Consider the following 72,089-nt stretch of genomic DNA (forward strand, 5'->3'; position numbering starts at 1 on the left):
GAGAACACCATAATGGAATCCAGATATGCAGTGTTTTTCGAACACATTTTCCCTTTAGGGTATGGACCTCATAAAAGGGTCCGCGATGATCTCTCAGATGTTCCTTCGACTAGTCAACCCCCGTCTCTAGATGCTGAAACCGAACCTAGAAGAAGTAAGAGGGTCAGAACCGAGAAAGGTTTCGATCCAGATTTTGTGACTCTTACGGTAGAGTCTGAACCCCAAACCTATAAGGAAGCTATGACTTCTCCGGAAGCTCCCTTCTGGGAAAAAGCTTCAAATAATGAGTGGGATTCCATTCAACAAAATGAAACTTGGGAGCTTGTAGGCTTACCTCCTGGTAGTAAAACCATAGGTTGCAAGTGGGTCTTCAAAAGGAAACTTAGAACATATGGAACTATAGAAAAACACAAAGCTAGGTTGGTAGCTAAGGGGTACAGACAACAGGAAGGATTAGATTTCTTTGATACCTATTTACCGGTCACTAGAATCACTTCTATCCGGATGCTGATTGCTATTGCTTCTATTTATGATTTGCATATACATCAGATGGATGTTAAAACTGCTTTTTTATATGGTGAATTGAATGAAGAAATTTATATGGACCAACCTGAAGGTTTTATTGTGAAAGGTTTTGAAGATAAAGTATGCAAACTGAAAAAATCTTTGTATGGTTTAAAACAAGCACCTAAACAGTGGCATGAAAAATTTAATCATGTAATGATATCTAATGGCTTCAAGGTTAATGAATCTGATAAATGTGTTTACATTAAATCTGTGGATGATTCTCATGTTATTGTGTGCCTATATGTTGATGATATGCTCATATTAGGTAGTAACCTTGATAGTATTAATACCACTAAAAGCATGCTTAACGAAAACTTTGACATGAAAGACTTAGGCCCTGCTGATGTAATCTTAGGGATGAAAATCAGAAAGATGTCTGGTGGATATAGTCTTAGTCAATCTCATTATGTTGAAACTGTTCTTAAGAGATTTAATCATGAAAATGCTAAACCTGCAACTACTCCTTATGATCCCAATTGTAAATTGAAAAAGAACAAGGGTGAGGGTATTTATCAACTTGAGTATTCTCGTGTTATTGGCAGTCTTATGTATTTAATGAACTGTACAAGACCTGATATTTCCTATACTGTGAGTAGATTAAGCAGGTACACTTGCAACCCTGGGCAGGATCACTGGAATGCTCTCTACAGAGTTCTACGGTACCTGAGAGGAACTTCAAACTATTTCTTAAGTTTTGGGAAGTATCCTGCTGTGCTAGAAGGGTATTGTGATGCTAACTGGATATCAGACTCAGATGAGTGCAAATCCACTAGTGGGTACATCTTCACACTTGGTGGTGCGTCTGTGTCATGGAAGTCTACCAAACAGACATGTATAGCCCGATCCACCATGGAGTCTGAGTTTATAGCCTTGGAGAAAGCTGGAGAGGAAGCTGAATGGATACGAGGTTTCCTGGGTGGAATTCCACTCTGGCCCAAGCCTGTGTCTTCGATCGCAATCCACTGTGACAGTCAAGCTGCTATTGGATGCGCAAAGAATAGTGTATACAACGGAAAGTCGATACATCTTCGAAGAAGACACAAGACAGTGAAACAACTACTCTCTACTAGTATCATCTCTATAGACTTTGTAAGGTCTAAAGAGAATATTGCAGATCCTTTGACGAAAGGGTTATCTAGAGAGGTAGTTAGATCCACATCGAAGGGGATGGGACTCAAGATCATAGAATAAATCGCCATGAAGGACACTCAACCTTGTGAATGGAGCTCCAAGATCAAGGTTCAATGAGATAACTAATTTTTGGTGATGTCGAGAGAAAACACTATCTTTGTCCCTCCCTATGGTGTAACCGTATGATAGTGTTGCCTGCATGTTTTAGGATGATCTGTCAAGATCTTAATGAGTTCCATGGCTTTGCTTAAAGCGGAGTGTGGCAGGACACTCTTAATGGACTCACCTATGTGGATGTTGGAAGTGGGGCCGCTTCCTATGAGAATTTGAGCTTTTTCTCTAGAGACATTCATTAAGTCCGGGATTTAGCCCACGGCCAAAACGGGCACAACGGCAAGAGCTTGGCAGCTTTCTTTTTCTTTGAGACATCAAAGTGTGGTTGTTATTTCTGAATTGCACTCACTGTTGACGGTTCAAGACATTGTGTTCACCGTAACAACAAGCAGTTCTGGTAACCTCTCACTAAGTTAAGGTTCAATCTCTGGGACACCTTAGCCTAATATTGATGTATTATGTTTTCTCGTATTTCGTCGATATGTTTTATCTTTCATGTGGGGGATTGTTAGAAAAAACGCTTTAAAAAATACCAATTTTTTACATGGACTATGTTTTGATCCCTATACCTATTGCCCATTAATTGTTTTTTCATTTGAATAGATAAAACAATAGTCCCACATTGACTAAAATCTAAAGAGTTTTAGACTTAAATACCATAGAATTGGCTATAAGGGCATGGCCCTTGGGTCATTAGACTTTTGTGCTTTGAGGGAAGGCCTAGACTAGGGCAAGGTTGTCTTTCCCGTACGCGCGGTGCTTCGCACAGAAGCACGCACGCCGCCGCCGTCCGTCCGGTCGGTCGGTCGGGGTCGGGTGTGGGTGTGGGTGTGGGTTCATTAGATCCTATCTTTTTGCTGAAATTTTTGGTACGTGTTTTCCACACAAGTAGAAGAATCTCTTCTTTGTCTGCACGTGTTTTGTCCTGACTTCTTTGTCTGAACGTGCTTGTCTTGGCTTCTTTGTCTGTACGTGTTTTGTCCTGGCTCCCTTGTCTGTACGTATTTGGCTTGGCAGCAACACACTGCTCCATGCACTATCTTTAACCCAACATTACCAGTATTTCTGTAATACGCATGGGTTTTCTTTCTTGTTTGTAACTACACAAACACTATATAAGAGAGTAGTTGTAAGCTCAGAAAACACACACCACAGAGAAACATCTCTTCTACTCTTCCTCTGTTTTTCTGTAAACATCTCTTCTACTGTTTTTAAGTTCTGCCAAGCTCTAAGGGTACCCTCATTGTATGCTACATTGAGGGGTACTAACTGTAGTTGTATCCTGGAGGTGACTCGCCAACTGCTGTAGCATCTCAGAGGAGTGGCAGGCGATATTGCCTTTAGGACAGCGTAGTTTACGTGCCTCTACATTTTCTGTGCAGCAACATCAGCAACATTATTTTGAGCTAAGTATCTTCTTCTCAGTTACATTATTAGTAATTTCTCCAACAATCTAAAGGCAATATCGCCTTTACTATATTTTGTAACAACATAGGAAAGAGTATTGTAGACAAACCCCCAAAGTTTAGTGGCAAAGACTTTAAACGATGGCAATCCAAAATGCTATTCTTCTTAAAAGACCAAAGGCTAGATGAAGTTGCCTTAGAAAGACCCTCAATAAGGCTTCATGACCGTGGTTATGAAGATAGACTGGATAGGTGGACTATGAAGAATTACATGTGCAAAAACCATATTCTTAACTGTCTGGATGACTCCTTGTACGACTTTTATAATGCAAAAGAGAATTTTACTGCTTTTGATTTATGGGAAGCCTTAGAAGAAAAATATCTTGTTGAGGAAGCTGGAAGCAAGAAGTTCTTGGTGGCTAGGTTCCTGGAATATAAGATGACCGATGAAAAGCCTGTTGTAGAACAATTCGTCGAACTCCAGCTACTCATCAACGAAATTCTTGCTGAAGGCATGCATATTGATGAATCTCTACAAGTATCTGCAGTGATTGAAAAGCTACCACCCTCATGGAACGAGTACAAGAGGTGGCTGCGACACAAGAATCGTGAAATCACCATGGTGGAGCTGGGGAAAAAGATCCAGGTGGAGGAACTTCTGTGCTGCAAGGACAAGAGCCTGATGCTGAGCAAAGACATGTCAAACAAAGCTCATGTCCTGGACGATAACACTGCGTCAAACAAAAAGCACGGAGAATCCAGCAAAAATGGTAAACGTAACAAACAACTTAACTCCAAAGGTAACCATCTTAAGCCAAAGGGTGGTGTCTCCAAAAACACCATCAAAGGCGACTGCTATAACTGTGGGAAAACTGGTCATATGGCCAAGGACTGTAGGGCACCTAAAAAGACCAAAAATGATCCTAAACAGAAAAATAAGGCAAACGTAGTAGATGATTCTGGATATTTTACTGGCATGGTGTCTGAAGTCAACCTTGTCTCTAATGTGACCAATGTGAGAGACTGGTGGCTTGATTCTGGAGCCACTAGGCATGTCTGTAAGTTCAGAAATGCTTTCTCCTCCTATAACAAAGTAGGAGACGATGAGAAATTGTTTATGGGAAACTCTTCTACCTCTAAAGTGGTAGGAAAAGGCAAGGTTGAATTGAAGCTCACTTCAGGAAAAACTCTCGCATTGAATGACGTGTATCACGTCCCGGACATATGCAAGAATCTTATCTCAGAAACCATCTTACTTGGGAAAGGTTTTAAATTTGTAGCTGAGTCTAACAAAGTTGTAATCTCTAAAGGTGGTGACTTCGTAGGAAAAGGATATGTCACTGATAACATGATTAAGCTTAGTGTACTTTCTTTGAAATTGAATGATAATGCATCTTATTCTGCTTATGTTTGTGACTCCTCACATGTTTGGCATGATAGACTAGGACATGTTAATTTCAAATCTATTGAAAGACTTGCTAAATTAGGCTGCATTCCTAAAATAAACTTTGACAGAGGTCATAAATGTGAAATTTGTGTTGAATCTAAATATGCTAGAAAACCCTTTAACAAAAAGGTTGAACGTAGTACAACTCCCCTAGAACTAATCCACTCAGATTTGGGAGATTTGAAATCAACACCAACTAGAGGAGGTAAAAAATGGTACATCACTTTTATAGATGATCACTCAAGATTCTGTCAGGTTTATCTTCTTAGAAGTAAAGATGAAGCCTTAGACGCTTTCAAATTATATAAACTTGAAGTAGAAAACCAAAGAGGTGTTACTATTAAAACTCTTAGGTCGGACCGAGGCGGTGAGTATCTGATACCTATAGGAGAATTCTGCAAACTTAATGGCATCATTCATGAAACTACTGCACCTTCTTCATATGAGTCGAATGGAGTAGCTGAAAGGAAAAACCGAACACTCATAGATATGGTGAACGCTATGTTAGCTAGTTCAGGGCTACCTTCGAACCTGTGGGGGGAAGCAATTCTCTCTGCTTGCTATATCTTGAACCGAGTTCCATTTAAGAAATCCGACAAAACTCCATATGAGTTATGGAAAGGAAGACAACCGTCCTATGCATACTTTAAAGTGTGGGGGTGTTTGGCCAAGGTGGCCACTCCTCGTTCCAAGAAAACCAAACTAGGACCTAAAACTGTAGATTGTGTTTTCCTAGGATATCCTGAGCACACTAGTGCTTATAGGTTCATGGTAATTGGTGAGAACACCATAATGGAATCCAGAGATGCAGTGTTTTTCGAACACATTTTCCCTTTAGGATCTGGACCTCATAAAAGGGTCCGCGATGATCTCTCAGATGTTCCTTCGACTAGTCAACCCCCGTCTCTAGATGCTGAAACCGAACCTAGAAGAAGTAAGAGGGTCAGAACCGATAAAGGTTTTGGTCCAGATTTTGTGACTCTTACGGTAGAGTTTGAACCCCAAACCTATAAGGAAGCTATGACTTCTCCGGAAGCTCCCTTCTGGGAAGAAGCTTCAAATAATGAGTGGGATTCCATTCAACAAAATGAAACTTGGGAGCTTGTAGACTTACCTCCTGGTAGTAAAACCATAGGTTGCAAGTGGGTCTTCAAAAGGAAACTTAGAACAGATGGAACTTTAGAAAAACACAAAGCTAGGTTGGTAGCTAAGGGGTACAGACAACAGGAAGGATTAGATTTCTTTGATACCTATTCACCGGTCACTAGAATCACTTCTATCCGGATGCTGATTGCTATTGCTTCTATTTATGATTTGCATATACATCGGATGGATGTTAAAACTGCTTTTTTATATGGTGAATTGAATGAAGAAATTTATATGGACCAACCTGAAGGTTTTGTTGTGAAAGGTTTTGAAGATAAAGTATGCAAACTGAAAAAAATCTTTGTATGGTTTAAAACAAGCACCTAAACAGTGGCATGAAAAATTTAATCATGTAATGATATCTAATGGCTTCAAGGTTAATGAATCTGATAAATGTGTTTACATTAAATCTGTGGATGGTTCTCATGTTATTGTGTGCCTATATGTTGATGATATGCTCATATTAGGTAGTAACCTTGATAGTATTAATACCACTAAAAGCATGCTTAACGAAAACTTTGACATGAAAGACTTAGGCCATGCTGATGTAATCTTAGGGATGAAAATCAGAAAGATGTCTGATGGATATAGTCTTAGTCAATCTCATTATGTTGAAACTGTGCTTAAGAGATTTAATCATGAAAATGCTAAACCTGCAACTACTCCTTATGATCCCAATTGCAAATTGAAAAAGAACAAGGGTGAGGGTATTTATCAACTTGAGTATTCTCGTGTTATTGGCAGTCTTATGTATTTAATGAACTGTACAAGACCTGATATTTCCTATATTGTGAGTAGATTAAGCAGGTACACTTGCAACCCTGGGCAGGATCACTGGAATGCTCTCTACAGAGTTCTACGGTACCTGAGAGGAACTTCAAACTATTGCTTAAGTTTTGGGAAGTATCCTGCTGTGCTAGAAGGGTATTGTGATGCTAACTGGATATCAGACTCAGATGAGTGCAAATCCACTAGTGGGTACATCTTCACACTTGGTGGTGCGTCTGTGTCATGGAAGTCTACCAAACAGACATGTATAGCCCGATCCACCATGGAGTCTGAGTTTATAGCCTTGGAGAAAGCTGGAGAGGAAGCTGAATGGATACGAGGTTTCCTGGGTGGAATTCCACTCTGGCCCAAGCCTGTGTCTTCGATCGCAATCCACTGTGACAGTCAAGCTGCTATTGGATGCGCAAAGAATAGTGTATACAACGGAAAGTCTATACATCTTCGAAGAAGACACAAGACAGTGAAACAACTACTCTCTACTGGCATCATCTCTATAGACTTTGTAAGGTCTAAAGAGAATATTGCAGATCCTTTGACGAAAGGGTTATCTAGAGAGGTAGTTAGATCCACATCGAAGGGGATGGGACTCAAGCTCATAGAATAAATCGCCATGAAGGACACTCAACCTTTTGAATGGAGCTCCAAGATCAAGGTTCAATGAGATAACTAATTTTTGGTGATGTCGAGAGAAAGCACTATCTTTGTCCCTCCCTATGGTGTAACCATATGATAGTGATGCCTGCATGTTTTAGGATGATCTGTCAGGATCTTAATGAGTTCCATGGCTTTACTTAAAGCGGAGTGTGGCAGGACACTCTTAATGGACTCACCTATGTGGATGTTGGAAGTGGGGCCGCTTCCTATGAGAATTTGAGTTTTTTCTCTAGAGACATTCATTAAGTCCGGGATTTAGCCCACGGCCAAAACGGGCACAACGGCAAGAGCTTGGCAGCTTTCTTTTTCTTTGAGACATCAAAGTGTGGTTGTTATTTCTGGATTGCACTCACTGTTGACGGTTCAAGACATTGTGTTCACCGAAACAACAAGCAGTTCCGGTAACCTCTCACTATGTTAAGGTTCAATCTCTGGGACACCTTAGCCTAATATTGATGTATTATGTTTTCTCGTATTTCGTCGATATGTTTTATCATTCATGTGGGGGATTGTTAGAAAAAACGCTTTAAAATTACCAATTTTTCCATGGACTGTGTTTTGATCCCTAGACCTATTGCCCATTAGTTGTTTTTTCTTTTGAATAGATAAAACAATAGTCCCACATTGACTAAAATCTAAAGAGTTTTAGACATAAATACCATAGAGTTGGCTATAAGGGCATGGCCCTTGGGTCATTAGACTTTTGTGCTTGGGGGGGAGGCTTAGACTAGGGCAAGGTTGCCTTTCCCGTACGCGCGGTGCTTCGCACAGAAGCACGCACGCCGCCGCCGTCCGTCCGGTCGGTCGGTCGGGTCGGGTCGGGCTCGGGCTCGGGCTCGGGTTCGGGTTCGGGTGTGGGTGTGGGTTCATTAGATCCTATCTTTTTGCTGAAATTTTTGGTACGTGTTTTCCACACAAGTAGAAGAATCTTTTCTTTGTCTGAACGTGCTTGTCTTGGCTTCTTTGTCTGCACGAGTTTTCTCCTGACTTCTTTGTCTGAACGTGCTTGTCTTGGCTTCTTTGTCTGTACGTGTTTTGTCCTGGCTCTCTTGTATGTACGTATTTGGCTTGGCAGCAACACACTGCTCCATGCCTGTCAAAACAACTTTTCTTGCACTATCTTTAACCCAACATAACCAGTTTTTCCTGTCATACGCATGGGTTTTCTTTCTTGTTTGTAACTACACGAACACTATATAAGAGAGTAGTTGTAATCTCATAAGACATACCACAGAGAAATATCTCTTCTACTCTCCCTCAGTTTTTCTATAAACATCTCTTCTACTGTTTTAAGTTCTGCCAAGCTCTAAGGGTACCCTCATTGTATGCTTCATTGAGGGGTACTAACTGTAGTTGTATCCTGGAGGTGACTCGCCAACTGCTGTAGCATCTCAGAGGAGTGGCAGGCGATATTGCCTTTAGGACAGCGTAGTCTACGTGCCTCTACATTCTCTGTGCAGCAACATCAGCAACATTATTTTGTGCTAAGTATCTTCTTCTCAGTTACTTTATTAGTATTTTTCTCAACAATCTAAAGGCAATATCCTCTTTACTATATTTTGTAACAACATGGGAAAGAGTACTGTAGACAAACCCCCAAAGTTTAGTGGCAAAGACTTTAAACGATGGCAGTCCAAAATGTTATTCTTCTTAAAAGACCAAAGGCTAGATGAAGTTGCCTTAGAAAGACCCTCAAGAAGGCTTCATGACCGTGGTTATGAAGATAGACTGGATAGGTGGACTAGGAAAAATTACATGTGCAAACTTAATGGCATCATTCATGAAACTACTGCACCTTATTCACCTGAGTCGAATGGAGTAGCTGAAAGGAAAAACCGAACACTCATAGATATGGTGAACGCTATGTTAGCTAGTTCAGGGCTACCTTCGAACCTGTGGGGGGAAGCAATTCTCTCTGCTTGCTATATCTTGAACCGAGTTCCATTTAAGAAATCCGACAAAACTCCATATGAGTTATGGAAAGGAAGACAACCGTCCTATGCATACTTTAAAGTGTGGGGGTGTTTGGCCAAGGTGGCCACTCCTCGTTCCAAGAAAACCAAACTAGGACCTAAAATTGTAGATTGTGTTTTCCTAGGATATCCTGAGCACACTAGTGCTTATAGGTTCATGGTAATTGGTGAGAACACCATAATGGAATCCAGAGATGCAGTGTTTTTCGAACACATTTTCCCTTTAGGATCTGGACCTCATAAAAGGGTCCGCGATGATCTCTCAGATGTTCCTTCGACTAGTCAACCCCCGTCTCTAGATGCTGAAACCGAACCTAGAAGAAGTAAGAGGGTCAGAACCGAGAAAGGTTTTGGTCCAGATTTTGTGACTCTTACGGTAGAGTCTGAACCCCAAACCTATAAGGAAGCTATGACTTCTCCGGAAGCTCCCTTCTGGGAAGAAGCTTCAAATAATGAGTGGGATTCCATTCAACAAAATGAAACTTGGGAGCTTGTAGACTTACCTCCTGGTAGTAAAACCATAGGTTGCAAGTGGGTCTTCAAAAGGAAACTTAGAACAGATGGAACTTTAGAAAAACACAAAGCTAGGTTAGTAGCTAAGGGGTACAGACAACAGGAAGGATTAGATTTCTTTGATACCTATTCACCGGTCACTAGAATCACTTCTATCCGGATGCTGATTGCTATTGCTTCTATTTATGATTTGCATATACATCGGATGGATGTTAAAACTGCTTTTTTATATGGTGAATTGAATGAAGAAATTTATATGGACCAACCTGAAGGTTTTGTTGTGAAAGGTTTTGAAGATAAAGTATGCAAACTGAAAAAATCTTTGTATGGTTTAAAACAAGAACCTAAACAGTGGCATGAAAAATTTAATCATGTAATGATATCTAATGGCTTCAAGGTTAATGAATCTGATAAATGTGTTTACATTAAATCTGTGGATGATTCTCATGTTATTGTGTGCCTATATGTTGATGATATGCTCATATTAGGTAGTAACCTTGATAGTATTAATACCACTAAAAGCATGCTTAACGAAAACTTTGACATGAAAGACTTAGGCCCTGCTGATGTAATCTTAGGGATGAAAATCAGAAAGATGTCTGATGGATATAGTCTTAGTCAATCTCATTATGTTGAAACTGTGCTTAAGAGATTTAATCATGAAAATGCTAAACCTGCAACTACTCCTTATGATCCCAATTGCAAATTGAAAAAGAACAAGGGTGAAGGTATTTATCAACTTGAGTATTCTCGTGTTATTGGCAGTCTTATGTATTTAATGAACTGTACAAGACCTGATATTGCCTATACTGTGAGTAGATTAAGCAGGTACACTTGCAACCCTGGGAAGGATCACTGGAATGCTCTCTACAGAGTTCTACGGTACCTGAGAGGAACTTCAAACTATTGCTTAAGTTTTGGGAAGTATCCTGCTGTGCTAGAAGGGTATTGTGATGCTAACTGGATATCAGACTCAGATGAGTGCAAATCCACTAGTGGGTACATCTTCACACTTGGTGGTGCGTCTGTGTCATGGAAGTCTACCAAACAGACATGTATAGCCCGATCCACCATGGAGTCTGAGTTTATAGCCTTGGAGAAAGCTGGAGAGGAAGCTGAATGGATACGAGGTTTCCTGGGTGGAATTCCACTCTGGCCCAAGCCTGTGTCTTCGATCGCAATCCACTGTGACAGTCAAGCTGCTATTGGATGCGCAAAGAATAGTGTATACAACGGAAAGTCGATACATCTTCGAAGAAGACACAAGACAGTGAAACAACTACTCTCTACTAGTATCATCTCTATAGACTTTGTAAGGTCTAAAGAGAATATTGCAGATCCTTTGACGAAAGGGTTATCTAGAGAGGTAGTTAGATCCACATCGAAGGGGATGGGACTCAAGATCATAGAATAAATCGCCATGAAGGACACTCAACCTTGTGAATGGAGCTCCAAGATCAAGGTTCAATGAGATAACTAATTTTTGGTGATGTCGAGAGAAAACACTATCTTTGTCCCTCCCTATGGTGTAACCGTATGATAGTGTTGCCTGCATGTTTTAGGATGATCTGTCAAGATCTTAATGAGTTCCATGGCTTTGCTTAAAGCGGAGTGTGGCAGGACACTCTTAATGGACTCACCTATGTGGATGTTGGAAGTGGGGCCGCTTCCTATGAGAATTTGAGCTTTTTCTCTAGAGACATTCATTAAGTCCGGGATTTATCCCACGGCCAAAACGGGCACAACGGCAAGAGCTTGGCAGCTTTCTTTTTCTTTGAGACATCAAAGTGTGGTTGTTATTTCTGAATTGCACTCACTGTTGACAGTTCAAGACATTGTGTTCACCGTAACAACAAGCAGTTCCGGTAACCTCTCACTAAGTTAAGGTTCAATCTCTGGGACACCTTAGCCTAATATTGATGTATTATGTTTTCTCGTATTTCGTCGATATGTTTTATCTTTCATGTGGGGGATTGTTAGAAAAAACGCTTTAAAAAATACCAATTTTTTACATGGACTATGTTTTGATCCCTAGACCTATTGCCCATTAATTGTTTTTTCATTTGAATAGATAAAACAATAGTCCCACATTGACTAAAATCTAAAGAGTTTTAGACTTAAATACCATAGAATTGGCTATAAGGGCATGGTCATTAGACTTTTGTGCTTTGAGGGAAGGCCTAGACTAGGGAAAGGTTGTCTTTCCCGTACGCGCGGTGCTTCGCACAGAAGCACGCACGCCGCCGCCGTCCGTCCGGTCGGTCGGTCGGGGTCGGGTGTGGGTGTGGGTTCATTAGATCCTATCTTTTTGCTGAAATTTTTGGTACGTGTTTTCCACACAAGTAGAAGAATCTATTCTTTGTCTGCACGTGTTTTGTCCTTACTTCTTTGTCTGAACGTGCTTGTCTTGGCTTCTTTGTCTGTACGTGTTTTGTCCTGGCTCCCTTGTCTGTACGTATTTGGCTTGGCAGCAACACACTGCTCCATGCACTATCTTTAACCCAACATTAACAGTATTTCTGTCATACGCATGGGTTTTCTTTCTTGTTTGTAACTACACAAACACTATATAAGAGAGTAGTTGTAAGCTCAGAAAATACACACCACAGAGAAACATCTCTTCTACTCTTCCTCTGTTTTTCTGTAAACATCTCTTCTACTGTTTTTAAGTTCTGCCAAGCTCTAAGGGTACCCTCATTGTATGCTACATTGAGGGGTACTAACTGTAGTTGTATCCTGGAGGTGACTCGCCAACTGCTGTAGCATCTCAGAGGAGTGGCAGGCGATATTGCCTTTAGGACAGCGTAGTTTACGTGCCTCTACATTTTCTGTGCAGCAACATCAGCAACATTATTTTGAGCTAAGTATCTTCTTCTCAGTTACATTATTAGTAATTTCTCCAACAATCTAAAGGCAATATCGCCTTTACTATATTTTGTAACAACATGGGAAAGAGTACTGTAGACAAACCCCCAAAGTTTAGTGGCAAAGACTTTAAACGATGGCAGTCCAAAATGCTATTCTTCTTAAAAGACCAAAGGCTAGATGAAGTTGCCTTAGAAAGACCCTCAATAAGGCTTCATGACCGTGGTTATGAAGATAGACTGGATAGGTGGACTAGGAAGAATTACATGTGCAAAAACCATATTCTTAACTGTCTGGATGACTCCTTGTACGACTTTTATAATGCAAAAGAGAATTTTACTGCTTTTGATTTATGGGAAGCCTTAGAAGAAAAATATCTTGTTGAGGCAGCTGGAAGCAAGAAGTTCTTGGTGGCTAGGTTCCTGGAATATAAGATGACCGATGAAAAGCCTGTTGTAGAACAATTCGTCGAACTCCAGCTACTCATCAACGAAATTCTTGCTGAAGGCATGCATATTGATGAATCTCTACAAGTATCTGCAGTGATTGAAAAGCTACCACCCTCATGGAACGAGTACAAGAGGTGGCTGCGACACAAGAATCGTGAAATCACCATGGTGGAGCTGGGGAAAAAGATCCAGGTGGAGGAACTTCTGTGCTGCAAGGACAAGAGCCTGATGCTGAGCAAAGACATGTCAAACAAAGCTCATGTCCTGGACGATAACACTGCGTCAAAGAAAAAGCACGGAGAATCCAGCAAAAATGGTAAATGTAACAAACAACGTAACTCCAAAGGTAACCATCTTAAGCCAAAGGGTGGTGTCTCCAAAAACAACATCAAAGGCGACTGCTATAACTGTGGGAAAACTGGTCATATGGCCAAGGACTGTAGGGCACCTAAAAAGACCAAAAATGATCCTAAACAGAAAAATAAGGCAAACGTAGTAGATGATTCTGGATATTTTACTGGCATGGTGTCTGAAGTCAACCTTGTCTCTAATGTGACCAATGTGAGAGACTGGTGGCTTGATTCTGGAGCCACTAGGCATGTCTGTAAGTTCAGAAATGCTTTCTCCTCCTATAACAAAGTAGGAGACGATGAGAAATTGTTTATGGGAAACTCTTCTACCTCTAAAGTGGTAGGAAAAGGCAAGGTTGAATTGAAGCTCACTTCAGGAAAAACTCTCGCATTGAATGACGTGTATCACGTCCCGGACATATGCAAGAATCTTATCTCAGAAACCATCTTACTTGGGAAAGGTTTTAAATTTGTAGCTGAGTCTAACAAGGTTGTAATCTCTAAAGGTGGTGATTTCGTAGGAAAAGGATATGTCACTGATAACATGATTAAGCTTAGTGTACTTTCTTTGAACTTGAATGATAATGCATCTTCTTCTGCTTATGTTTGTGACTCCTCACATGTTTGGCATGATAGACTAGGACATGTTAATTTCAAATCTATTGAAAGACTTGCTAAATTAGGCTGCATTCCTAAATTAAACTTTGACAGAGGTCATAAATGTGAAATTTGTGTTGAATCTAAATATTCTAGAAAACCCTTTAACAAAAAGGTTGAACGTAGTACAACTCCCCTAGAACTAATCCACTCATATTTGGGAGATTTGAAATCAACACCAACTAGAGGAGGTAAAAAATGGTACATCACTTTTATAGATGATCACTCAAGATACTGTCAGGTTTATCTTCTTAGAAGTAAAGATGAAGCCTTAGACGCTTTCAAATTATATAAACTTGAAGTAGAAAACCAAAGAGGTGTCACTATTAAAACTCTTAGGTCGGACCGAGGCGGTGAGTATGTGATACCTATAGGAGAATTCTGCAAACTTAATGGCATCATTCATGAAACTACTGCACCTTCTTCACCTGAGTCGAATGGAGTAGTTGAAAGGAAAAACCGAACACTCATAGATATGGTGAACGCTATGTTAGCTAGTTCAGGGCTACCTTCGAACCTGTGGGGGGAAGCAATTCTCTCTGCTTGCTATATCTTGAACCGAGTTCCATTTAAGAAATCCGACAAAACCCCATATGAGTTATGGAAAGGAAGACAATCGTCCTATGCATACTTTAAAGTGTGGGGGTGTTTGGCCAAGGTGGCCACTCCTCGTTCCAAGAAAACCAAAATATGACCTAAAACTGTAGATTGTGTTTTCCTAGGATATCCTGAGCACACTAGTGCTTATAGGTTCATGGTAATTGGTGAGAACACCATAATGGAATCCAGAGATGCAGTGTTTTTCGAACACATTTTCCCTTTAGGGTCTGGACCTCATAAAAGGGTCCGCGATGATCTCTCAGATGTTCCTTCGACTAGTCAACCCCCGTCTCTAGATGCTGAATCCGAACCTAGAAGAAGTAAGAGGGTCAGAACCGAGAAAGGTTTCGGTCCAGATTTTGTGACTCTTACGGTAGAGTCTGAACCCCAAACCTATAAGGAAGCTATGACTTCTCCGGAAGCTCCCTTCTGGAAAGAAGCTTCAAATAATGAGTGGGATTCCATTCAACAAAATGAAACTTGGGAGCTTGTAGACTTACCTCCTGGTAGTAAAACCATAGGTTGCAAGTGAGTCTTCAAAAGGAAACTTAGAACAGATGGAACTATAGAAAAACACAAAGCTAGGTTGGTAGCTAAGGGGTATAGACAACAGGAAGGATTAGATTTCTTTGATACCTATTCACCGGTCACTAGAATCACTTCTATCCGGATGCTGATTGCTATTGCTTCTATTTATGATTTGCATATACATCAGATGGATGTTAAAACTGCTTTTTTATATGGTGAATTGAATGAAGAAATTTATATGAACCAACCTGAAGGTTTTGTTGTGAAAGGTTATGAAGATAAAGTATGCAAACTGAAAAAATCTTTGTATGGTTTAAAACAAGCACCTAAACAGTGGCATGAAAAATTTAATCATGTAATGATATCTAATGGCTTCAAGGTTAATGAATCTGATAAATGTGTTTACATTAAATCTGTGGATGATTCTCATGTTATTGTGTGCCTATATGTTGATGATATGCTCATATTAGGTAGTAACCTTGATAGTATTAATACCACTAAAAGCATGCTTAACGAAAACTTTGACATGAAAGACTTAGGCCCTGCTGATGTAATCTTAGGGATGAAAATCAGAAAGATGTCTGATGGATATAGTCTTAGTCAATCTCATTATGTTGAAACTGTGCTTAAGAGATTTAATCATGAAAATGCTAAACCTGCAACTACTCCTTATGATCCCAATTGCAAATTGAAAAAGAACAAGGGTGAGGGTATTTATCAACTTGAGTATTCTCGTGTTATTGGAAGTCTTATGTATTTAATGAACTGTACAAGACCTGATATTTCCTATACTGTGAGTAGATTAAGCAGGTACACTTGCAACCCTGGGCAGGATCACTGGAATGCTCTCTACAGAGTTCTACGGTACCTGAGAGGAACTTCAAACTATTGCTTAAGTTTTGGGAAGTATCCTGCTGTGCTAGAAGGGTATTGTGATGCTAACTGGATATCAGACTCAGATGAGTGCAAATCCACTAGTGGGTACATCTTCACACTTGGTGGTGCGTCTGTGTCATGGAAGTCTATCAAACAGACATGTATAGCCCGATCCACCATGGAGTCTGAGTTTATAGCCTTGGAGAAAGATGGAGAGGAAGCTGAATGGATACGAGGTTTCCTGGGTGGAATTCCACTCTGGCCCAAGCCTGTGTCTTCGATCGCAATCCACTGTGACAGTCAAGCTGCTATTGGATGCGCAAAGAATAGTGTATACAACGGAAAGTCGATACATCTTCGAAGAAGACACAAGACAGTGAAACAACTACTCTCTACTGGCATCATCTCTATAGACTTTGTAAGGTCTAAAGAGAATATTGCAGATCCTTTGACGAAAGGGTTATCTAGAGAGGTAGTTAGATCCACATCGAAGGGGATGGGACTCAAGCTCATAGAATAAATCGCCATGAAGGACACTCAACCTTGTGAATGGAGATCCAAGATCAAGGTTCAATGAGATAACTAATTTTTGGTGATGTCGAGAGAAAACACTATCTTTGTCCCTCCCTATGGTGTAACCGTATGATAGTGTTGTCTGCATGTTTTAGGATGATCTGTCAAGATCTTAATGAGTTCCATGGCTTTGCTTAAAGCGGAGTGTGGCAGGACACTCTTAATGGACTCACCTATGTGGATGTTGGAAGTGGGGCCGCTTCCTATGAGAATTTGAGCTTTTTCTCTAGATACATTCATTAAGTCCGGGATTTAGCCCACGGCCAAAACGGGCACAACGGCAAGAGCTTGGCAGCTTTCTTTTTCTTTGAGACATCAAAGTGTGGTTGTTATTTCTGAATTGCACTCACTGTTGACGGTTCAAGACATTGTGTTCACCGTAACAACAAGCAGTTCCGGTAACCTCTCACTAAGTTAAGGTTCAATCTCTGGGACACCTTAGCCTAATATTGATGTATTATGTTTTCTCGTATTTCGTCGATATGTTTTATCTTTCATGTGGGGGATTGTTAGAAAAAACGCTTTAAAAAATACCAATTTTTTACATGGACTATGTTTTGATCCCTAGACCTATTGCCCATTAATTGTTTTTTCATTTGAATAGATAAAACAATAGTCCCACATTGACTAAAATCTAAAGAGTTTTAGACTTAAATACCATAGAATTGGCTATAAGGGCATGGCCCTTGGGTCATTAGACTTTTGTGCTTTGAGGGAAGGCCTAGACTAGGGCAAGGTTGCCTTTCCCGTACGCGCGGTGCTTCGCACAGAAGCACGCACGCCGCCGCCGTCCGTCCGGTCGGTCGGTCGGGCTCGGGTTCGGGTCCGGGTCCGGGTGTGGGTGTGGGTTCATTAGATCCTATCTTTTTGCTGAAATTTTTGGTACGTGTTTTCCACACAAGTAGAAGAATCTCTTCTTTGTCTGCACGTGTTTTGTCCTGACTTCTTTGTCTGAACGTGCTTGTCTTGGCTTCTTTGTCTGTACGTGTTTTGTCCTGGCTCCCTTGTCTGTACGTATTTGGCTTGGCAGCAACACACTGCTCCATGCACTATCTTTAACCCAACATTACCAGTATTTCTGTCATACGCATGGGTTTTCTTTGACTGTCATACGCATGGGTTTTCTTTCTTGTTTGTAACTACACAAACACTATATAAGAGAGTAGTTGTAAGCTCAGAAAAGACATACCACAGAGAAACATCTCTTCTACTCTTCCTCTGTTTTTCTGTAAACATCTCTTCTACTGTTTTTAAGTTCTGCCAAGCTCTAAGGGTACCCTCATTGTATGCTACATTGAGGGGTACTAACTGTAGTTGTATCCTGGAGGTGACTCGCCAACTGCTGTAGCATCTCAGAGGAGTGGCAGGCGATATTGCCTTTAGGACAGCGTAGTTTACGTGCCTCTACATTTTCTGTGCAGCAACATCAGCAACATTATTTTGAGCTAAGTATCTTCTTCTCAGTTACATTATTAGTAATTTCTCCAACAATCTAAAGGCAATATCCTCTTTACTATATTTTGTAACAACATGGGAAAGAGTACTGTAGACAAACCCCCAAAGTTTAGTGGCAAAGACTTTAAACGATGGCAGTCCAAAATGTTATTCTTCTTAAAAGACCAAAGGCTAGATGAAGTTGCCTTAGAAAGACCCTCAAGAAGGCTTCATGACCGTGGTTATGAAGATAGACTGGATAGGTGGACTAGGAAAAATTACATGTGCAAAAACCATATTCTTAACTGTCTGGATGACTCCTTGTACGACTTTTATAATGCAAAAGATAATTTTACTGCTTTTGATTTATGGGAAGCCCTAGAAGAAAAATATCTTGCTGAAGCTGCTGGAAGCAAGAAGTTCTTGGTGGCTAAGAGAAAGATGTCTGATGGATATAGTCTTAGTCAATCTCATTATGTTGAAACTGTGCTTAAGAGATTTAATCATGAAAAAGCTAAACCTGCAACTACTCCTTATGATCCCAATTGCAAATTGAAAAAGAACAAGGGTGAGGGTATTTATCAACTTGAGTATTCTCGTGTTATTGGCAGTCTTATGTATTTAATGAACTGTACAAGACCTGATATTGCTTATACTGTGAGTAGATTAAGCAGGTACACTTGCAACCCTGGGCAGGATCACTGGAATGCTCTCTACAGAGTTCTACGGTACCTGAGAGGAACTTCAAACTATTGCCTAAGTTTTGGGAAGTATCCTGCTGTGCTAGAAGGGTATTGTGATGCTAACTGGATATCAGACTCAGATGAGTGCAAATCCACTAGCGGGTACATCTTCACACTTGGTGGTGCGTCTGTGTCATGGAAGTCTACCAAACAGACATGTATAGCCCGATCCACCATGGAGTCTGAGTTTATAGCCTTGGAGAAAGCTGGAGAGGAAGCTGAATGGATACGAGGTTTCCTGGGTGGAATTCCACTCTGGCCCAAGCCTGTGTCTTCGATCGCAATCCACTGTGACAGTCAAGCTTCTATTGGATGCGCAAAGAATAGTGTATACAACGGAAAGTCTATACATCTTCGAAGAAGACACAAGACAGTGAAACAACTACTCTCTACTGGCATCATCTCTATAGACTTTGTAAGGTCTAAAGAGAATATTGCAGATCCTTTGACGAAAGGGTTATCTAGAGAGGTAGTTAGATCCACATCGAAGGGGATGGGACTCAAGCTCATAGAATAAATCGCCATGAAGGACACTCAACCTTGTGAATGGAGATCCAAGATCAAGGTTCAATGAGATAACTAATTTTTGGTGATGTCGAGAGAGAGCACTATCTTTGTCCCTCCCTATGGTGTAACCGTATGATAGTGCTGCCTGCATGTTTTAGGATGATCTGTCAAGATCTTAATGAGTTCCATGGCTTTGCTTAAAGCGGAGTGTGGCAGGACACTCTTAATGGACTCACCTACGTGGATGTTGGAAGTGGGGCCGCTTCCTATGAGAATTTGAGCTTTTTCTCTAGAGACATTCATTAAGTCCGGGATTTATCCCACGGCCAAAACGGGCACAACGGCAAGAGCTTGGCAGCTTTCTTTGAGACATCAAAGTGTGGTTGTTATTTCTGAATTGCACTCACTGTTGACGGTTCAAGACATTGTGTTCACCGTAACAACAAGCAGTTCCGGTAACCTCTCACTAAGTTAAGGTTCAATCTCTGGGACACCTTAGCCTAATATTGATGTATTATGTTTTCTCGTATTTCGTCGATATGTTTTATCTTTCATGTGGGGGATTGTTAGAAAAAACGCTTTAAAAAATACCAATTTTTTACATGGACTATGTTTTGATCCCTAGACCTATTGCCCATTAATTGTTTTTTCATTTGAATAGATAAAACAATAGTCCCACATTGACTAAAATCTAAAGAGTTTTAGACTTAAATACCATAGAATTGGCTATAAGGGCATGGCCCTTGGGTCATTAGACTTTTGTGCTTTGAGGGAAGGCCTAGACTAGGGCAAGGTTGCCTTTCCCGTACGCGCGGTGCTTCGCACAGAAGCACGCACGCCGCCGCCGTCCGTCCGGTCGGTCGGTTGGTCGGTCGGGGTCGGGTGTGGGTGTGGGTGTGGGTTCATTAGATCCTATCTTTTTGCTGAAATTTTTGGTACGTGTTTTCCACACAAGTAGAAGAATCTCTTCTTTGTCTGCACGTGTTTTGTCCTGACTTCTTTGTCTGAACGTGCTTGTCTTGGCTTCTTTGTCTGTACGTGTTTTGTCCTGGCTCCCTTGTCTGTACGTATTTGGCTTGGCAGCAACACACTGCTCCATGCACTATCTTTAACCCAACATTACCAGTATTTCTGTCATACGCATGGGTTTTCTTTCTTGTTTGTAACTACACAAACACTATATAAGAGAGTAGTTGTAAGCTCAGAAAACACACACCACAGAGAAACATCTCTTCTACTCTTCCTCTGTTTTTCTGTAAACATCTCTTCTACTGTTTTTAAGTTCTGCCAAGCTCTAAGGGTACCCTCATTGTATGCTACATTGAGGGGTACTAACTGTAGTTGTATCCTGGAGGTGACTCGCCAACTGCTGTAGCATCTCAGAGGAGTGGCAGGCGATATTGCCTTTAGGACAGCGTAGTTTACGTGCCTCTACATTTTCTGTGCAGCAACATCAGCAACATTATTTTGAACTAAGTATCTTCTTCTCAGTTACATTATTAGTAATTTCTCTAACAGATACATCATTGTTGGATTATTTTCGGCTTAGTTGGTTATATTGCAGGTTGTAATTCGTTAGTCGAAGTTTTGGTCCTGGAGGAAAACCATGTATCATGCCAAGGATCCATCCAACTCCGGTGAGATTGCTAAATGAGAATTACAAGCCATGCTCATCATTTTTATGGTTCTAAAGGTATACTATCTCTTTCAATCTGTCAATTAAACTGAAAGTTAGACGGGCGATGAATGTATAGGGGGACCAAGGTTAATGAATGATTTAATATTAAGAATTTAATCAAGTCAAGAGTCGTTGTTTATTATAATTAGCACTAAGTTGATTGCTTAGGTGTCCTCTACATTATTTTGAAGAAATTTCTATTGTCAGAGTTGATCCTAATTAAAATTTTCAGCTATGTTTTTAGAAAATCTTGTTCGTTGCATTACTGGATCGTCGTCAGACGGGCTAGGAATTAACAGAACAGGTTATCACTTTCAATCACCAAAAAACTGGATTAACGGTAAGCTATGATTAAATTCTGCTTTGTTCGGTAGCTAGCGCTTATTATTATCTGTAGTTTGTTTCATTTGGTTTAACAAGTACAAAATGGACTAGAGGCTTTAGAATGAGCTAGTTTCACTATGTTATCTAAACTAGTTGTATTGCATTTTCTTTTGCCATATTGTACTAGTAAAACCTCATTTACATGTACAATCTTGTTATGATTTATAACAGTGATATCCTAAGATATTTCCTTATTTTTTCTTACTTGGATGGCATTCAAATCTCTACATCGACCAATTGGCAGACCCAAATGGTAAGTTACCTGATGCACATAAACAGTCTTTCTTTAGTTCCAAGGGCTACAATGTTGTTCTTAAATATATAGTATTGTCTTCGATTTGAAACAGGACCTATGTATTATAATGGTATCTACCATCTTTTCTACCAGTACAACCCGAATAGTGCTGAATGGGGAGATATCGTGTGGGCTCATTCGGTATCGAAAGATATGGTCAATTGGTTCCACGTCGATATTGCATTGCACCCTACAGATCCATTTGATATTAAAGGGTGCTGGTCAGGGTCTACCACCATCCTTCCTGGTAAGGGACCTGTGATCTTTTACACCGGTGGTGATTCAGAAAACCGACAAGTTCAGAACATTGCTGTACCAAAGGATTTATCAGATCCCTTACTTGTGGAATGGAAAAAGCTGGACCAGAACCCAGTTATCTCCACTCCAGATGGCATTAAACCCGATAAGTTTCGGGACCCAAGTACTGGATGGTTAGGTGAAGATGGGTACTGGAGAGTTATAATAGGGAGTGAGAAAAGCAGATTAGGGATGGCATTGTTGTTTAAAAGCAAGGATTTCTTGACATGGACACAATCTGAAAATACATTTCACTCTGCTTCAACCGCTTCAGACGAAAACGGTATGTGGGAATGCGTAGATTTTTTCCTCGTGGCATTGAAAGGGGAAGCAGCATTAGACACCTCCGCAAGAGGAGACAATATTAAGTATGTATTTAAGGTGAGCGATCAAGATACGTTCTCTGATTTTTATACAGGGGGGGATTATTTTCTGAACAATGGTGAGTATTATACACCGGATAACACTGTAGGTGATCCTTATTCGCCTGTTACTGCTCTAAGATTAGATTATGGCAAATTCTATGCATCTAAAACATTCTTCGATGAGGCAAAAAACAGAAGGATATTGTGGGCATGGGTAAATGAACCTGATTCCAATGCTGATGCCATTGAAAGAAGATGGGCTGGTATTCAGGTTTGTTTATTACACTATCACAGTTTATAGTTTTATTCTTTTGAATATAACGACTAACTCTAGCCTCGATTGAATCTAATAGTCAATACCGAGGACACTGTGGCTGGATAAAAATGAAAAACAGCTCCTGCAATGGCCCGTTGAGGAACTCGCAACCTTAAGAACAGATGAAGTTGGATGCACTAATGAACCTCTGACCACGGGAAGACCTCTTTTTGAAGTTCAGGGAATAACAGCTGCACAGGTACGTTTGAAAAATCCAAGTTAAAAAGGTATTTTGCAGTCTTGGTTTTCAGATATGTATACTTACCATATTATTTTCACAGGCCGATATCGAAGTTACATTTCGTATACCAAGTTTAGAAAATGCAGAAGTTTTTGATCCTTCATGGGTTGACGCCCAACAACTCTGTGGTGAAAAAGGTGCTGTTGTTCAAGGTGGCATTGGACCATTTGGATTGTTAACCTTAGCTTCAAAGGAGTTAGAAGAATACACAGCAGTATTCTTTAGAGTTTTCAAAGCTCAAGACAAGTATGTGGTGCTTATGGGTTCTGGTGGTGACAGGTTAGTGACTATCACAAAAAAAAAAAAAAAAAAAAAAAAAAATCATAAACAGAAATGTTTTTGAAGCTGCCAATTATAACCAAACGAACTTGATGTCTTGCAAATAACATAGGTCATCCTTAAGAGGAGAAGGACTAAATAAACCCTCATATGGGGCATTTGTGGATGTTGATTTGGTTGATGGGGAAATTTCTCTAAGATGCCTGGTAATAATTTCTTTCTTCTTTTATAGTTTTCTTCTGTAGCATTGATCATTGTGTAGGGGTTAGAACACGATTAAATGGTTATTTTTGCTGCGCATATTTGAGTGAGGTGACACGTTGTTAGCTTGAATTAGTTCAACTGTGGTTGCAGATCGATCACTCAGTGGTGGAAAGCTTCGGTGCCGGAGGAAAAGCTTGTATCACAACTAGGACTTATCCGACACTTGCAGTAGGAAAACAAGCCCATCTATTTGCATTCAACTACGGATCAGAGACTGTTGAGATTGCAAAACTAAATGCCTGGACCATGAAAACTCCTGAAATGAACCTCAGCGATGGGGTAACCTTGCTGCGTGCAGCTTAAACATTACGTCTGCGAGCATTGGCTTTAGAGTTCTTGAACTCTTGGTTTGGCTAACTTAAGCTGGTTCTGGTATGGTCGTGATTGGTGGACTTGTGGTTGTCTTTTTTATTTTCCCGAGTCTATTTGGTTTATGTTGTGTTGGCCCTGTTGGATATCTAAGTCTCTTTGTTGGCCTTTGGGGTCTTCCTTTGTTCTTTATATTAAGAATTTGTATGATACATTAACGTCAATTTGTAAACCTCGATTAGATATTGTAAAGGCTATGTTATTCCAGTGTCTTATTTGCACATTCATTGTTCTTTGCCGATAAAACATTTCCCAAAAAGAATAGGCAAAGAACATAACATTGTTTGCTAACGCATATTATGAACTCATACGAGTCGACTTAACTGAATACATAATGTCGATACCAACTTAACTACTTTAAGTGATTTTAGTTATCATTCCACAATTTTAAACCCATTTACCAAATTTTTCAAGCACAGTGCACGACTCTGCGCATGTTTCCAAAACTCTGATAAGGCGGATTTCCTATTGATAGAAGCTCCGGCAGAGGTCCGTAGGAAGTTGGATTACCATCTTCATTATTGGTTAAGCCTGCTGGGTGGAAGAACAATGGAATAGAAACTCTTGATTTCTGGGAACTATTAGCCAACACACAATGCTCCCCACTCTTGTACTTATCGTTCGAAATTATCTGTAATCAAAAAGTTTGTAGCAAAATTACACAAGAATTACTTCGACAAGAAATCATATTGACCTGCAAAAACTACTTTGACAAGAAATCATATTTAACTGGAAAAAGTCTCCGACGTTGACCGTAATAGCACCCTCGATAGGTTTGACACTGATCCACCGGTCTTCATACTTGACCTGTAGCCCACCGATTTGATCTTGCAGCAAAATTGTTATAATGCTGTGATCAGTATGTGGGACAAGCCCTACTGTCAATTCAGGCTGTGGGCAATACGGATAGTATTGGCCAAGGAGCATCTTCGATTCGCTGCATCTCATTTCTTTCAATCTCCCTGGTCTAACACCTAAGCCTTCGCACATCAGTTCCATCACTCTCTCGCCGAGTATTGTTGCATGGTGAACCCATTCCATAAGGTCGTTCCTACAGACCTCCGGCAACTTCTCTATCACCGGCGGTTCTGGTCCGACTACTACTTTCAACGTGTCCCTCCAGCTGGCTGCCTCGGATTTGTACAGATCTGAATTGCTCATGAAACAAACGTTTTGGGCACGGCCATAGTACTTGTTCTTGATCTCAATTGGTTATTCATGGAAAGATCTAACGGATGAAAGTGCATCGTCTATTACGAGGTGTGAGATTCCATGATTGATTATTTGGAAAAATCCGTAGGTAGAAAAGCTTCTCTGATTTGGTTAACGATTTCTGACCTTCGGTCGCCGGAATTGGTCAAACCACAGAAATTAATAACCGGAATTTCCCAACCGGTCGTTGAACGAGGTGACAACGATTTCTTGTTTGGAACTTGATCAGATGGGTGAACAAAAATTAGAGGAATTGAAGTGATACCCGAATCAAGAAGACCCTTGACTCCGATCCCAGACTCATCGAATTCTTTGACTTGTTTCATTCGGGCGTCAGTATTGCAGTCGCAGAGCTCCATTTTGCTGTGGCTAACAATTTGGGTTACGTGCTCATTAAATATAGTAGCACTTCATAGTAATGGTTCATTGTATTTGTATCACATTGGTGTTGTGTCACAACTGTGACGTCAAATGGATAAAAGGTTTAATGATGCGCTGTGCATGGAGATCGCAATTCCATATTGGTTCACCAGAGCTTCTCGGTCAGCAATATAATAATAACATGACCATGACCGAACAGATTTGCTTGGTAATGAAACTTTATTGTACGCTGACATCCCATGATCTCAAAAGATGATGGAAGGGGCTTTAATAGATATGGAAAAACAACATTTCGTCAGAAATCTGGTTATGACTTTAGATCATGCATGCTCAAGACTTGAGAGATGTGTAGGAGGTGAGCCCTGCTAACAATATAAAAAATCTTTAACCACAAACAACAAAAACTAAATCTTTGATGAAAAGTTCCACCCATAAAAGTGGTCTTCAATCATTGTATCATATGAAAAATTGTTGTAGACAATAACAAAAAGGGATCCATGTGCAGTGCAAAGGTACCTATAAACAGAAACTAGGACAAACATTCTTCAGAAGATTCACAAGTTTGGTAGGCAATATCAGTAAGAAGAAGGGATTCTAAGCAGCATTCCATCAGAAACGGCCACTCTTAGATAATGAGTGAGAAGAAAACAGAAATATGCCTATTCAAATGTCATTGAGATATCCAGGGTAACAACAGAGTTTAACAAACTTGAAACCATCAAAAATGAGTAACTTGAGTCGTCTCTTGCTACAGTTTCTAAACCAAGTCACTGCTCACACAAACTACATATCTAGTTCCCCAATTAATAAAGATAAGTCCCAATTCGCAGAACCAGCATTGCCACCAGTGTAGATGATGAAAAAGCAGGATCTGAACAAAGGACTGAAAACCTACAACCTCCTTCCTCTTCTTCCACCCTTTCTTCGAGTGCTGTCGGTGGGAATAGGAGTGACATCCTCTGAAAATAAGTTGACCCACAAGAAAAAAGATAAGCATCATTAAGAAGAAAATTTTGTTTTTCAATTAAAACATCGAATCTAAAAATTGCAATTGACTTACCAATACGACCGATTCTCATCCCAGAACGAGCAAGGGCTCTCAATGCAGACTGGGCGCCAGGTCCAGGGGTCTTAGTTTTGTTACCTCCAGTAGCACGAAGCTTGATATGCAATGCAGTAACACCAAGTTCCTGAACAAGATAAATATTAGTGGGGATACTCAAATTCAAGTACGAAAGCCTAATGTACACAATCCTGTAATCAGCTGACCAACATTAAGTAAACAATAAGACCAAATACCTTGCACCGTGCAGCAACATCTTGAGCTGCAAGCATAGCAGCATAAGGTGAGGACTCATCTCTATCAGCTTTGACCTTCATTCCACCTGCAATAAAGAGAGAGAGAGAGAGAGAGAGAGAGAAGTTGAGGCACCACAGATCAGGTGTCCGTCCGAAGTCTAAGCAACCAAGTAAGCTAAAAGAAGACACGACAATGCAGACAGCATTATGGTAACGTTGCAGTTTTACTTTTGTAAACCAAAGAATTAGCCTAGTTTAGACAGACTCAACATTGACTGATGAAAACTTGTAAGTGTACCAAAAAACATGGGCACTAGCAGCTGTATAGATCGTATCGAATGCTTACTACAATCAACTTAATAGTAACAATGAATCACTAAATTTGAAATGGTAATAATCATGCCAATGCTACCTAGAAGCCTAGAACTATCAAGAGTTTTAACATGTGTGAGATGAGCAAAGAACAAACAAGAAAACAAGGCTCTAACGTTCCAGAGTGTACATATTACAATAAGAACAGCAGAAACATAACTACATAACACTAAGTAGATCACGCAAAGTTGTGAAATAATAAGCTAATAACAGAATCATACCAGTAATACGAACCAAAGTTTCCCTTCCTGACAAATCAGTCACATGCTGCAAACCAAATTGAAACAATCTAGAGTTCAATACAGCTTCCACAACACAAAATATACAATATCAACAACGAAATAAAAACCCATAAATTTGACACTTACAATAAAGGTATCATTGAATGATGCAAAGATGTGAGCAACACCAAAAACAAACTCTCCATCACGTACAGCAGGTCCAAGAGTAACATTCTCTTCCTTGGGCTCTCTAACCTTCCTCCTCGACTACAAAAATCAACACAAAAAAATAAAAAAATCATATAAACAACTAAATCTTGTTCTTCATCAGCAAATAAAATCAACATCACTTAGATCCTAATCAATCTATTCATTATCAAATGTTACATAAACAATATTAAACGACAAATCGAACAAATCATTTTACCAAAACATATGATAATTTCGTGTAACCGGATCTATGCATATGAAGCCAGGAAACCTCGTTTAAAACTAAATGCAAATGTTGAGAAGAAGAAGAAAATAGGAAAAAATCAGACAGCTTACCATGGCTACTACTTCGAATAGATGAAATGGATGTTGGGTTTAGCGGCTAGGGTTAGAGAGGGCTGTGTTCTTCGCGGATCTTAAGAAGAACTGAAAAACTTATCCATCTTTCGCTTATATATGAGAGGACTTGTTAGGGTTTTAGATGAGAAAATGTTTAAAACACCACTTATTCTTCTATTATATCTTTAAAGAACCCGTATAATCTGGACATACAAGCCCAGGTTTAACATAAACGGGCCAGCCCATGATACGAAGCCTACCTTTAAGAACGATTTTTTGGGGACTACTCAAAAATGTAGGGGGACTACTTTGTGATGGGAATGTCTATCCTATACTTATAAGGGGTGTCCTAAAGTGTGGACATGACTAACCTACCCTTTAACCTAATTAAAATTAAAACTAATCTAATAAATATATATATATAAATCATTAACAAAACAAAATCAAACTATAACAAATCCATTACTTTTAGTTTTTCACAAATTCGTTAGTATTAGAGGATTCATTTTCTTCTCTTCTTTCTGCTTCATCGTCTCGATTCAAAAACAATTCCACAAACCAATTACTTGGTTGAAAAAATGAGTAGTAATCATCAAAATGAGTTGAAAATGGAAGTTGCGGAGATAAGTTCCGTCTAGGAATTATGTGAAACGGTTTGTCGAACTAGCCGAACTCAGCTTTAATGGAGTTTTTTATTTCAGAGAAAAGTTTGATTACCTCGCAAATTTTATTTCCCAGCCGAACTTTTAGTTCGGTTACGTCGCAACTTTTTTTCCTTTTTTTCCTAGCCGAACTTTTAGTTCGGTTACATTGCAATTTTTTTCTCCTAGCCGAACTTTTAGTTCGGTTACATTGCAATTTTTTTCTCCTAACCGAACTTTTCTATGAAAATCTATATATTGAGTTCGGTTACGTCGAAAAAAAATTTGCCAGCCGAACTTTTAGTTCGGTTACGTCGCAATTTTTTTCCTAGCTGAACTTTTTTCTGAAAGCAAAAACTCCATTGAAGCTGAGTTCGGCTACTTGTGTCTTCAGAACCATTAGCCGAACTACACTTGCAGATGAGTTCGACTACCTGTTCTTCAGAAGTCGTAGCCGAACTTTATTTCCATGGTCGAAATCAGTTTATAAATTTTTCATTTTTTCGAAAGTTTTTGCCAATTCAAGTAACATTAACTAAATTTGAAGTATACCTAAGTACCCAAAACCCTAATTTCGAAATCAACCATCTTTAAAAATATATATATATATATATATATATATCCTCTCAAAAAGTATTCTTTTAAAAACACCCAACTAACACTAATTAATCATTACATTAACTAATTTAATTACCAAGGGCAAGTTTGGTATTAAAAAGAAACTTAGATAAGGGGTGACTCATTATTACTTATAATATCCACCCAATAAATTGAAGAGTAGTCCCCCTCCATTTTTGAGTAGTGCTCAAAAAATCGTTCACCTTTAAACCTCCATGGAACTTTCACCTTATTGAGCAATGGATGGTTGGATACGGATTTGGTATCACCCGCGTCCAATCTATGTAACTGACGTGTTTGAAATTTTATCCATGTTCACTTGGTCACTCGTCGATTTTGACATCCGCAGGATAATAGATGGGCGGACTGAATACGAACGGACCTGCAGATTTTATTTATGCTCTCTTATCAAAGCTTGCTCTTTGCCAAAGTGGAAACACAAAATAGATGATTGTAATTAAGCTTGATGAGGTCTCTAATACCTAATAATGATGGTTAGTTTTAGAATCATGAAGGTCAATCTGAGAATGGTTTTTTTGCTTGATGTTAACTCGTAGAACTAATATTTATTTATAAATTTTGAGCGTCCTTTCATAATCATTTTCCTTTGAATCATGCGAGAAAGCACTGTATACCTTTGAAACTTAGCATGTTTACTCACCTAGGTATGTTTGTCTAGATACATACATATGGACCTGTCCAATAAGATTGTCATTCAAACATGAAACTATTCTGTAAAAAATTTCATATATATGTATATGTACAATACCAATGTTAACCTTGGGATCGGGTGCCCAATAGCTGGATAACTTTACACCCACGTCCAATCCGTAAAAGCGGAGCTTTTAAAAATATTTTTCCGTCTAATCCGCCGAGAGACAAATAAGGTGTTCACCCGTAAAAATAGGGATTGTGTCGGGTAAAATTCGCAAATTTGGGAGTTTTTCCCACCCCTATGTGAAAGTAAGGTTGAGCATTTGGTACCTACGTTGATCCGAACTGGCCTTGCCGATTTTTTGCTAGAAGATGTCTGATATTTGATCTGATTGACTGGATGCAGGTGTCATTTTGGAATCCACTAGATTTTTGGTTAGGTGGAGGTGTTGTTTATAAACCCGTTATACACTCACGCCCGTTTAATTAAGTGTATCTATGAGAAATTCATAGAATATGGTGCTAGTTCAGAACTTATAGAACCCATTGTATATTCATTTTATCTTTTCTAAATTACTTTCATCGAGGTTTTAACACTTAAACTCGATGAGCAAAAAGGAAACTGGTAATAACTGCACTTTGAATTATGATATTGCTGTGTTATTTATGTGGTTATGGTTGTTGAATTTCTAAATTTAAATGTTTTCACGTTGGTAGGGTTCGTTGTTTTTCTTTGACTATTAAGATGTAAAAAAAAATTATCGGTTACTATTTGAGTTTATAAATCTTGGTTTTCATCCATAGTTGTTTAAATGTTTAAAAATAGTGTTCGTCTTCTTTCCAAACAGAATAATTTTTTCTTATAAAATAGGGTTTTATACCAATTTTTTGTGTTTTTTTTTATAAGCAAAGGCCTTCAACAAGGCTAATGGTCTTCCTCAACAAAAGGCCTAATCCAAATAGGAGGGACGGATCAGTACATAAACGACTTGTTTGTTTTCGCACATTTAGCTAGTTCATGAGCAACAGAGGTACAAGTTTTTGGTTGAAAAGAAAAGATACAACCACTGAGAGAGGAAGCAAAATTTTGAATGTCTTTAAAAATTGCATCAGTTCTCGGATTCCCATCAAAAGAGCCAGCAGAGAATTGGGAAACCAAGTCTTGAGCATCACATTCCACTATGATATGTGTTAGTTTTAACTCCACGGCTTTCTTCAAACCAGCCCAGATAACTCTAGCCTCAACCTCTTCAGCAGATTCCACTTCAAACACAATGGGAGCACAGAAAGAAGCCTTGTTGGAGAAGTCACTCATCACATAGCCTGCACCATTATCCTTAGTAGTGTCATCAAAAGCACCATCAGTGTTCTATTTAATCCATCCAAAAGTAGGGGGCATCTAGTGGTCACTAAAGGAAGGGGTACGACTAGGTGGGTTTAGGACTCTAACTTTGACAGTGAGAAGCATGGCCTTAGCTCTATGGATAACAACAGAGTGGGTCTCCTAAAGGTTTCTAAAGACAAAGTTGTTTCCACTAGTCCATAAAGACCATAAGATAGCAACAAAAAAACAGTATCTATCAGTAGGAATGCTAGTAAGAGGGTCAATTAACCGGAAATTCAACAAATCAATCATAGAACTAGAAGAGAAAACAGAGGTATTAGCACCGAAAGAGGCCAAACTCCAAACATGACTAGTAAATGGACACAGAATAATAGTTTCACAAGGATCATAGCATCTAGCACAAGAGACAGATTGCATAGGCATTCTAGTTTGCAAGACAGACTGGGCAGGCAACACATTTCTAGCAGCTTTCCAAGTAAAAAGTTGAATACGATGAGGAAGTATGCAGATTTCGAAGAAAATATGCCATTCTTTTAAAGCTCCCAAGCCCTCCTATCAGGAGTGCACAAATTTCTTAAGGGAATGGTGATGATCTTCTGAACAGAAGCATCATCAAAATGAGTATTTAGCTTATCTAAATTCCAAGATATAATAGAATCATCAATGAAATAGGAGACTTTAACACAAGGGCCAGGTGGATGAGCCTAAAGTAGGGATCACTTTATCACACCAAGGGTCAATGAACTTACCATACCCAATAATCCAAGAGATGAAGGGTTTAATCATTTTTTAATGGTATAAAGGCAACACCAACTCCAAGAACAATTATCAGGACAAGAAGCATTAAGAAAGTCAGTCATAGGAAAATAACGAGCTTTCAGAACAGTTTCTAAAAGACAATTAGGATTCAATGATTTTCCAAGCATTCCTGGCTAACATGTCCAAGTTATTAAGCTTACCTTTCCTAAAGCCAGGACCACCTTCATACTTCGGGGAGCACAAAGCATCCCATCCTAGAAGTTGCAATTTTTTATCCTTAGGGTCAAGAGTTTCACCCCACCAGAATTGGCAGAGGTGAGAATCCATTTTTTTACAAAGGTACTTGGGCATAAGAAAGGCACCCATCTAGTAGAGAGGAATAGCATGGACAACATGTTTAATCAAAGTAGTTCTAGCAGCCTGAGAGAGGAGTCTATGAATCCAAGAGGTAATACTAGCATCAATAGCTTGGATAAGCCTCATATGGGTCTGGATTTTAGAAGCCTGAAAATCTATAGGGGTACCAAGATACTTCTCCCCTAAGTCTCTATTATGGATATCCAAAATGTTAGACGAATGATTCATAAGGGGAACAAGCAACTTCTTACTAAATAAGATGTCAGATTTTTCAAAATTTATTTCCTGACCAGAAGCTAGACAATACTACTGGAGATAGTCTTCAATGTTTCTAAAATATTTATCAGTAGCTTTAGAGAATAAAAGGGAATCATCAGCAAATAAGAGATGAGTCATACAATGAGCATTCTTACAAACTCTAATTCCTTCCACAAGGCCTTTACTGGTCAAATGATTCATATAAGTTGATAAGGCTTCAGAGCAGATGGTGCAGAGGTAAGGATAGAGGGGATCACCCTGTCTCAAGCCTCTCTCAGGTTTGATAAGACCAGTAGGACTACCATTCAACAAAATAGAGTAAGAAACAGTGGAAACACATTGATGGATCAAATTAACCCAGTGATTAGACACACCCATTTTAAGTAAGACTTTGCTAAGAAAAAACCATTCTAACTTGTCATAAGCTTTAGACATGTCAAGTTTGATGGCAGCGATACCATCATTCTTCTTATGGTGGTTGATAACATAAACAGCTTCATTAGCTAGCAGGATATTATCAGAGATACTTCTTTTTGGGACAAAAGCATTCTGATTTTGGGATATGATGTTGTCCATAAGGGGTTTCAGTCTATTAGCCAGGGTTTTAGATGGGATTTTATAGATGAAGTTACATAGACCAATGGGTATATATTGGGAGACTAACTGAGCTAGAGGGACCTTAGGGATTAAAGCAATGTTGGTGGTGTTGAAAACTTTAGCTAAGTGGTCAGTTCTAAAGCAAGTTTGTGTCATATCTATGACAGCTTCTCCAATAATATCCCAGTTTTTTTGGTAGAATATGCCAGTAAAGCCATCAGGGTTAGGAGCTTTCTTAACACCTATTTGGAAGACATAGTTTTTTTATTTCCTCAACAGTTAGAGGGAAGTTTAGCAAGGATTCATGCTCAGGTGAGAACTTGACTGGAAGACAATTCAGAATTTCATCTTGAAATTATTGAGGTTTGGAGGAATAAAGACTTCTAAAGTAATCCAAGAAACAGGTACCTATACTGTTCCTATAAGTGATCACAGTACCAAGAGAATATTTAATCAAACTGATGGCGTTCCTTATTCTCCTAAAGAGAGTGACCTTATGGAAATAGGGAGAATTTCGGTCGCCTTCCATGAGCCAAATCTCTCTAGATTTATCTTTCCAATAAAGTTCCTTAAAGTTATACGGGTATTCAAGTTTATCCCTTAATCTAGAAGTGGAAGGGGAATTAGAAGGATTGTGAATTTGCAAATCTAGCAGTTCCTCCCTAGTAGTTTTAATGTTGGTTTGAAGGTTACCAAAAGAAATCTTGTTCCAATCCCTAAGGCTTCTTTTAGTATTAAGAAGTTTTGCTTTTAGTTTGAAGGCAGGGAACTAGTAACATTAACAGACCAAGCATTGGCTATAATGTCTCTACAGGTAGGATCTTCCATCCACATAGCCATAAAATGGAAGGGTTTATGCAAGAAAGTTACTTCAAAATTAAAACCAATGTGCGTGGGGAAATGGTCAGAAGAGTCTCTAGGAAGATTATTAACACAAAACTTAGGGCATAAGGATTCAGCTTGGGGGTTAATAAAGTATCTATCAAGTCTTTCAAGGATAAGATCAGGACCCTGTTACATATTAGACCAAGTAAATCTAAGGCCAGTAAAACCAGGATCACGTAAATCAAAAGCATTGCAGAAATTCTGAAGATTAACAAGATCAGTATCAACAACCTCTAGACCACCATTTTTATCTTCAGGACCTAGAAGAGCATTAAAGTCTCGTATGAAAAAAGCTGGTTCATCCATTGGTATAGGTGGTAATTGGCATTGGTTTTCCCAGTAACTTGTATAAGGGCAGTATTAGGCTCTCCATAAATAAAATGAATGTGGCAAGTTTTGGAGTGGATGATATCCTTAGTGGTGACATAAATGCCCTTATTACTAGTCGAAACAATGGTAAGGTCAATTTCCTTCTTCCAAGCCAGAACAAGACCACCACTTCTCCTACACAAGGCACATGAACAGTACAAGGAAAGCCCATATTTCTCAATTTTCTAGCAGCAAAGTCATTTTGCATTTTTGTTTCAGATACGAAGATAATGTCAGGGTTAATGTTTCTAAGGAGGATACTAAGTTCCTTATTAGCAGATTTTTTTTCCAAGACCACGCATATTCCAACTAACAATTTTCACATTATCAACAGGAAAATAGGCAGGATCGGTATGAGGTGAAGTGGAGATAATGGGGGTGGGGGAAGAAGGAACCTGATTGGTAGAACCTTGATTCCCATTAGCTTGAGAATTGTTATTTTCACAGGAGAGATAGTTCCTTGGGTAGCATCCAAGTTCAGATCAGCAGCCTCATGAGAGAAATTGTTGCGTACACCATTACCATTTGAGGTATCATCAGTAGGTACAATAAAGTTTCCAAAATTTTCAGGAGAGGGGTGGGTATTGAAGGTACATTGAGATAAGTTGAAAGTGCATATGTCCCCCAATTTGGTGATAGGAGGACAGAGAGTATGGTAATCTGGTTCAGAGCTGTCAATTTTGAAGGGGGTGGTAACAAGGTCAACCAGGAGAGGGGAGGAAGATCTTGTTATCTTTCTGAGCTCATCACGGGGGTTAATTTTTCTCTTTAAATTAGACTGATTATCATGTTCAGCTGCCATAGAAATAACTGCTTTTTTTGGTAGGAGTAGTCGCCGTTTTGAACCTTCTAGACGAGTTGATGTGCGAATCGGACCTGAGTTGCTAGACTTAGGTAAAGGAGTTGGTGTAGGCAGAAGTTCAACTTGACTAGGAACTTTCTTCAGAATAAGTGGTAGACCATTGACCAAAGGGATGAGCTGCTTAGTTTGAGTAGTTCCTTCTTCAAGAATCATGAGAGAAGAGGATCTGCTACCAAAGGCGCCCATATTGATCAAACAGTTAGGGGACTCCAGATTAGAAGAATTTGTATTTTGGCCAACAACTGTAGCCTTTCCTATATCCACTAAGCTAGAAGATAACAAAATTTGACTTTGTGAATCTGGTACTACTTCAGCTTGAGTAAAAGAAGAATTAACTGCAAGGCTATTTGAGATAACTTATGTAGGCTTCTGTACCTGAGAAGTTGGCATCATAAGTCTTGAAACTATTGGGTAGGCATACTTAGAAGCAGGCGAGCTAACTTCCTTGATAAGTTTTTTCTTTGCCGCAAGTTAGGACAGACAACATCTCTATTATTTATAACACGACAAGAGTGACAAAAAAAATTGGGACCTTGAAGTACGTACATTTAATGAGAAAAGGTTCTTATCTTCCCCTAGTAAGAAGTGGGATACCAGTTGGGAGAGCTCTGTTGACTGGGATTCTCACATTAATTTTGAAATTCTTCTTGAGATGATGGCTGCCATAAGGATCTTTAGCATCAAGTAGTTCTCCAAGATTGAGAGTAAGCTGTTTCAGGTCGTCAAACTCAACACATTCTTTGGGAACATTGCACAGGATGAGCCAAGTCATTTCTTCATCAAAGGAGATTTGAGCATTTGCAGGCCCACCAGCTGGTGGAACTACTCGTATAACAATATGAAAGCCACGGGCAAACCAAGGACGTTGTTCATTAACTCTGATGAAATCACTTTCATCTAAGAATCTGATCAGAACTTTGTTTCTCAATCCATTAAAGTTCGTAACTGTGAGATTTTGTGATAGCGGACATTGAGAGCAGATGTAGTATCTGCTAGAAGAGGTGGGCACTAAACTTTCACTACAGATGTGACCCACCATACACCATTTCCAAGTATTATCATTTTAAGCTAGCACAACTGTTTTATCAATATACACAAGATCAGGAAGGAAAGCAAAAAGGTTTTTGAGTAAAGAAAGCCTCTCATCCATTTCAGAAGAGAGGTATTGAATAGAGGAAGATGAATGAACTTCACTTGCAGAGTTAAAATCCTCCATATAATCAATAAAGGGAATAGTGGATTTAAGAGATAGGTGTTTGTCTGCTTTACTAGGATTGGATGCCTGAAAAATATAGTATATTTGGATTTGTATTTGGAGTTGATAATGCCAAAAAACAAAAGGTTTCAGGGAAGAATGAAGACAAGTCGTAGATATATCCAGGGATAGAGAAATATAAGCATGTCTAGAAGACTGAACCTTAAAAAAGGAAAGTCTGATAATGAGATTGTAGTTTATGTTGGTAACAGGCGAAAGAAATTGTGAAAGATTTAGTATGGGTATAGGTTGGTAGTGTTCACTAGCAGTGGCGTTGGGCAATGGATCAACGATCTTTGCAGATCCCGTGACTGTAGTGCCCTGCTGATAACTCATGGACGTGAACGTGTTTAACAGGTAGGATAATAATTCATTTGTAATAATGGTAGAAGCACAATAAAAATAATATTCCTGCGGGTGGAAATTAGTTTTATAGGACTTGAAGTACAATTTTGGATTATTGTTTGCTTTTGAAAATTGCACCATATTCTGGATACTTCCAAATATAATCATGGTAGATGGGGTGTAATGAGAGATGGTATGAAATAGTAATGGGTGAGTTAAGGTGGTAATGATGAGGTAAGACTTGGCTTGATAAAAGTAATGGTTACTTTTAAGTGTAGGGTTTTGGGCATTTATGATGAGATGGTTAGTATTGCGAAACTTCATACAACTACTCGACATGCCCCAAACGCCAATGGTGCCTACTAACAGGTGCTGCAATATCTGAACCTGCATAAAATCATAGACCGGGATTAAAACCCAAAGAGAAAATAAAAGGCATGGTGGCTTACCAATTTCATTCATAATGGTGGAGCCATAGGTGCTAGAAGTGGTTAGAGAATTATGTTTGGTGTAATGAGGCGGAGTAGACGAAGAGATGCAATTAAGCCAAGACTGAAAGGTTAGAGGAAATTTATTTTGTGGGATAATTTTCAAATCGTCATGATGACTCTGAATACCGTGTATGGGTTAATGAACCGGCATGCATGGTCTAGGGACATGACTCTTAACCAAAAGCAATAAATGGCTATAAATGGTATTAATTAGGAGGCTATAAAATGGGTTTATCGGATGATCGGAGAAGTTATAAGCAGAAAAGGCAAAGATTAAGAGAAAATAGATATATTTAGAGAATGGCAAGTAATGGCGATCAAAACCTCCCTGAAAATACCCAGAATCCTCTTCCCGTTGATGCACCCCCAACATCGGCTGAATATGAACAAGCCAAGACTCTCTCCTTAGCTTTGCAAGATCAGGAGATAGAGAAATTCAGGAGAGAATTGTTAGAGAAAATATACCGACGAGCAATGGAAAGGATTCAACAGAGACGAGAGGCTGAAGAGATAGCTGCACAAGAGATAAATTAGAAGAGGCGAGAAGGAGAGAGGATTGATGCTTTGTTTGAGGTTTGGAAGGTGAAACACTTTGAGAGGGTTGATCGGAAAGGGGAAGAACGAGCAGCAAGAGAAAAAAAGCCAAAGGGTGTTGGGAGTGCCACAGATAGTGATTATGAAAAGAGTCAAGAAATGGGTTTGAATACCCAGTAGAGGAGACGAACACCAGTAAAGAGGATTCCGACAATGCGGCTGATCTAAAGATAATGGAGGCATATCATGATAGGAGGATGCGTAGGAAATTTGATGATGAGAAATCCCATCCAGCAATCTTCGCTAGAACCATGCAGGAAGGGGATTCAAGTGATGATGAAGAGATTTTGGAGGATGAGAGTGAAGAGAGTGAATGAGGTGTAGGAAGTGACAGTGATGAGGGTTCATTATCAGATGACAGTCCAGTATCTCCTGCATCAACAGGCAGTGAGTAGTGATCAATATGCAGAGGAGGAGAATTGGAGCTACGATGAAGATGACTTTTAGGGGTCACTTCTGGGGTACTGAGAACAACCCGATCTTCAAAGTTAGGACTGATTCTGAAGATGATTAACAAGTTATTTGCAAGGGAGTTTTCTCGGTACTTGCTATTCTCCTCCTTTCTGTTGATATGAATGATGGAAATTTTATTTTGCTTCTGTTTCTTCTTCTCTTGGTGGTCGGCTTTGTTTTTTGAATTGCTAGTAGTTTGATGTTGAACAATGAATGTGCTTTTTGTGAATGTGGTGGGGTGTGTTTGGATAAAAATCTTGGAAGTAGTTTGTTTAGATTGAGTATAATGAAACTCAAGTTTGTCAAAAGGTTGTAAAAATTGGTGATCTAAGTACTTTGTTCCATGTTATTTACCAGTAGCAGTATTAGTAATGTAATGTCTTTGAATGTTATAGATGTGATGTTTTATGTTGGTATCAATGTAGATGAAAGTGATATTGGAAGTCCAGAATTTGATGACAATTTTGATGAAAAAATTTAGGAATCCACAGATAGAAAGAAATAGAAGATTAAATTGAGTTGAGTAGGAATTGCTATGAGGAATTGAGAAACGCATAAGGAGAAAATTTGACACAAAACTGAGATGAAAATTGCTTGCGTCATGCTTACTGAGCAGAGCGGTGTTTACTTGTTTTGCAACTTGACGTTTTTGATTGAGCTGGAATATTGGTTAGCTTTAGTTTCGACTCGTAATTCTATTAGATTGCGTAGTTATGAATACCAATTTTCTGTGTTGAGTGGTGTACTTTATAACCATTTTTATATGTTAAATAAAGTATTTTATGAACAACTTTAAGCATATATATTAGGTGGAATATACTTGTATTATGTTGGAAGCCGTTAAAAGATATGAGCAAACCTTCAACCTATTTAAGGGAATAAGGTATATATGCAAATGCCTTTCTTTATCCTCTTACACTTCTTATGTTACGGCTAGTTCATTTATAGATATATAGTTGAAAATTTCTATTAGTAGTGATGATAATTTATTGAATAACATGTTTGATTTTAGGGTATTGAAGTATAAAAAATATTGGTAAGTGGATAAAACTCTTCGTTAGACTTTAAGGACCCATAAATGTTTCGACTAGTGTTATATGATGCATAAGTTGTGACTAACCCTAAAGGACTGGCTGAAGACTTTAAATTTAACACTCTATGAGAGGCACTCCGTATGCTCATGGTATATGACTATATATAGTAATATCTTTCCCAAAATTTTAGCTTGATGTCTACATTTACTCTTTGTCTATGCTTTCATTTGTTTATCTTTATAGTTAGAATATCGAGGACTGTGTTTAATTTAGGTTTGGGAGTAAGGGAAAACTTTCAGTTGTACCAAACTCCAAATTTTTGTGAACGATTTAGGAAGATAAAAATAAAATTCTTGGTTGTATGAATTGGCTTGTGTTAGAGCATTGCTCGGTAGAACTCGCATGCGTTGCTATCTCAAGCATGTTTGTCAATGTTAGTGATCAAAACTATAAGTCTTGATTTCTATCCTATTTATAGATGTCTCGAACTAGGACATAGATAGTGTAGTTGATCTTAGATCTCTCGGCGTTCATCATTTGAAGACGAAAAACTACTAAGGGGAGCTTGTAGAACTTCATCAACAAAAGGTATACGGAGACTTAAACTCATATATCACTTGGAAAGTCTATTTCTACTCTATATACTATATTGAGACATAAGTCATGTTACGATATAGTTTCCTATTATACACATTTGAGATTTCGAGTTGAGTTTATCTCGCTTATATATTTCTCGAAATATGTGTTGGCAAGCTTTCGCTTTAGCCATGTTCATCTTACATTCGTGACGAAAGTCTGAATAAGATCATATGAAAATTTCCGAGTTACATCTAACGTGGTTTGTGTGATACAATCATTTGGTGTAACCTTGGAATGTTTCATTATGATAATTTCAATAACTTGAAAATTGCTTTGACGAAAAATAGTTTGTGAACAACAACTATATAATGTCCTCTAAGAAAGCTTCAATGATTGAAATTAAGAGTCGATGATATAACCATCTTTGGATATAAGCATATGTAGTGTGTTTGCACATTAGTGTACAAATACATAAACCGGGAACCAAGTGTATGCATATTTGTGTATACAAAATTGGTGAAGGAGACAACATAAGTATGCGTACCCGTACGCATACTCGTAGAAGTTTTCGACCTGAAAATATCTGCTGTATTTAGGAATTACAAACTCCTAAACTAGTCACGTTAAGTATGCATACCCCTACGCATACTGGAGGGAATCTTTGAACCGAAAATATCTGCTGAGTTTGGGAATTACAAACTCATAAACTAGTCACCTTAAGTATGCATACCCGTACGCATACTGGCGAAAGTTTTCGAACCGAGAATTTCTGCTGAGTTTGGAAACTTAACAAACTCAAATCCGGTTGCTTAAGTACGCATACCCGTACGCATACTTAAGTTGGTTATTTTGTCGAATTGGTATGTTCATGAACTTAAACATTTAAATCTTAAGGAATGCAATCTTTGCAAATCGTGGCTATAATATTCATGATTGATTCAAGTGAATCAAACCGATTTGGTTTCAATTGTGTCTTCTATGCAATTGAACAACTCTTTAACCAGTTTCATTTGAGTCATTTGAACTAGTTATGGTTTAGATGAATAAGGTTAATATGAGAGTAACCATATGGCTAACTTTGGTTGACCATTGTCGAGCCAACATGAGTGTACACGTTTGGGCACGGTTACATAAACCTAAATGAGGGTACATTTCATTTGTGTGTAACAAGCTAAGTTGGATCTAACGGTTGAAAGATATTAGCTTAGTTGAATCTGGTTTTTCATCTAAAGGTGATTATTGAGTGCTTTGTTACCAAGGTAATTTGGATTGCAAACCCTGATTTGAAAAATATATAAAGGAGAACTCTAACAACTAGGAAACCCAAACCCCATACCTATTGTGTGATACTAGTTGTATTGCTAGATTCGATTCTCCTTTAAACTTAGGTTTCTTCTCGAGACCCTGTAGGTTAATGACTTGAAGACTTTATTGGGATTGTGAAGCCAGACCGATACTACTTCTCTTGTAGTTGTGTGATCTGATCTTGTTGTTTCTATCGTAAGAGTACAATTGTAAAATTGGCTTGAGATTTATTTCTCCGATATGCAAGATAGAAAAGTAGTCACAAACATCTTAGTCTCATCGTTTGTGATTCCAAAATATCTTGTTTCGCTTTAAGATTATTGTGAGGTGATTGATAATACTAGATTGTTCTTCGGGAATATAAGTCCGGTTTATCAATTGATTCATGTTCACCTTGATTTATCAATAGAAGGAACAAACACTCTTGGTATTTTTGTGGTAAACAGATTTATTCAATCCTATAGACTTTTCTGTTTGAGACATATTTGTTTATCAAGTCTTCGACTTTGGGTCGTAGCAACTCTTGGTTGTGGGTGAGATCAGCTAAGGGAATCAAGTGCGTAGTATCCTCCTGGGATCAGAGACGTAAGGAACGCAAATGTACCTTGAATCAGTGTGATATTTATTAGGATTCAACTACAATGCAGTCCGAAGTTAATTGGTAGTAGGATTGTATCTGTAGCGGCTTAATACAGTGTGGTGTTCAATCTGGACTAGGTCCCGGGTTTTTTCTTCATTTGCGGTTTCCTCATTAACAAAATTCCGGTGTCTGTGTTATTTCTTTTCCGCATTATATTTTGTTTTATCACAGGTTGTGCGTGAAGATCAATCAATTAGAATATCCAACCTTTGGTTGTTGATTTACATTGATTGACACTTGAACATTGGTCTTTGGTACCGTTCAAGTAATTCCTCTTATATTCAATCGGGCTCGCAGATTTCTATTTGCTGATTGTGGATTGTATTAAGAATTAGAGACATTAAACTCTTTGATATATTTTATTCTAGATTGAGTCTGACTGTCTAGTTGATTCTCTAGAAAGTGTATTGGAGTAAGTCCTCTCAGATTGCCAAACGAATTGTTGGGTGTGGTTGTTAAACCCCCGCATTTTCAGCTTGTCATGAATGGTTTGTTCATATTTGAATGCATAACTCGAGTATTAGAAATTAAATGATTATCATTTAACAATTTGGAAACTTGTGCACCATATCTGGAGATTGATAATAACCGTATCACTTTTTGTTTTCATTTTTGTGATTTATGTGCTTCTCTAAGTAATTTGATGGGGCCATAGTTTCGCAACTTGGATGAATTAGAGCGACCTAAATCAAGCCCCACTAGTGTTTCTCACTGAAATGACAAGGGTACCGAGATCAAACACCACAATCCTTTTGATATCAACAAATACAAAGTTTACAAACACACCTTACATAATCTTACAGAAACAATAACTGCCAAAAACTTATTTCTACAAGGTGTAACTTGGTATGTAGTTTAAATTAAAGACCGAGCTAACTATGGTGAAAAAGATAGGGTAACTAGTACCCCACCAACTTTTTCGTTCGAACCTATATGGACAATCCTTGTACAATCTATATGTTCGGTTGCCAAATTGTACGCAAGATTGTTTTAACAAAGTAAACCTAGTATGTACCCGAATTGTACACATAGAGAGTGATAGTTGTTTTGATTCTTTATTTGAAAATAACTTTCTCTTTGGTTGATTCTAAAATCTATTAGGATTACTTGTGAGAACTAATGGCACAAAACCAAAAGTTGCAAGATTCACAAAATATAAGATTTTATTTCTCATAGTGATAAAAAAAGCATACACAATGAGACTTGGAAACAATTGAGGAGACATTACATAACCCATTCAAATCAACATTACATAATTTAGTTGAATTGAATTGATTCCTTTGTTTGACCATTTCAGCGGCAAAAAGAATCTTTGGGTTGTCTCATATATTTAAGAGAAAGTTTCTTGGGATACAACTAGTTTTTATCCAGCTTCCAAAAGGTTTCTGGAATGAGAGTTTCACATTCTTCATTCGTGTCTTCCACCATGAGAGATTGAAGCCATCTAATCTTTATGGTAACGTTAACTGAATCAATTATCGGTTCCCATAAAGCCATTTTAGATTTAAATCTTATAGGTTGGATCGCACCAAACACAGATTGTTAGATTTTTTCGTGTTTGCCTGCTCTGATACCACTTGAAATTATGAGAGTACCCAAATACACCACGCTTTTTCGCTTCAGCTTATAGGTTCGGTATCAAGTGTGATCACCTACGGAAAAAGTCGAGACAATACAACAACTAGGTATTCACTCAACAATAGTTAAGGTATAAGACCGATTGACTACAGGATCAATGTCAAGTGATTAGGAGTTAACGTACTAGTGTATTTACTTTTAATAGAATTAACATTACAATTGCGGAAAGTAAAATTAAATCACACAACAAGATTTTGTTAACGAGGAAACCGTAAATGCAGAAAAACCTCGGGACCTAGTCCGGTTTTGAGTATTCTCAGAATTAAGACACTATACAGATAACAAAGCCAACTTCGTGTAGTTGAGACCAAGTAATATACTCCTAGTTAATTAGTTACCTCAGTATACCTGCGCCTATGACCGTCTGGTCACGCACGTGAATTCACAGATAGAGAATCACTATCTTGAGTTGCTTTACCGATATAAAGTCTTAAGCACTCATCTCGTCTTCCAAACAGTAAAGGAAAAAAGTTGTTTGTTAACTACTCCAATAATTTTTTAGAAAAGATTCGTTGAGTTTTGACAAAGACTCTTCTGTTTAAACAAGTAAACCCCTTTGTCGGGTAAGATCAATCCAAATCAGTAACTTAGATTCGGATCCACAACTATCAGATTCAGGTATTGAAGAATACCACCAAGTGATAGTTGCCGATCTAAACGATTATATGATCAAATATATTAAAGATAAACTGGTTATAAGTCGGATCCCAGTCAATCAAGATATGTGCACAAATCACGAGATATGAAAACCAGTAAGAAAAAAATCTTATTGTCTTCAGATTTTCAATTGCCTTCTGATGTACCTGCACACCACAAATTTGAATCCACTTATGATCGATCACACACAGAACGGAGTCTGTTAACAATGGATGATCACAAGCTGTCTTAGATCTAAAAATAGCTCTAAAGATCTCATTAATAGTTTAATCTAGTTTGAATGACCCTTATGTCATAATAGAAGGCTTTCAAGAATAATCAAACTAGCTACAATCAAAGTTTCAACAACCATTAGTCAATCAAATTAACAATTGAAAACTAAAATAAGAATGCAATTACCTAGTTTTCCACCAACGGTACTCGTACAACTTCTTGAAGTCTTTAAACGAGCGGTCGTAAGACATTTCACCTAATTATGGTACTTTCCTCTCCAAATAGGTGGCTCCACCAGAAAAAACACGAATTAAGTTTGTGTGGCTCTTTAGATAGTTTGCAAGAAATGCAAACTCAACTATTTATAGACCAAGATTGTTTGGACAACAAGGAATTTCAAAAACTGAAAATATTCTCAAAATATTTAATAAGTACCTAATTTTGGTTTTTCATACTTCCAACTAATATCCAACCTGTAATTCCGAAATCTCTCACTAGAAAATATTTGATATTAATTTATCACTTAACTAATATAACTTTCCAAGAGATATCTTTTTGATTTGCTAGAAAATTAAAAACATATAATCGTAAATCTTAATTCAAAGATTCTCAATATTTCGGATCGGGATCACCTTGAATATCAAGGGATATCTTTGGACAGTAAAAGATAAGAATTATATTCATGTCCAAGTTATGTCGACATCCAGAACTTTCATATTTATCAAACCCTGATTTCAAACTCACACAAAACCGTAAGGTAATATGTGAATATAGAGGATCGGTTTTGCTCTAGAGACCGGTTCTACCATGACTTCTAACACAGGTTAAGATCGTTTTTACCAAGTCTCCAAATATAGGTAGGGTTCGGTTCTACCATGACTCCCAACAAAACCTAGGATCCGTTTTATCATGATTCCCAATTTAGGTAAGGATCGGTTCTACCAAGACTCTCGACAATATTTAAGATCGGTTTTACCATATATCCCAATATAGGTAAGGATCAATTCTACCAAGACTCTCAACATAAGTTAAGATCGGTTCTATCGCATACCCCAAATGAGGTAAAGATCGGTTCTAACAAAGTTATTACCTAGGTTCGAATTGGTCATCCAGTAGATCTTCAATGAAAATTGGACCAAATTGCCTATTGATTTCCTTTCGATTACGAAACAAGTTTCGTATATGTACATCCTTTAAACATATGTAACCAAACAAAGTTTCTTGGGATGAAATCACACTTATATCTGATACACAATCAAGTAACAAGTTACATAGATTATGTCAATGTCACATTTACGAAGTTCAAAAAATTAACGTTATACTTCGTAATCAAATATTCATCCTTGACACTTTGATCATAATAAAATGACCAAATCTAATACTAGAGTATTAAATATAACATCGCATATTACGTTTTCAATCTTAAATGACTTGAAAGCAATAATATGAATGAAAATGAGTCAAGCAGTATCACTACCTCAAGTGGAAGGATGATGTGTTCATTGTAGTCGATACGTCTTCATGATCTTCAGGTTCATGGTAATACTTGTATGTCTCAACATTCCTAGACTTTTTAGTCTAACCTAAATGAAGTTGACTCTAGTATATCCAATCAAGTGACTCTAATCGAGTTTTGATACTAAAATATGACAATCAAACTTGACATACCAACGCTTGGTGGGTTTAACCGAGCAAAACTCTAACATAACTTAAGATATTTCTTAACCAGTTGAAACTGTTCCTACAAGTTGTGATGAGGTTGATCCGATTTCCAATGTCCAAGGGACCTCTTTATGGCACAAATTTCACAATTTATATTGACAGTTTTTGAATGAATTAACGAATGGATAGGTATTTTGAGTAATGGCTTGATTTTGATTGATTATTTTATGTATTAATGATATCTTTACGGGAACATGAGTTGTTAGTACCATTTTTAGGTGACCAAGTGATGGGAAATTAATAGATTATACCACCAAGTATATGGTGATATTTTTATATTAGAAGTAGTTCATATACACTTAGCAGACTCACTGAGAATACCTAACAAATTTGGTCGGGGGAGATGCAATTACTCTTGCTCAAATGAAAATATTTCTTCCAGAGGACAGAACAATTCTTAAAACTTTCTAGTGCATTGTTTGTATCAATTGCAGGGATGATCATTTTTAAATTATCCTTTTTATCCGTTTTATAAATTATAAGAAAACTAATCAAAAATAGTAAAGAGAAGATGTGAACGTTAATAAGCATAATTGATGCGAGTAGAGCCCTAAATTAAATCAGAAATGATCAAATGAATATTTCTGGAAAGGGTCATCATGTCCCATATACAACTTTGTTGTACTAGCTCACCATTTTTTATTACTTTTTCATGCCTCATATGTATCCGTTGTGTCAGGTCAAGTTGGGATGCAAGATATTGGTGTTATTGAAGGTGATTTTGGCGGAAGCTTGGTTTTTTATGATTAATTTTTCTGTTTGAAGACTAATTTATTGACATTGACTCGTTTCTACAGTAATTTAAGGCTTGTTCACGTGGTGTGTAGAGGTGTAATAGTGAAACCTGGGGAGTCTTGCCCGTATGATGCAGATATATAGTTGGGTCCTGCTATTATAAATTAATTTACACAGTGTGGAATACAACACTTAATAACAAAATTTGAAAAATACAAAAAATATTATTAGGAAGGGTATTCTTGTGTCGTTGCAGTTATTTTAAAATTTATAATATTAGTTACGAACTCCGTTTGAGCAATAGTTGCTGCTTATTTATAGTATTTCAAGCATCTATAGATCCTCTTCCAAAGAAAGCGATGGTTGTTGCTTATTTTTAGTAGTGAATGCATCTATAGCCCCTCTTCAGAAGAAATAAGAATGTTAGTTCAATATATAGGCTCTAATATATGTATCGTCAGTTCATATGCATGACTACGAACGAAGTAATCGAGAAATACTGGAATATTGAACCTAGGTTTCTACATACAATATAAATGGGTGTACTAAATGAAGACCATGTTTGAAAATAGGTTTCAAGCCTTCGATGGTTGTTTTAGCACAAACAATTGAGTCGTGTATATTCCAGCACAAATGTGGTTTTTCAGCTCTTCGGTGATGAGAAATTCACCAACATGAATGAGTTTTTTGTACCTTTTGAAGGCATTCAAAAAAATAAATTAGGTAAACATGCATAATTTACCACATAACACAATCACCCAATCAATTTCATTGAAAAATATGTTCGATATGTCCATTGCAAAAAATCAGACGAATGTAAAAGCAGTTAACATACAACATATATTAATGGCACAAATTCCCACTTTTTATGAAGTGATGAGAATGACATACAAATTAAAAGTGGTCTGGTAGTTCTCAAGCTTCCTTCCGTAAGGGAAGTTGCGGATCAAACCCCTGGTATAAGCATAAAAGTCCTAATTAAATCATTTAGGAGTAGTACTAGGGACCACGGTCCTTTATAATAAAAAAATGAATTTTCAACATTGACCTATAAATCAGAATTTGTTTTAATATGAAGTAGATCAAATATGTTGAGAAACTAACTTTCAACAATAAGAGAACAAATCACCCGTGCCATTACGACATATGTCATAACCTAGTAACTTATAAGATTAGTTGTCGAAATTATAAAATAGGACAAGCTTAGAAATCCAGGAAGTAATACGGCAGGAAAGCTGTCTATGAAAACTGGATAAATAAATTTATTGATGTCGAAAAAAGGTTGTACATAACTAATTAAGATTTCACTTTTTGCAGCATTGCAAATATTTGGTTAAGACTTGCAATTAACCAAATATATCTGAGTTTTGTGCAACAATTTATTGTTTTTAATTATGTCAGAAATGGCAGTGATAAAAAAACCCATAATTGTGAAGTTATAAACTGATAAAGTTTGTCTATAACATTTTAGTGAAGTTGTGGCATAGAGAATTATTACCATAAGGGATTCACAAGTACAATCTGAAACTTTCCAGCCATGATCTTGATCAGAAAAGGTCCACGCTCCTTTACTGATGTGACGATACATACTTCGAAAATCGCCAGATGGATTATCTTTAACCTCAATTCATGTAAACACAGAGCCAGTCAACAAAAAATGTAAACTTTGTGTCATCGTGTATGAAGCAAGAAAAAAGATAGGTTTGATTCAAGCCTTATTTTTGGACGGACATAAATATATATGATGTCTTTTGGGCCATTTATAATTGCTATCATACAAAGACTTAAGGTCAAACCTATGACACTTTTAAGAGATGGTGTCCCTTGTTGACGGCATGACCTATTTCACTGATAAGATCGTCACTTGCTAGAAGTGCATGAAGTGCAAAACTAGCATCCCTTGTCTGACTTCCGATATTCTAAAGGAAAAAAATATTGACGAAAATAGAACTAATATCCATTTAGTTACTTTTACCAGTACATAAAATAAAACAAGTATTAATTGTAATTGCAACTCTGGAAATATGAACATGGACCCATATATATAACCTGCATGCGAAGTCCATCTTCGACGACCCAAATGTAATCTTGTACTCTTACAAGATGTTTATGAAAAGCATTTGAATTTGTATCCTCCACCCAACAAGCAAGCATGCATAAAGACTATCGAGTAATGAATTTTTTTTGAGCCCATCGTATTATAAAGATAAATAAAGGCTTCAAACTATAGATGTTCTTCCAAGTGACCCATAATGATAACAAAATACAAGTACGCATACCTTTTTTACAGCAGGCATGGTGATGTAGCGATTGTTTTCATCTTCATAATGAATGTGCTTTATTATCAGACTCAGAGCTTTCTCTCTGACCAACTTCAAAAATGGCCACCTAGTATTATTTATGGAGGAACACTAGTTTTTGGACTAGTTTTTATGTGTTTCATTAACTATTCTAAATATTATCATCTTGCATAGTTAAAGTTTGTTAATTAAATTTTATTTGGAAGATGACTTGCAATACCTAATCTTCATGGTTATATATATATATTGCTTATTTTGTTAGACTTTTTCTTTGCTATTATTATTGGTGATTAGAACATATACCTTATATATTATCATAGGTTAAGCTCTTTAACTCTTGCAAAAGAGGAGTAAACTATTTTAAGAATGACAGTTTTTGATCTCTACAATTACACTTTTTGTGAATAAACTGCTACAAGATTCCGTAAGATGTTCTTTAGCGATCGACTTAATTCCTTGTTTGTGTCTCCACCAAGGAATAAGTGGTGAACTTTAATCTTTACGTTCATATACATTTCTAGAGAAGTTATAATTCTTATGTTGAGTCATATACTAATTGTTCTCTTGTTCGTAACTGGTGTAGAGAATAGATTGTGTTGACGATTTTTCTCACTTGTATCTTAGTACCTCTAACATTAAGATTGTTATTTTAACTTGGGGCAATACCGTGTTGGGGGACGAATATATTGCGATTGACAAAATAAGGGGCGAAAATATTAAAATTCCGAACTAAGGGACTTCGGTCATTACGCTCCCAGACAAATTCGTAAATACCACGTGTGTCCTAAATTTCCTTTGCTTTTCGTCGTTGGACTCGTTGTCCTGTATTTTGATGGACAACGGGACAATATGCTGTATGACAATGTTTACGATAGGTACTGTCCTGGACAATAAGCTGTATGACAACGTTTACAATACTTACTAGTCCTTGGAAATGCGGTTTACACCATGCATATGACGGATGCACAACAAGGACAACATTGTCACAACCAAGTATACAACTATTTAGTCTATATTCTAGAATTGTAAGTTCCGGTTGGCATGACCCGTCCTTATGTTCTTAGGTCCACGTGCTCTCTCTTACACTAACATAACAAAGTTTACAACAGTCTGTACACCAAAAATATATTATTATTTTAATGGTTTTAAATTAGGATAACTCGTATTGTGATTCACTTTACACCACAGACCTTAAGTATAAGAAAATAGAAAATGACATTACACCAACTTTTCTTATCTAGATGTTTTCCGGAGCTGAGCGATTAAAATTTTCTACGGTAACATCTGTCGAGGTGGAGGAGAAACGTCATATACCGGTCGAAAATTGTAACCTCTTGGACAAATTCAGCTTGGTTGACACAAGCGGTAGGTTTAAGCGCCAATGTTTTCAACTAAGACGATAGTATTACTCCTATGTTTTTGTTGGTCAACTAAATCCATTATATACCCGATCGAGGTGAAGTTAAAACGTTTCATGTTTTGGGGTAACACGGTTAAAATTATTTTTCTCAGATGGAGAAAACTCGTGTGCGTTGGTGAGCAATTCCCTGTTTATTTTATATGTCTGCGCTGTGGTATACGATTATTGGTCCACGTTGCTCTTCAGACTACTGCTCACCCGGTTTGATAGCTTCTTGCGTACTGGCACTCTGGAAATTTCTCCCTATCGTTTATGTATCCGAATGGTTTCGTTATTACTTCTTAAGAGGCAATCTTTAGTCAGCATCAAGAGTGCTCGCAAATAACCTACGGTATCACATTCCAGTACTGAAGCCGAATATAAATCCCTTGCTACTTTTACCGCATAACTTATTTGGATTCAATATCTTTTACATGAATTAGGAATCTCTAAATCCATACCCACCCTATGGTGCGACAATCTTGGAGTGACATACCTCACAGTTAATCCAGTTTTCCATGTGCGCACTAAGCACATTGAAATCGATTATCATTTTGTTCGAGAAAGGGTCACACGTCGTCAACTTGATGTTCGTTTTAAATATACAAAAGATCAGCTCGCTGACATTTTCACCAAGAGTCTTGGACCTGCTCTTCATGCGGATTTGTGGAGCAAGTTAACCGTCCACTAATGGTCGCATAACTTGAGGGGGCGTATTAAGGAAACCAATGCTAAGTTCAATACTTGGAAATCAAGTAAATATAGTTCTAGAGTCTTTTTTGTTATCAATATATATAGTTGATCATCTGCACGATCTGTGTGTGGAAAAATAATCAATATATTTAATTTTCAAGAGCTATTTTTCATAGCTCACCTCCAACTAGAGACATGTTGATTCACATATGCATAGATATTGAAAGTGATTTATGCCCTCTATGCAACACTGACAAGGAATCAGCCGATCATATGTTTATGCACTGGAGTAATTGGTCCTCTCTCATGAGCGTGTAATCTCATGTATCTGTGTGAAGGAGTTTTCTCCTTTTTTCTTTAATATAACTTCTCATTCGAAGAAAGGTCAAAAAGATATATCTAGGCTTCGGGCCTGTTTCCACTAAGCCCAAACGAAGGATGTCAAGCCCACTGTTACGCAAACGGATTACAACAATAGCGCAAGCGGATTGCACAAAACTCACATGGAGATTACATTATTAAAACACTCTGCATATTTTTCATTAACTTGAAAGAGCCTTTAAATATGCATGCTTTACATAAAGATAAGACTCTTGGCCAACTGAACTCCTATTTTGTAGGCATTATTATCCCACGTCTAAAACCCACAAATACACATTAAAACTTCCTAGCTAAATGTTAGGATAAATCCCATGACCAAATCATGAATCATATATTTGAAAAAATATATTTTAAATCCTAGGTGTTTGGATTATAAATCCCAATAATTTGGAATATAGACTGAATACATATTCGTGAACCGATTTTATTGAATCGAAAAAAAAACATTCATGTACTATGAAATAAAATAGAAGGAAAAGTCATAAAATAGTTCACTAAATCACGCTTGAACACTTAATGATATTTGGTGAATGGCCAGGTACTTTCTACCAAGAGACGATGGCAATCCTCGTGCGAAAACTCATTGTCGTACTTAAATTCGTATTGGCTGCGACCCAAAGAGTACTGGAAAAACAATTCATTTATAAGTTAGCGTTTTTTTTATAAAAACAACTATATGAGAGGCCTTTTGATTGACAAACTTACTCTCGCCATATCAGATTCGTTGGGAAGAGCGTCGGCCCGAGCTTTCAATTCATCTTTCAGAGCTAGCATTCATTCAAAAGTGAATCGTATCTTTTCCTAATGTGTTGGAGCGTCCTTTCATAACGATTTCCGTTTAGTTCTTTGAAAATCATAAACATACGTTCCCACCAATCATCGGATGTTTGATCCATATTGAGGTACGGATCTCCGGTTTTGTCGTGATTACTGGCGACCCAGTACTCTCTTTCAAAGTCGTGCTTCGTGAACGTGATGTGTGCTCTAAAAATAGCAACATCTTCTTGATTATTGAATGGAGTTTGAGCCAGTTTTGGTATTTGAAAATGATGAGTGACTGATTTGGGAAGATTGAAAGTGATGGGTAAATAACTTTGAAAGGGATTGGTCTCCTTTTATAGGAAAAAAAAATACCCAACGACTACTTTTAGAAAAAAATCGTTACTTTTTTAAACCAAGAGCAATAACTGCTCCTAGGAGTCAAACGTACTGTTATTTTTAAAATGTTGTAGTAACTACATCTAGTCAACGGCTCAATATCCATCGTCTTTAAGCAATAGTGATAACGTGTACGCTCAGGGTTGTCTCTATAGTGGGGTATAAAACCCATCTTGATTTTATCGGAACATTAGTCTGAGAGATTAGGTCAAAGAAAATTAGGGCAGGAAGGGAGCTTACAATTTCTTCCGATTCAAAGTTATTTTAAGGGGATTTTTGAAACAAATTCTTCTTGCTGATGCAGTTTGGTACAAGGATCATATGATGAACAAGAATGGATCCTTTTGGTACAAGTAAGTTATTATTTTTTTGGTTTGAATTACCGTACTTTTGGTGTTGCACAAGAATAGTTGAGTTGTTTTTTGTTTTGCTCGGCATATTTGAGCATGTTAAAGGAAAAGCGGATCTCAATATGATGGTGTTGTATAATTGTGTTTCAAGGAATAGTTCGTGGTTGTAATTCATCATCTGTAGAAAAAGGGTTCTTTGGGTTTAATTCAAAGAAACAAATCTATAATTCAAGAAATTGGCCAAGAATCTCTTTCTCTTTTCAGCGTTAGTCTACCAATTGAAGTAGCTTGTTCAAAGGATAATCACTAGGGAATCCAATTGGAATCAATACTCTAGTTTTCTTACTAATCACCTTTCAAATAAATAGTATCTAAGCCACCTGATGTATATGTTTGATACGAGTGGTCCAAAATATTTCTCCAGCAATATGAGTTAATACATGTTGATGAGAGGAAATCTAAAAGATGTGTCTTTTCTTGATAATGGTTTTGTGGTTTTAAGAATCTTATGACTGTATTGAAGATCTCCATTTTTAATAGTGTTGCGCCTAACTCAAATTCTAGCCAAACAATAAAAGCTATGTAAAAGTAAATCAACATTTTTTTTTGCTACTAAAGGAAATTCATTAATGAAGATTAAAAAGTAAATTCAACACTGCCTCAGACATAAGAGGACTTGTCCAGCAAAACACGAACCTTCAAACATTGCCTCGTAAAAGCACACGAGGACTTACAAACAACGACCACAACCTTTAAACATCGCCTCATAGCACACACGAGGACTTCCTAAAATGGTGACACAAAACTATCAACAAAATACTAAGGAGGAATAACAGAAAATAAAACCACCACCAGCAGATACTAACAAACTTAAACTTGTTCAACAATTTTCTCTAAACCCTCGGATGGACCACCAACATAGACAGGCTCTTCAACAAGGGTCTGAGCAGGAGTCACGATATTGGAAGTAGTAGCGGCATCTCTTTGACGTTCGTGACGGCCACTAGCCTTGTACGCGTCTTTTATCTTTTTTGCATATTCAGCATGAAGATCGTCAGTTTTTTTGGTCCAGTCAGCACGATCAGCCTCTAGATCCTCCTCATGACGAGCCTCAATACCAGCAAGTTCACCATCTAAATTTGCATTCTCCTCCTTGAGTTCAGCCACTTGCTTCTCTACCTCTAGCAAACGATTGCGAGATTATGCGAGTTACCAAACACAAAGAAGAGTTAATCAATGCAAAGTTGTAAAGAACAATTAAGGAAGTAAAGATACTGATAAAAGCAACCTTCATTGTTGGCTAAAAAAAAATTTAGGGTATGCTCAAGTTGGGATCTCTCCTTGAGTGGACGAATCATGGCTACCAATCGAAGGACCACTTAGACAAGGACCCTAACCCGCTAAGTTAAATAAAACTAAAAGAAAAGGGAAAATACCTTCAAATGCTTGATTATCCCGGCATAGACTCTCAATCTCTTGATTAGCAGCACTCAGACTGGATTGCACACGGTGAGTATCGCCCTCAATGATTTTGTCTCGTTTTCTAGCAACACGAAAATTGAACATCATGGCAGTATGAAAGCGTTGGCTCTAACACAACAGTAAAAAACTGCAAGTTAGACCGGGGCAATTAAAATGCACTTATCAAACATATAAGAACTGCAAAAACTTACCATGATCAAGATCCAACACTGAGTAGCCTCGTCTTGCGAGTTGAAAACCCGTGCTTTGTCCTCCTCGCTCATATTAGGGAACTCATCGGAGCAAATGACAGCAGCAGCTTGAGCAACTTCACCAAACACAATTAAGGAAGAAGAAGAGGAAGGAACAATTGCAGAATTAGCAAAACCACTTGCAAATGAACTAAGCACACCAGTGCCACCACCAACAGAAACAACTTCACCACCATTACCCAGAGCACCTACATCGGATGGAGCATCATTTCCATCACAACCAACACGAACATCTTTACCACCACCATCAACACCTGGAGTACCTCCATCGGATGAAGCACCCTTTTCAGCGACATCACTCTTCTGGGGAACAACATTCTCGCCCTGAGAGTTAACAGACTCAGACTCGGAGAAGGATTCACCCATATCATCATCCATACTATTATCATCATCATCAGTAATACAAGTAAGATAAATATCAATAACATGCACAGTAACACCATCAGGAGCATTAGAAGGGCCCGATCCATATGCAGCCTTCCCACGCTGCAAAATATGAAATCAGATGCTATTATGTAAAACATAGGAAATCACAAGGAAGTATCAGCATCCCTAATAGCCTGCGCCCGAGTGACCCGACACTTACGAACCGGTGCAACAACCCAGTTAAGCTCCCACAGCCTGTAAGCTGGCAAATGACCATGCACTTCAAGAAGCCCAGCAAGAACACCACCGACATCGTCCCAACCATAAACGTAGGGACCAACAATCCGAATAGGGCACAAGAACCAATTCGGATAATTTAACTGAGAATCTCACCTGGAGGCACCAATGTTGGAGTTTAATCTCAAACTAAGATAAGTTTCTGTTTTAGCGTTTTCAAATTAATTTTGTTTGAATAAATCAGTCAATTGTTCTTTATCTATCCCAACTATGTAGGAGGTTTATTAGCTGTAACGATGACACTGCTGGATTTACGTTGCAACGATGATGTTTTTGGAAAATTATTATTCCAATCACAATTTTTTCCCAAAGCTCAAGATTATTTGACTCCAGTCTATTCATATATACTACATCACTTGTCTTTTGCAGGAGGTGAACTTTCGTTGTTCAGATCCTCTTCCTCGGCGTAACCTTCTGATATGATGCCTAGAATTTTCAAACGATTTTCATCACGTGGATTCCACGTGATATCAATAGCGACAACTACATGATATATTGTTTCGCTGATGATTACATATACAAAAAATAGACTGCCACGTCTACGACGGGTTTATCTGGAGGGACCAAAAAAATAAGTAAATATGTTGACATACGTTATTCGCATCCAATTTTGTAAGGAGGTTGGCGTATTGCGGAATGATTTTACATTTTCGAAGGTAAATCAATGGATTTAAATGTAATTAATCTCTTTGAAGACAAATTGTGTCATGAAGCATCTTCTAATGTTTCCGAAACCCCCAAATTGTGTTGTTAGGTTTTTGACAAGCTTTGAAGACACTAAACGGTTCTTCCAATATGTCAATGTTGATAAGGTAGTGTTTTGAGGATATTTAAGAAATACCCTTGTGGATTTTTAAGTATTGTCCTTTTCATTACTATTTCAAGTTTTTTTTGATTCTTCACCATCTATAATAGTCACTTTCATTACTATTTCAATATTTCTTAAAGCATACATAATAGTCACCATCTGTAATAAGCCTCCATCTATAATAGTCACTTTTATTACTATTTCAATATTTGCCAACATGTATTCATCACTCTATTTCAAGTTTGTTTAACTCCACTCGCCTATTGGTTGTCGGTAAGACATACTCACAACGACAGACGAGAGCAAGCAACGCGACCATTGGCCAACATGTGCATATAGTTGTAACCGTGCAACTATTTCAAGATAATGCCTGCTCATTAAGAACGCGACCACTGGCCAACAGGTGCATATAGTTATAACCGTCAAAAAATTTCAAAATAACGCCTGCTCATTAAGAACGCGACCATTGGCCAACAGGTGCAATATGCGGGAGATGTCTATATAATCTTTGCTCGTATCTCCTTATAGCAATCTGCAATAAGAAAATCCTTAATACTTGTTATTTTTTGCTGATAATAATATTTCATCAGTAATTGTGATGGAGATGTTGCCGGAATTGACTACCGAGATATTACAGTGCCTCGAAACTACAGAAAGCGTTTTAGCAAGCAAAAGGGTTTGCAAAGAGTGGAATAATATCCCTGCAGACAAAAGAACTGGACTCCTTGGTGTCACACACGGAATGTGGAAAGACAAAGTTACTCAACTCTTCTATAAAGAACATATTAACGAGGAAGATTTCAACCTGATGGTAACAACCAACAATAATCATGCCTCGGATGAAGGAATCTATGAATTGACTAATTTACACCCAATAGTTGGATCCTACAATGGTCTAGTATGTTTTTATGTTTCAGACCACGTCATACAAGATCCTGTTTACATTATCAATCCAATAACGCGGGAGCACCTCCATCTTCCATAACTAAGCATCCCAATTGCACGAGATCAAATACATTCATGGTATCCACGGTACAATGTAATTGGAGGTTTCAGCTACTGCCAACGTACCAATTCGTACAAGGTAGTTCGCATTGACAGGGATGATAAAGTTCAAATATCCACTCTAGGAGATGAGAGTGGATGGGTGAACATAGAGGAGATTCCTTATACTTTTCGGAGTTCGGGTGTCTACGCACATGGTTGTATTTTTTGGAAGGATTGTTGTCAGCGGGGTACTGACATAGTATCTTTCAATTTAGACACCGAGACGTTCCATGAACCTTCACCACCCCCGCATCATATTTGTGGGAGTCAATTTTGGATGGATTCTTACCCATCACTTGGGGTGGTCATGTTCGGAGATCGTCTTTTATTTTACTACATCCACGAGGCGATTGATAAGCCACATATAGATTTCCGGGCACCCATATCCGAAGAAAATATTCATACATGGGCACCTGACGGGGAATGGAATTGGGATCACAAGATGATCATTATCTTGGAAAAGGATGGGGATGAATGACTGACTTATAACCCGATAGCCTTTGGAAATAACAACGACCTTCTATTGTGGCAGAATAAGCGTTTATTGTGTTACAGTACACTCATCAGAACTTGGAAGGAAATTTGGGGGACAGTACCGTGGAAAACATGGGTTCGAATTATTTCTCATATGAGGAGTGCCGTCTCGTTGAAGAATTTTATTACAATCTGAAAATGTACTCCTGATGTCCATGCCACTAACACATTCCTTAGGTTATCTATGTACTTGTTTTTTTTGCGTTTTTTTTGTTTTCATAAGTTTTTTTTTTTAGTTTTATATATTGTGTAGATCATTACTTCGTTAGTCGCACATTTGTTGTATAACTATATTATATTTTCCAAATCATGTAAGCATTTGTGATTTGTATCGTGTTTCCTTAACTGTATTAAACTATTGATAACACAGAAACATATTTCGTGCTATGTCAACGTATAGCTAGACTCCGATTGAAGTTCAATCGCGTATTGGTTCAATAACATAACATTTATGTGTTGGCATCATCACACCATAAACTTCCATGTACAAACCTTTTACGGATCTCACCCTGATTCAAGAAGAAACGGGCAACCTGAATCAATAGAAAAAAATCTTTGCAGCAGGCTTCTCAACCAAATAGTATTTGTTCAAGCCCATAACGTAACATGCCTTTTCAAGGAAATTCATAATTGAACAAGATTCCCCATAACATGGAACACCTTTTGTTTCACCGATGGTAATTGGTGAGGTACTTCGTTGTTAGAAATCTTCTATACCACTAACCCCCCTCCTTCTACTTGCTCTTGTATTTCGAGGACCCGTAGACAATAACATCTTTAGATCATGTCAAGCTCCTTTACCGGATTTACATAGGTTATACCTGTCAATTAAGGAGGCATCAACGCTGGTTTAGGTTCTCCTTTGAAGGAGTTGACAACGCAAGGAATTCAAACCTCTTGATGCTTGCTCCAGCTGTTTACAAGTGTTTGAGGGTGAAAACAGTTTCTGCTGGTTTCGGTAATTTCGTGTAATGTGGGTGAGAAACAAATCTAAACCCTAAACAATGTACTACAAAGGGAGTACTTTAGATTCGAGAGATCAATCTGTACAAGTCCGGCCTAAACCAAGAAATGGCCATTCCAGACTTGCTTCGGTCACAAAGTGGAGGAGAAGGGTTGGTTTTGGGGAGGGAAACGAAGAGAGTGTTGAGACCAGAATAGTTGATTCTATAAGAGTAGTTGTTTTGTGACTTGTATCAGAAAGTAGGAAGCTAACAAATGGGAAAGCTAGCAAACGTTTTCTGATTGTTGTATGCTCCTGACCAGAACTTGTTGTTCGGTGGAAATAGGTAATGCCTATTTATACAAGTCGAAGTGAAACGTACGCTGGTCTCATTAAGAAATGGAAAACGGGTGAGTAAATTGGAGGAGGTGGTAACCGATAACGCTTGGAATTGATGTTCCATAGAAGAAAGCGTTTCACCATTACCCCCTGTTTACTAACCACCTCATCCTTATGACACTTTCTAATAACGAGCGCAGTATACGCCGCACACTGTAAACCGCCAAACCAATACCCAATGATCATCCCCCAGTTTGAGACATGTGTTGATGTCTCGAGTGTTTTCGTGGAAAACATGTAACATGTTGTTGTTGTCAGGAAAGTTGAGCTTGGGACACTTGCCGGCTCGGTGGTGACCTTCAACGGTCGAGATTTTGCATCTTAAGAGGAAGGTAGCCGTTGATTATTGCAACCTTTCGTTTGGTAGCTAGTGGCATGAAAGTATGATCAGTATGGCTTTAATATGTCCCAGTTTAGGCGCGGCCAAAAGTTAGGGTTTTGGATTTGTTTAGGCGCGACCAAACTAGGGCCAAAGGTTGCCACGCGTTAGCTGGTAACCTTGGATGGCTAAGATCTGCATCTTAGACGAAAAAATGGTCGTTGATTGTTGCAGGCCTTCGTTTTGGTAGCCGCATAGGGAAGGCCGGCATGGTATGGCGCGACAAGGTGGTTGGCATGCCATTGGCACATGTGGCATGGCATATGCCTTGGCGCGGTTTGGCATGGGAAAAAGGTTACCATGCGTTGTTTGGCGACCTTGGACGGCTAGGATTTGCATCTAGGATGGAAGGGTGGCCGTTGATCGTTGCACGCCTTCGTTTTGGTAGCCGCATGGGGAAGGCCGGCATGGTATGGCGCGGCAAGGTGGTTGGCATGCCATTAGCACATGTGGCATGGCATGCCTTGGCGCGGTTTGGCGTGGCCAAAACTAGGGTTTTGGGCCAACGGTTACTATGCGTTGTTTGGCGACCTTGGACAGCTAGGATTTTCATCTAGGATGGAAGGGTGGACGTTGATCGTCGCACGCCTTCGTTTTGGTAGCCGCATAGGGAAGGCCGGCATGGTCTGGCGCGGCAAGGTGGTTGGCATGCCATTGGCACCTGTGGCATGGCATGCCTTGGCGCGGTTTGGCGTGGCCAAAACTAGGGTTTTGGGCCAAAGGTTACCATGCGTTGTTTGGCGACCTTGGACGGCTAGGATTTGCATCCAGGATGGAAGGGTGGTCGTTGATCGTCGCAAGCCTTCGTTTTGTTAGCCGCATGGGGAAGGCCGGCATGGTATGGCGCGACAAGGTGGTTGGCATGCCATTGGCACATGAGGCATGGCATGCCTTGGCGCGGTTTGGTGTGGCCAAAACTAGGGTTTTGGGCCAAAGGTTACCATGCGTTGTTTGGCAACCATGAACGGCTAGGATTTGAATCTAGGATGGAAGGATGGTCGTTGATCGTCGCACGCCTTCGTTTTCCGCATAGGGAAGGCCGGCATGGTGTGGCGCGGCAAGGTGGTTGGCATGCAATTGGCACATGTGGCATGGCATGCCTTGGCGTGGCCAAAACTAGGGTTTTGGGCCAAAGGTTACCATGCATTGTTTGGCGACCTTGGACGGCTAGGATTTTCATCCAGGATGGAAGAGTGGCCGTTGATCGTCGCACGCCTTCGTTTTGTTAGCCGCATGGGGCAGGCCGGCATGGTATGGCGCGATAAGGTGGTTGGCATGCCATTGGCACACGTGGCATGGCATGCCTTGGCGCGGTTTGGCGTGGCCAAAACTAGGGTTTTGGGCCAAAGGTTACCATGCGTTGTTTGGCGACCATGGATGGCTAGGATTTGCATCTAGGATGGAAGGGTGGTCGTTGATCATCGCACGCCTTCGTTTTGGTAGGCGCATAAGGAAGGCCTACATGGTGGGGCCAATGCCAATAGCGCGGATGGCTTGGCATAGTGGGTCCAAGGGTTTGGTACGGACGGCTTGGTGGGGCCAAGGCAAGGTGCGGTTGGCTTGGCATGGTGGGGCCAAGGGTTTGGCATGCCATTGGCGCATGGTGCGGCTAGCATGGTTGGGGCCAAGGAAAGGTGCGGTTGGCTTGGCATGGTGGGGACAAGGGTTTGGCATGCCATTGGCGCATGGTGTGGCTAGCATGGTTGGCATGCCTTGGCGCGGTAGACGTGGCTGGCATGGTTTTCCATTGGCACAGTGGTGCGGCTGGCATGCCTAGGCGCGGAGATGTGGCTGGCATGGTTTGCCATTGGCACAGTGGTGCAGCTGGCATGCCTTGGCGCGGAGATGTGGCTGGCATGGTTGGCATGCCTTGGCGCGGAGATGTGGCTGGCATGGTTTGCCATTGGCACAGTGGTGCGGCTGACATGGTTGGAATGCCTTGGCGCGGAGATGTGGCTTGCATGGTTGGCATGCCTTGGCGCTGAGATGTGGCTGGCATGGTTTTCCATTGGCACAGTGGTGCGGCTGGCATGGTTGGCATGCCTTGGCGCGGTAGCATGAGAATTAGGGTTTGGTATGTACGAAGATGATGTCGGTCAATACTAAGGGTTCTGCCGTGGAACATGACACATGTATATAAAAAAAAGGTACCCTCGTAATTCTTACGTAGGTATGTTGAATGACTCAATAAATGCGCTAGTGGTTGTAGTGACATCATGTCAGATGTAAGGTTTTACGATTTTAATCCTAATCTAAAAACCACCATCAACAACAAGATAACTAGTGTTGTTCTTCTTCTACTTCCAAACGGACTTTTTGATTAATGATAATAAACATATCTTGTTCTTATAGAGGTTAGGGGTACATCTGATTTCTCCGCTTGATGTAGGAGGGGGTTCTATCAAGCTTTGGAACAAGGCTTTCCCTTGGTTATCTGTTACAGACGTTAGTTGTATGAATAATCTCAGGATTTTGAGGATTAGGATAGCGAGGATGGAGAAGAATTTTGTGAGAATGATAATTAGGACGGGATAGTTTATGATGGTGATTCGGATGACCTATTCGAAACAATGGACACAAGCTTATCCTTCAGAAACCCCACCGATCTCTATATGAACTCTATGCGCAAAATTATCATCGGTTATACGATCGATAATAAACCATACAAGCGACAAGTCTTAGCGGTAGTATGAGCGACAAGTCGTACAGGAGCAACGATTGAATCATCGACAAAATGCGCGATGATCAGATTAACCCATATCGCCATACGGATGACCCCTTCATAACAATGGACACAAACTTCGCGATGATTAATTTAACCCATATCAAAATACGGGAGCAACAAAACTATTGTTGTTAGTATGCGCAGAGAGTTCATATAAATATCAGATCGGTTATCATGGTTCATATGACCGATGATAATATTGCGCAGAGAGTTCAGACAGAGATCGATGATCCAACCGTATTGCCCGTATGATTTATCGCTCATATTCCCGCTATGACTAATGGTTGACATTCTTTTGTTTTCCTGTACCCAAAAGGGCTTACGGGTCATTACGATGTTTCTTTTAGCCCCTAACGGTAGAGAGTTCCTTAGTTCGGCAATATCAAATGGCACGTCCATACGGGAGAAATATTAAAAAAGCCCGTCCATGTCTGAACCATTACAACTTTTAACTTTTTTGTTCGTAACTGGCGAGAAGAGGAAAAATATTGGATACAAATTTAATTTATTCGTAATTGGCCTATTAAATTTAAAGTCCAAGAAAACCCTTGTCTTATGACTAGAGTAAGGTTGATCATGTCATTATTTTAAGAATGACATAAATGGGGGAGATTTCTTTTTGAACTTGAGCTTAATGGTAATATATTTGTGGGAAGTGCGGATGTGGAATTATAGGAGATGCTTGTGCCTTATGTCTCCTTGACGCAAACTGAGATTTATTCGTTGAAATCGTCTAAACTAAAAATCGGTATGTGTTCTCTAGTCTTGAAACTCTTTTGATTAATTCTTATCCCGATTTTTCACCTTCGCCAATTTTGTTGACAAAAAGGGGAGCATTATTAAGTAGTATCTACTTTATACATATGGCTTTACGAATCATCATGTAAGGGGAGGTGAATTATTATATATGGGTTTTACCTATTTTGTAAAAGTAGTATGTATTGACTAAGTTGGAAACATATCACCATAGTATTGCTTCAAAATTGTGGTGCAATTTAATTTTGAGGAAGGTAACAATATTATGTTTCTGTATAACGACTAATGAGTATAGTGTGTTTACCTCATTCTATAAAAGCTCTAACGAGTATTCTCATAAGTTGTTATCGCTACGTATTTTCAACAACAAAGTGTTGAACGAGCACATGCAAAACACTAGAATAATTTGAAGTACGAAGAATTCAACACGTGTGTTGAAGAATCAAGGAAATAAAGCATAGTGGGTTGAGTTGAAAAGTTTATTTATTATATCCATATGTATTGGATAGTTTTATCACTAAAATTGACAAAGGGGGGGATCGTTAGAGCATTGCTCGGCTGAACCCACAAGTTTTTTTATCTCAAGTTGTCAATATTAGGTGATCAAAACTATATCTTGATTTCTAGTTTACTAAGTCAAGTTTCAGATAGATTAGAATTATAGTTGAGTATCATAGATCACCCTTGAAGACCGAAGATCGACGAAGACATTTGGAGATTTTCTGTATCAGCTATGTGAAGATTGAACCATTCTACTTTACTTATTATACCACCATTCTATCTATTGAGACTATGTCGTATGACTAGTAAATTCACAAAGAAGATGTTCCGAGTCAAGCTTGTCTTGTGAAAAATCTCGAAATATTATTTGGTGATTAGATGTTCAAAGGTCCTTAGCAATGTTAGTTCTATGAATTAATTTGTGAATCAATTGAAAATTTCCCATGCAAATGATTATATCACTTGGGAATGTTTCAAACATCATAAGAGAGAAATATGAACTTACTCGAATTTCTAATCAGGGTAGGTTGGCGAAGTCAGTTTGCAAACCATAAATATCTGAGATACAAAAATACTGGAAGGTTGGAGAACCAGTTCGCAAAACACAAGTTCAGTTAGCAACAGTTCACGAACCCGGTTGGCGAACAATGGTGAATTGATTTTATAAGTTGGATAAATTGGCTAGCAGTTGGCGAACCCGGTTCACGAACCGTGGTCAACTGAGTTCGGTAGTCTAGTAGGGTTGGCGAACCCGGTTCATGAATCCTAGCACCCTGACTCATGAACAATCCTTATGGTTGGCAAACCGTTGTACCAACTGTGCCGATAATATTTAGCAGATGCTTAAATACTTATTATTTTAATATATTTATAACTGCTAGAACTCTCTTAGACACTTTTAAGACTTCATTGATACTTAAATACTTGTGTTTAAATGATTAATTTCTTAAGTTTTTAAATGAACATCAAATAGCTTATAGTTCTTTGGTTAACTTGCCAAACCGAACAATCATTATACACAGTTCAATAACCAAACCTATGTGTATTGTGTTCTATTATAGTTTGAAGACCTAATTTGTTTGCTTGACTATCAAGTTACCTTAGCCTGAATTCTAAGCTAACCCTGGTCTTTGAAAAATATAAAGAGAGCATCTCTGTCAACTGGTAAATTCAATCTCTGACACCTTGTGTCATAGTTCATTCTAGAATCGCCTTTATTGACCTTTTTAGGTCTATGACTACAAAGACTTTGCTTTTGGGATTCGTGAAGCTAGGTCCGACTCTTTACCTTGATAATTCGTGTATCCTGATCTTGATTTTCTGTTATTGAGGTTTTCGAAATCTCTTTCAGGCAAGATAGATAGTAATCGCAAAGTTCTACTCGTCTCAGACTTTGTGTTTCCAGTCCGAAGTATGATAGTAGGCTAGTATCTGTAGTGGCTAAATATAGTGTGATGTTCAATCTGGAAAAAGTCTCTAGGTTTTTCAGCTATTGTGGTTTACTCATTACCAAAATTTCTGGTGTCTTGTTTTTTTCTGCTATTGGATTTACACATGTTTGTGCATATTCAATCTAAGTAGATACGTCATCTTAATTGTAATCGATTAAGAGACTAGTTTCTTGTAGAATTCGTATTTTAAATGATAGATAACAATTTTTTGAAGTTAAACCATCAAATTCATTGTCCTATAAAACAAATTTTCAAATTCAAATGAAACAAATTCATTGTTTCATTTGTTAGTGACCATTGTCTCTATGAGATTGAGAAATATCTTAATTTCTTAGAGTATGAAAGACTGGAAAATTGGGTACAAATACGTCATCATACAATTCATCTCTCGTCTTCTTCAAAAGTGAATGTTTCCAACTTGCTTGATGGAGTATTGGAATTAATCGGAAAATAGAAGCTTAAAGAAATCGTGTAGACTCCTATGAACATCTATTAAGTTTGGCGATGAATAACTTATCAAATCACAATAAGAAACTTTCAGAAATTCTTAATCACCACAATAATGTTCTGATGGAGTTTCAGTCTATACTCGACGATATTTCCTAATTTATAAATGGGAATGTTTCAAGAGACGTCAAGAAGACTCTTGCATGAAAAACAGAATAGAAAAGAAGATATAAAATTAAGTTCTTATTTAGGAATATACTAATCAAATTGTTGATTTATTTCGATATGTTGTATAAGGTCTGTTCGAATAAAACTATCAATTATTATGAATGAATAAATTTTATTTTATAATCTTTGTTTCATTATTTGATAGTTTTGATTGCATAAGCTTGCTTTGAATGGTTATATTTTTATGCTATTGCTTTCGGTTTATGAGATGTTAGTTTCATTTTCTTTAACCTAATTATTCGATATCATATTGTGATATCCCTTATGGTTTTTCTGGCTTTTTGATTTAGCGGTATTAAGTTCTAGCCTTTTTAGGTAAGCTTTATCAAAGGATCATAAGGTGATACGATTAAAAATCATGTGTGAAAAGTCATAATAACATTGATATCAATTTATGTTTCTATAAGTTGTGGGTTTAAACTTTTGCTATTGGCACGCATTAGTTATAACTGATTCAACCTTTCTCTGGTAAAGTTTGCTTTTGTTCTTGTTCTTTTGTTCTTGCGAGAGGATGACAACAAACAAGGGGAGAGCTCTTTTTGAACTTGTGTTTAAATGATATATCTTTATGGGGAGAAGTGGATGCGGAAATCAAGGTAACGATTCTTATTGTTAGTTAATCGTTTTTCCTGTTTAAGAAAAGCTTGATTTTATTTCATAAACAGGGGCACGAGTTTTCCCGGGTTAGTTTGGATTATTTATGGGAATTACGTGGAGGAAGAAAGGGAAATATCTTCCATGTTGAATTTCAGTCTATACTTGGAGAGTCTTGAATAGCTTAGACTCTGTTATTTACGCGGAAAAAAGAAATAAAAAATTCGCAACTTGGAGAAAAAAGAAAAATAAGATATTTGGACGAGATCTGAGGACCCTGTGATGCATAAATAGCATTGGTTCGAGTCCCAAAGAAGGCTTCGAGGGCTTGGAGACCTAACAGAGGCAAAAGAAAGAAGAAAACCGAGTTGTAGGAATTGTCTCTGTTGCTGCTGTTGAAGAACACGAAAAACATTGGACGCATCAGAACAGTCGTTAGTTTTACGATACTTCTCTTTTATCTTTTTCTATAACAGTGTGTTTGCAACACTAATAATCGTTGCAAATCTCCGTGTTAGCGTTTTTTACCTCTTTTAATCCACTTTTGAGCTATGGACCATTAGTTTGAACAAGTGATTAATATGAGGAGCTAAACCTCTTAGCTGAGGTGACAGAGAAAGCCATTGTTCCAAGAAAAGTGGTATATTTCTATTTTTAATGATTTTTATAATTTATTTAATGTATGATTATTTGCCTTGAATAAAAATTGTTTTAAGGATTATAATCGAGCAGTTGTGATTTTTTTGATAGAGCATGCTTAACCTAGGGTTTTGATGTTCTATGCTTTGGATTTTGATGAGCGTCGTTCACTCAACAAAATAATAAGATGTTTCCCGCTAATTAACTGGTAATATAGCGGTAGTAAGGATCGTTCCCACGAGGAGTAATGAAATTGATATGTTATCTAAATCAGTGAGAATATAAAAGAAGGATAAAAAAGGATAATAAGATAAAGAGAATGAAAAAATCCCTCGTCATTACTAACCGTTAACTCAACATTGTACCCGTTTATCTCTTGTTAGAATCAATTGTCACCAACCGTAGAATAACAAGTACGCTTAGTGTAGATGGTGGATTTTCAACAAAGGTCAAAACCGTAAAATCATGATACTGCATGTTTATGTCACGGCTTCAGAGATCCATGTGACGATTCGTGTTTTACGAAGTATGATGCATATGTCGCTCGAAAGGCCTCTCCGGAGCGTTCGACACCGGGAATTTCATCATAGCCTCTATGTAGAATAACATAATTGGGCGGTTCTCTATAAGATTGAGAGCTTAACGCCTTCAGGATACCGGTGACACTCACTGTTCCCTGATTACATAGAGGAATTTGCCTCTACATAGAAGAACAATTGGGAGGTTCTCCGTAAGATTGAGAGCAATAACGTCTTCAGAACGGTGATACTCATTGTTCCCGACTATGTAGAGAGACCCGTGTATAGACTCAGGCGGTCCTCCATACATGAAATGTTGAGAGGGCAAAACGTCTTCGGGACATTAGCAACACTCGCTGATTTACTGACTATATGCAAGATATTAAATTCTAGGTCATATTCACCACTGAATTCCTAGAAGATAATCTATCTTATCTCATTACTCCTATTTCATGATCGAAATGGTAATAGATAAATGTATTATTCCGATTTCATGATCGAATCCACGACTGATCTCATGAAATGGTAATAGATGTTACTCCGATTTCATGGTCGAATCCACGGCTGATTTCATGAAATGGCAATATCACCACTTATTTTATTACTCCGATTTCATGGTCAAATCTGCGATTCCATGAGATGGTGATGAAATTATCATTTTATTATTCTGAATCCATAGTCCAATCCGCTGCTGATTTTATGGATTGATAATAAAATAACTACTCATCTTATTACTCAGTTTCATGAATTATTCTCCACTGAATTTCATAAATCAGTAATAAATACCCAACAACTGGGCATCTGGACCATCACTGAGTAAGCCCTACAAAAATGGTGTGAGTGTACTCGACAATGATGCACGACTGAGCACCCGAATGCACGAACGAGTGTCCAAAAATATGAAATAATGAGGAATCCTTCGCAAAACAGGAGAAATCAATAAATGTTAATAAAATAATAAGAGAGCCCAGGGCCGAGTCCCACAAGCCGGCCGGCCGGCCATGCCCTAGCCATGGTCGGTCCGTGCCTCTCCCATTATTTTCCTTATTTTTTTGTTATTTCGTGAACTCACGAAAACTCCTTGGTTTTAGCAACTTTCCTTGTTTTTGCAAAACTCGTGAATTTTCCATAACTTGGTGGATTCATGAAATAATATTATTATAAAATAAGGAGAGGTGTGCGGGACTGGGAAACCTAACCGGCCGGCCATGCCTAAGCGTGGCCGGTCCCACACCTCACAATCCTTAGCCTTTTATAATTATTATTCCCTAATCTCACAAAACTCCTCCGTTTCAACAAAAACTCGTGGATTCTCCATAACTTCAAGGATTCTCCATAACTTCAAGGATTCATGAAAAATAATAAAATAGGGAAAGGTGTGCGAGACCGGGCAACCTAGCCGGCCTCCCATGCCCTAGCCATGGTCGGTTCCACACCTTGCAATCCCTAATCTTGCATAATTATTATTTTCCTCAATTCATGAAACTCCTGGGTTTGAGAAAATCAAAGGCAACCATAAAATTCAGAATGTAAGTGAAACACAATCATCTAAGTTCCTTATTTTTCACCCAAAACATGAGCAAATGGTGTAGAATCCATGAAACGCGTTTTCAAACAAGCTCATCTGAAGAGATTCTACACTTCCTTGTATTAAACGACGAACTGGGAGCAATTGGTAAAGAATTTGAGGTTCGGTCATATACCATTATCTTCGTATGGAAGTCCTCTGCAACATGTCAAAATTTCATAACGATCGGATGAACGAGCAAGGAAATGTGGCCAAAACATTGGACGACATGCAATCTGGAAAAGTTCCGAAAATCTCCTGGAAGTTTACGGTTTCGCCTTTTCCAGGCCCTAAACATGCTCTAAAATCAGAAAGCTTCTTCGCCAAAGCTTGGAAATTTCCTGGGCTTGAAGATACATATGCAGACATCGAAAATCTGACTCCAAACGAGGATTCTACGGTGTTTTTACTAAAAGCTGAAGTCTGGAATTTCCTGGTGGCGTATTTCGGAAAAATTACTCGTATACTCGCATGGACTTTCACTCATTCATTCATAAATCAGCAATATCATATATCTATGAAGAGGTCACAGGAGGTATACTTACTAGGGGAGTCTCTAAACCATTTGAAGGCTCGGAGGTGTTGGAATCTCCGTTGGCAACTCCGTTATCTTCATTCCGTTCGAGATTTCGGGAACTCTACATACCTCCATGACTCAAAGAAGAGTGTTCATCAACATGCTGATCATCTACAATGATTTCCTCTTGGATACATCAATAACGGTCATCATTAATTCATCCAAAGGCGTGTTACACTGTTTAGCTTGAGGAGGGAATACTTACGTCAACTTCCTCGTCAGTGTTGTATCCCTGAATTATTCGACCAGGAGCAAAACGAAGACCATCAATAACAGATGGAGCAAAATTCTGAAACGAATTAACAATATTCTTTTAAGATCCTGATCACAGGGATGAGAAAGTCGCAACAATGAAGAAAAGTATTAACAACTCACCAAAGAAGCGGCAGGAGACGGTATATCGTTCGGGATCATCCTATGAGATGTATTGCTCCTGCCTTCTCCTCCTTGAGGACTTTCTTGAAGGTTTGGAGAGTTTACATCAACTCGAAATCTTACAGCACGGCCGTCCTACCATGGAGTCCACAATACAATTAAGAAGCGTGATTGGCGTACTTTGGCTAAAATCATGAAAAGGGTACTCACCTGTGTCGCATTTGGAGACGTCTTCCTTTTGTCACCTCTGGAAAGATATCTCAGCCTGGGTCGATCAGAGATCATGTCAGAGGAAAGGAACTCTCGAACTGGGGACTTGACGTCCATTGCAAACTCATACACACGCTCAATTTGCTGACGCCAGAAGTCTATGTAACCTGGAGTCACGAAATTAGCACGATCAGAGTATGGAAATAAATACTCACCTCCCTCCACGTGAGTGCAGTCCAGATTAGTCTTCAAATACTCAATTGATGGTTTGTTCATTCGGTGGCCCGGAATACACTGATCAGCACCCGTCTGTCGAGCCGCTCTATCAATATTGTATTCTTCTACCCGGAATTCTCCATTCATTACTGATATCAAGAAACCAGGAGTACAACTCAAGACAAAAGATCTCTCTCCTTTACTCAGACTAGCACCAGTACTCAACGTGATGTTCTCGTCAGTAGTATTGAAAGTGATCAACTGTGATAAAATAGAAGGAACCGACACCCAGGGGAGAAAATTGAACTCGGACTCAATGTCCAAAAATTCAGTAATGCATATCTTGTATTGTGGTTTCTTTCTAGACCAGCGCATGATCCTGGCGTTATTCTTCTCAAGGAAGGAGTGACGAGTGTCGACTTTGGGCCTTGCAAAATGCTGCGGGGAATTGGGGCATAACTCTCGAGATGCTCCCACATCAAGGCTTGGAGGAACATGGTATTGGCATATGTCTCGACTTTCATGAAGCCATCAGAAATACTTGAGTCTATAACTAGAGAGTATAAATTGGCGAACAACGAACCCAAGAATAGACTGCCAATGGGAATTTTCTCACCTTTTGCCATCTTTATGGCAAAGCGAATCACAAACGGCTTCAGCAAGTGTCCACAATCTTCAAAGATATCCCTGGAAAGCCACATGCATAAGAAAGCAGCAAGTGTTAAAGCGCCATCAACCGGTTCTTCAGGAATTCTATCTCTCGGCCACCAATGTGATAACCATTGAGCATAGCAGGATGCGGGTGACTCATTGAATTCGTGCATCTTGGCCTCTAATATGTTAGATATATCCTTCTCCTCTGACGAAAGCTCTTCAGGGAAATTACCAGTAACTGGAAGGTGCAACAAAGCAACTACATCTTCTAAAGAAATGGTGAATTCTCCCCATCTGCTTATAAACGTGTGAGTAGGAACACACCAATGGGCGAGTAAGGCTACCATACCTGGTATATCATGGTTGATGATTAAATCTCCAGCAGCTTGAATGGCTCGTGTTACCTGGGCACTATCCAATATGGTCCTAACACGGCTATGACCCAGCATGTGTCTTTCCCATCCAGATAAATGCATCAGGGGATTTCGTGAAAGCTTGAAATCCACATGAGAAGCCGAAAAGTGTTTTCCTTGCAAACAAAACCGGATTACTGCTTGAGGAGATACCAATTTATGATGAGTAGTGCTCCTGGGATTTATTAACAACCGAAACGAGGAGCCTAAGGGACGCTTTTCAGGTCTATATAGATACGTAAAGAACTTATCCTCAGCAGTTGGAATGTTCTTAGTCTTGGAACTTCCCTCTGTCTCCTTGGAAATCTCAGAATCATCATTTCTGGAGGAACCATCATCTCTGGAAGAGGCGTCTGTGGAAACATCCTCTCTCGAAGAAGCATCATCTTCAGAAGCGCTACGGGACTGAGCAATTTTCGCAAAGTTTCTGTGACGTCCATACACAAATTTCATCAACAGAATTGAAGCAACAAGACAATTATATGCTCATATCGACGTCTACAAAAATGGTAATCCTCAACTCTTACCTATTTACGATTTCACGAACTTAGTGATAACAGCGTAAAACCCCAAAACTTGCT

General features: G+C 38.6%; 3 protein-coding genes across 3 annotated transcripts; 1 reads left to right on the forward strand and 2 right to left on the reverse strand.

Annotated features, from left to right (window-relative positions):
- Positions 1 to 21,195: 21,195 nt before the first annotated feature.
- On the forward strand, positions 21,196 to 23,997 carry LOC113320712 (beta-fructofuranosidase, insoluble isoenzyme 1-like). The gene is made up of 7 exons (XM_026568606.1): positions 21,196 to 21,340; positions 21,629 to 21,637; positions 21,732 to 22,612; positions 22,695 to 22,856; positions 22,939 to 23,177; positions 23,290 to 23,383; positions 23,532 to 23,997. Exons 1-7 carry the CDS (start codon positions 21,235 to 21,237, stop codon positions 23,742 to 23,744), a joined length of 1,704 nt encoding a protein of 567 aa, XP_026424391.1. The 5' UTR covers positions 21,196 to 21,234; the 3' UTR covers positions 23,745 to 23,997.
- Positions 23,998 to 24,091: 94 nt separating this feature from the next.
- On the reverse strand, positions 24,092 to 25,361 carry LOC113320713 (1-aminocyclopropane-1-carboxylate oxidase homolog 5-like). The gene is made up of 2 exons (XM_026568607.1): positions 24,540 to 25,361; positions 24,092 to 24,441 (listed from the first exon to the last, which is right to left on the reverse strand). The coding sequence occupies exons 1-2, from the start codon at positions 24,969 to 24,971 to the stop codon at positions 24,220 to 24,222; spliced, it is 654 nt and encodes a 217-aa protein (XP_026424392.1). The 5' UTR covers positions 24,972 to 25,361; the 3' UTR covers positions 24,092 to 24,219.
- Positions 25,362 to 26,007: 646 nt separating this feature from the next.
- Positions 26,008 to 27,988, reverse strand: LOC113323285 (40S ribosomal protein S14). The gene is made up of 6 exons (XM_026571572.1): positions 27,842 to 27,988; positions 27,443 to 27,562; positions 27,296 to 27,341; positions 26,703 to 26,788; positions 26,464 to 26,593; positions 26,008 to 26,362 (listed from the first exon to the last, which is right to left on the reverse strand). Exons 1-6 carry the CDS (start codon positions 27,842 to 27,844, stop codon positions 26,295 to 26,297), a joined length of 453 nt encoding a protein of 150 aa, XP_026427357.1. The 5' UTR covers positions 27,845 to 27,988; the 3' UTR covers positions 26,008 to 26,294.
- Between the last annotated feature and the right edge of the window lie 44,101 nt (positions 27,989 to 72,089).

Source organism: Papaver somniferum, chromosome 11 (genome assembly GCF_003573695.1).
Source record: "Papaver somniferum cultivar HN1 chromosome 11, ASM357369v1, whole genome shotgun sequence".
Taxonomy (NCBI): domain Eukaryota; kingdom Viridiplantae; phylum Streptophyta; class Magnoliopsida; order Ranunculales; family Papaveraceae; genus Papaver; species Papaver somniferum.

Coding starts and splice junctions, on each gene's coding strand:
- LOC113320712 (XM_026568606.1), top strand. CDS start 21,235: ATGTTTTTAGAAAATCTTGTTCGTTGCATTACTGGATCGTCGTCAGAC. Junction 22,857..22,938: donor AGGGAATAACAGCTGCACAG/GTACGTTTGAAA, acceptor TTATTTTCACAG/GCCGATATCGAAGTTACATT. Junction 23,384..23,531: donor AAATTTCTCTAAGATGCCTG/GTAATAATTTCT, acceptor CTGTGGTTGCAG/ATCGATCACTCAGTGGTGGA.
- LOC113320713 (XM_026568607.1), bottom strand. CDS start 24,971: ATGAGCAATTCAGATCTGTACAAATCCGAGGCAGCCAGCTGGAGGGAC. Junction 24,442..24,539: donor ACGTCGGAGACTTTTTCCAG/TTAAATATGATT, acceptor TTTTGATTACAG/ATAATTTCGAACGATAAGTA.
- LOC113323285 (XM_026571572.1), bottom strand. Junction 27,342..27,442: donor CATTCAATGATACCTTTATT/GTAAGTGTCAAA, acceptor TTTGGTTTGCAG/CATGTGACTGATTTGTCAGG. Junction 26,789..27,295: donor AACTTTGGTTCGTATTACTG/GTATGATTCTGT, acceptor TCTTTATTGCAG/GTGGAATGAAGGTCAAAGCT.